A 72,089-nucleotide genomic window follows, 5' to 3' on the forward strand; every position below is an offset into this window, starting at 1 on the left:
GATAATTATCTTTTAGGGATGATATATTTAGTTTCTAAAGTCCACGCACAATCTAGTGTCCCCATTCTTCTTTCTAACTGTTAGAAACCCATGTGGAATATCTGCAGGGTTCAATAATGCCTGCATCCTTCATTTTTATGATCTCTTCCCTCATTTTTGGTAACAAGGTTGGATTAATAGGTCTCTGCTTTTGTCTGAATGGTTTAGCTTCTGGCTTAAGTGGTATTTCATGTTGAAAAAGATCTTCCCTGTAAGCTTTGAGATCTTCATAAGACCATGCAAACACATGTTTATACCTTTTAAGCAACATTATCAGTTGTTGCTTCATGGTAGGAGTTAATCTCTTCCCAATCAAGACATCTCTAGGAGTTTCTTCACTCCCTAGATTGACTTGCTCCACATCACTTTCTTTGACAGCCAATCTTTTAGTTTCAATTACATCCTGAGTACTGAAAGTCCTTTCCAATGCTACTAGACCCCTTGGTAATTTGTTTGACTTTAGTTGTATTATTTCTTGTCCAAATAAAGTCTCTTTACCCTCAGTCTTTTCTACAAAATCATTGAAATTTATAGCCTGAGATTGATAATGATCAACACATTGTAAAAACTTCAGCAAGTCTGCATCATCTTGGAACACTTGCCAGTTGTATAAGTTATCAGGAACAGATGGTCTAACTTTTATTTCTACTTCAGATATCCCAATCAACGTTATATCATTATCCTTCAATGAAATATTGGCCAAAAAGTTTGCCATGATGTTCTTTGATCTATCTATCCAGTTTATTTGGAAAGCATCAAAAAGCTCTATAGTATCCCAGAGAGCATTCCTATACTATTTCAATCTCAAGTGTTTTGAGGCATATTTCTCCTTCACTTGTGAGACTATCAACTCTGAATCACCAAAGACACTGAGCAATTTAATTCCATGCTTAACTACTATGTTAAGACCAGTGAGAAAAGCTTCATACTCTGCAATGTTATTTGTGCACTCAAATAACAACTTGAAAGAATATTTGTAGGTTTCCCCTGTGGGTGAAATAAATAGGATTCCAGCCCCACTCCCTTCCTTGCTACAAGACCCATCAAAGAACATTTTCCACACTTGATCATCTTTTTCAGCTAGACACGATTCAATGGGGATCCACTCTTCAACCTTAGGTTTTGTCAATTGCACTTGGAAATTGTCCATATCAGTTTGCAAAAAGCATATTTGATTTGTTGATTCTTCCATGTCTTCTATGATATATGTGGACTAGGGTTCTCTATCAATTTTTACCTCCTGTCCATTGATTGGAATCGTAGCATATGATAAATCCAACTGCACATATCCACCAATCATGTTCGACCATTGCCTAGATAGCAACATTCCATAGTTTGGAGGAACATCCACCACTGTAATATCTGTTTTGTACGATGCTTCTGGACAAGCTGCTAATTTTAATTCTACATCCTTCATGATACCAACCACTGGGACCAACCTATTTTCCATGGCATAACACTTCCCAAAGGTAGTATCAACTTCCAATCCAAGCTCTTTCATCACTCCAACAGGCATAACATTTATGGCTGCTCCTGAGTCGATCATACAATTCTTTATTTTCTTATTGTTTACCACCAAAGTGAGATAAAATGGGTCTACCTGTGTTGGGTTTTTGGTTATGGTGGACCCTAAATATATAACTAGGGCCATTTGTTCATTATTGTCACCTTTTGGAACCTCTTGTTTCTGTTCATTTACCTTTTCTTCTTGGATACCTGAAATCATCTCTAGAGTCTTTTCTCTGTATTCAGTAAACTTCATTATTTCCATCAATGGAATAGAAACCTTTAATTGTGTTAATGCATTTGAAATATCAAATGAAGTAGAGTGTTGTGCTAAAGGAATTTTTGCTATTTCTTCCTTTTGAACACCAAGACCCCTTTTATTATTCTTTGGTACAACTTCTTTAGTCTTAGGTGCTTTATTTGTTTGCTTGAGTGTCTCATTAGTTTCTTTTATAAAAAGACTATCAGGTTTACCTTGCTCTGGATTCACCATTCTATTTATCAAATCGTAAGTCCTTTTTGCTTGTGCAACGACAGAAGCTGTAATTCTTCTTTTTTCTTCTTCAGTGGGCATTCTGAGCTTAACACCTTCACCTATGTTGGTAATTACAGGCAAGATAGAGCACTGATCAATGTTCATGGAATCTGATCCTCCTTCCTCTGCAAAGGATATCATATTAACAGTTAGGTCACCCATATGCTCCTCATAGTCATTCTCTTCCTCCTACAATCCTCTTGCTACAACACACAAAGAAGAAGCATGTGGCATATTGCAGGCATAACACCACATGTCATCATCTTGAGTGTAGTTTACTGTCCTTTTCAAAGGATCTGGGACTTGTTGGTTATCTTTATGGTTCCTGTCTACTGGTTTTCCATCCTTCCATGTAGTGTTATAGGGCATGTCATGCAACCTGGGCCTTTCAGGACGATAGTATTGCTGCTTCTCTGTTTTGTTTACCCTCACAGATAGATCTTTTAGAGCATTCAAAACTTTGTCAAGCTTATCCTCATCCTTGTTAGCTTTGGGTGCTTTAGGATTGTACAACCTTGCATCTTCTCTTTTTCCCACTTTACCAGTGGCCTTCCTATTATTTTCTATAACAATGGCAGCTTTCATAACATTCTGGAGGTCTCTAGGATTTCTAGTTCTCAACTCATAGTTTGTTTTACTATCATAAGCATTGATGTAATATAGAATTCTTACCTCAAGTACTAGCTTCATTCTATTGGGAATTTTGTTTAGAACCCTGTTAAATATTTTGTTAAAATCTACCATTGATTCATTTTGCTCCTTCTTGATGCTAATGATCTCATGTAAAGCAAATTCAGGGCTGTTATGGTCTCCATACTGTTCACGGAATAAGCTTTTGAACTCTGCAAGACTTCTAATGGATGCATCAGGCAATGCTCTAAACCAATCTCTTGCATCTTCTGTTAATGACTGCATAAATAACCCGATCTTAACATCTTCATGTGGCAAACCAAAATCCTCTATTACTGCATCAAAAGCCTTACAATGAGCTTCCCATGTAACTGCATTACTTCTAGTAAACCTTGGTATTGCAGTCCTAATTTCATTCAGGATAGGATATGGGTATACCATCATTCCTGAGAAATCAAACTGCCTCATTCATTCCATATTCATTAGCCCATGTCCCCCATGGGGATTTCTAAAGTTTTGGTTCATGTTGTCATATAAGGGCATTTGATTTTGATAAGGAAAAGGGTATGGTTCTGGTATTGGTATTGAAATTGATCAGGGGGTGGACATTGATTATAAAATTGACCTTGAGGTGGAAACTAGTTATGAGTAGCAAAGTTATTATGTAAATTTTGCTAGACTGGTGGTGCACTTGTATGCACATGATCATTCCTTTTGTTACTGAACAAGGGGTTCTCATAAGCCTTAAAATCATTACCCTTTGTTTTACTCACTCCCTGATCTGTCTGAGCATATTTTTCTCTGTAATTGTTTACATCTTGATTAAAGTCGTCCTCACCAACATTTATGCCTAATTTAGCACATAACTCCAAACATTCCTGAGTCCTTCCAGAATCTCTCATTTCAACAGCTGCCTCCATCATCTTTTTAGTTAAATCTGCAAATCTATCTGCAGGATCTGCCATACTTGATCCCGATGAAGTCGATGTGTTCTATCTGGATCATGCTTCATGATATTCAAAACCAGGGGGAATTTGATGTTTCCCCTTTTGGGCTCTATATGTTGCAACCAAATCCACATTCACTCGGCTTGAAGTAGTTGCTTTATCCTGTTCTGTTAAAGGTGAATGTTGGTTGTTTGCATACTTATACTGATTGTACCTTTCTCTCATGAATTCATTCATGGATTCTTTTTTGTTTTTATTCTTTAGTTGAGAGAAATCTAACTAGGATAAAGGTTGTCCTTTTGTGACTGATCTCCTTCCATCCATAGATATTCTTCTCCCTTAATTCAGAGCCACCACCTCTCTCCTTGATAGGAAAATCTTTCTTCTGAGTTCTCTCCCACAGCAGAGTCTTAATAATTCTTCCCTAGCAGAGTCGCCAATCTGTTGGGTCTCAAATCAACAGATTGGATAGGTTCTAAGGAAATGCCAACTCCTATGATCAAACCCTCCAATTGACTTGGCCAACTTATAGAGTGAACCTATTTAGTTACTAACTCTCTCACTTTAGGCTCTGCATGACCTAGGCGGGTATACCTATTCACTAGTTGTTTTCAATGAATAGTGCCTTTTATAGCAAATTAAGTGTCTTGATCTGGCTTCCTCCTATCTCAGAATGACATAAGTTCCTAGGATGGAGATATAGTAGATGAGTTCAAGATTCTTGTTGTAGAAGTTATTTGATCTTTGTGCTTAGAATTTTATATGTATACACTATTGCCAACTTACTCTATATTTCCTACTCAACTACTCCTATTATTGTTTGTTCAGTTGTGAATTTTCTAAATTGTAATGAGGGTTGTACTTAATGATCAGTGCCTTTTATGTTTTTTGGGCTATAGAGTCAGTTACTTCTTTAGGGGCTTAATATATGTTGTATGAGACAATGATTAAACCTATCCCTTATAGGTCTATCAATTGTTATTTCCTTATGAGCTCAGTTAATCACTTGTATTATAAAATTGCTTGTATGCATTTAACCCAAACCTTATGAGACCACACAAGAAAGACTTATCAGGAATGATTACAATCCACAGATAAATCTTTTAATTCAATTAGAAATAACACAGAATGAGTACTTTACTGAAAGAATATAAACAATCTTATCTATTATGATAATATCACACACAAATGCCACAAAGAAGAATACTCTGCAAATTTGGAATAGGAACAAAGATTTGATCTCGTATTGATTCTTCAATCTTTGATTACAATTGATTATCCCCAAAGCCGTGTTTCTATCTGGCCGTATTTTTCATTGTCCTTTCATACAAAAATCCTTTTCTTTATATATGTAAACGAAGGGTCATGACAAGAAACATGTCCGTTTGTTTATACATTAATCAGGAAGATGGTTTGTTAACTAATCTAAACAAAAGAAGACTAAACATTCCCATGTGTTTAGTATCTTTGTCATCTTTGTAAAGCCTGACAATGTCAACCAACTTCTTCATTTCAAACTCTTGTATATTGTATCCCGACAGGATGTAATTTGCTAATGCCGTTGGGTCTTCTTTCTTTTGCAGTTCTTAAAATGATTGCTCTTTGATATTTACCAATTCTATTTTCCACTGATCCAAGGTAATCAATATACCTTCTCTATAAAAAGAGGGCACCCTAGGGGTATTCCCTTTATCCAAAGTCCGTATTTCTTTTTCCAGCATACTCCCGAATTCTTCATGGGGTCCTGCAAAATTATCAATCGCTGCCTGCTCCTCTGGTGTGACATCAGTGATCCCTTTGACTCTGGATGCAAGCTGCTTATGCTGATCAAAAGCCTTTATAGTTCCAGTATATGTAAACCAATATTTTTCCACAGCAAGCATCATTGATTTGAACCTGTGATCAATTATGCCATTGACCACCTTATACATCTTTTGCTTCATATCTTCAACCTGCTTGGTAGCCTTTTCTGCTTTGTACTTCCCGTACGAGGAATCTAAAAAATCATCCAAACTTCGACCTGTGGGATATGCAACATATTCACTTATGGGAGTTCATGTCTCATGCTGTAGTATGCTTGTTTATAACCTCTGGTTTTCATCTTTAGTCTTTTCATATAAACCCTTATAAGTAATATTTTCCCTAACCAAAAACTCTATCTGATCCACATTTAGCCTGGCTACATCTAAATTCAATTTTGCTGTGACCCTAGGGTCAGTCTTCCCTACCTGATGGACCATAAGATGTCCAAAGGTTTCTTCTGTATCCATAATAATTGGCCTTTTCCCTTTCGGGTACAATGCCCATTGCAAAAGAGCCTTTTGATCAGGATCATATCCTGAACTTGCAAACAACTTATCTACCTCTTGGGGTAATACCTGTTGGTTTGGGTCTTGCTTCTTCAGGAATTTGTCAAACATAAGTGCTGAATTCATGTCCCAACCTGAAAAGATGATGACACCAGCCTCTTTTAGCATCTTCCTCCCCTTTTCAGGTTTCATATCCTTCATGAGAGTATCAATCTCATCCTGCAGCCTTTTCATCTACTCTTCTTCTGGTTTCCCAGCCATAATTCTTCTCACATGAGCCCCTTTGTATTGGTATAAGAATGAAAGGAATTCCTTTGAGGAAGTGAACCCTTCTTCTGCAACAAAATCTTCATGTTCTATCATTCTGATATCAACCACTTCCCTGATATTGAATTCACCAGTTTCCATATCCACTTCTACCTCAAAGCCACAGGGATAGTCTTCTCTAGGGGAGTCAGCACGGATGCTACTAGCAGCTGATTTTGGTGACATGTGAGCCAATGGCTAATAATCTCTTCCAGTTTTGATAAAATGGAGAAACTGTGGGGGCACTCTATGCATAATTTATGCCTCATGCTGAAGCAATTTTTTAGCTACCTCCAAGGGATCTTGGATATCTCCAAGTAGATTTCCATCCACTTTCCCCCTCACTCTCTTCCACTTGAAAGCTTCCCAATTCATCTCAAATCTTTCTCTCAAGGCCCTATCTTCCTCCCTTTCAAGATTCCTGATTAAATCATCTGGTATTTGAGCCACATGTATTCCAGCCCTTAGTTTCTGAGATGTTTTTGTAGCTTTCACATATCCCTCAGGATCAAAGTTCTCTCTAGGACTACCCAAAGTCATGCCATAATAATATAACTTACTCTAGAGTAAATGATAACTTTTGGAACTTTTAACAATAAAATCAGAAAATACTAGTAGCCCTGGCACAATAGATTGTTTACCAAAATCTATGAGATGTTTGGCACTGACAGCAGACAATTGTCTTACAATCTCCAGACTAGCCACCCTATTTGGCACTGTAATTGGGAGCATGTATGGCTTCCCTTCATACCCACATACTCTGATTTGTTTATGATTAGGGTGACAGTACCAATCACCCTAGTTATGATCAATCTGAGACTCTGGAGAGAAATCTTTCGGTCTGAGGAATCTTTTGATCTCAGGGGACAAAGTATAGTCTCTATGTTGTCCGAGGGCTGCACTGAGTGGTTTTACAAATTATTCCTGGAAGTGCTAGTATTGGTTGTTTGTAAATCTTTGGTCCCATGCAGAGACCCACAATTGGATTGGTTTCTTCAAACCACTTTTATCATAAGCTCTGATGCTAAAATCATCTGACCAGAAATTGGACTCTTGTCCACAATAAAGAATAACATGCAACAACAAAGAATAATTGGAGAAATGAATATTTACAAGGTCTCCTTTTAACTTTTCCAACCCATGATTTAAGGCTTCTGGAACATAAGTGGCATAATCAAATGGCCTAGGGTCTTTTGATTGCAAGTCAGCACATAGAACTATAACCCCAATATCCATGAGAGGATGAGCCTCTAAGCCTAAGACTTGGGCTATGGCATAGTACGTATACTTGAAGTAAGGATGGAATTGGTTGACATCAAAGGGCACCTTGTCAGCTATACTGAAAGGAACTACGGATCCTCCGACCTTTGGCCGGTGAATGGGTAATCTCCATTTCCTATAGATGTCCTCTAAATTGAAAAACTCTTGTGACAATTTCTGCATGTCAATCTTCTCCTCTACATCCCAGTCTAAATCAAACACCATATCAATTGTCTGTTTGTTGATTTCCACCATAGGATTTCCTCAGTAATCATATATGGTCTTGGTTTCTAGATTATAAGAATCTGCTAGGGCTTTCATTAATTCAATATCTACAAATACATTCGGCACCACCAATTTCCCTAAGTTCCTCTTCCACAGGTTACTTATAGGCTCAGGAGCTTCCCTTCTCTTGTAACCAAATAAAAACAACTCATGTCCTCTGATCTCAGTCCATATGTCTCCCAGATGTTCAAATCTATCTTCTAATCCTTCGTCCTCATAATTTATTTTCTTGGACCTTACACTGGAAGTTGGACATTGGTCCAACAAATCCTGAACTAGAGTTCTACCCTCTTTCTTCTGTCATTTGGGTTTTTCTTCAGGGTTTAATTCTTTTCCTTTCCTACTCTTTTTAGAAGAAGATGAAGGTTCCATAACTTCAATCAATAGAGGATATCACACTTACTTGGAGAATTGTTAAACTTCTTCTGTCAGCTTGGACTATTCCTTTCGAGCCTCAGCTAGCTTCCTGCAACTTTCTGAATCTTGGCAATTATCTGGTTCTCATGAAAATTCGATCAATTTAGCTGCAATTTTGTGAGCAACTTGTATCAGACACAATAGTTAATGTCTCTATGCTTGCAACGGTCACTCAAGTGTTTGAACTTAATTGCAGATGTGACACCTTCAATTTAAGCTTTTAATTCCTTTACGGGAACCAATGTTCAGCTGAAGTGACTGTGAATTAGCTTTTCGTCGAAACCTTTGTCTTCGTTGAAGCTCTTTAATCTCTCATCAAAAGTTATTCTTCCTCAACACAACTTATTTTATGTTCTTTCGGGATCTATGAAAGCTTTGTATCAGGAAAACTACTTTTCATCGATATACTATCTGCTTGTTAGGAAATCCTTCCTTTCGGTGAAAAATATATGTCGTTGAGTTATTCCAGGCCCTACTCGATATCAGATTTTCATCGATACAACCATAACTTCGGCTGATGACTCAAGTGCTTCCTCGATGTATCATTTTCATCTAAAAACACTATCAATGAGAATATATTTGGTTTCTTCAATATTATTTCATTGGTAAATGGCTCTTGTCGAAAATCATATTTTAGTTTCCTCGAAACCATCCTTTCTTCGATGAGATCTTTGTCAATGAGTTTGTCATGACTTTCATCGAAATTGTTTTTCGATGAGTCTTATGCTTCGATGAAACTTTATGCTGGCCCACTGAAGTCCCTTTCTCATTGATATATTTTCCCTATCGATGAGATTTCTATTTTGATAAAGTATCTGATAGTCCTGCCGAAGTCCTCTTCTTCTTCGATGCCTTTCCTTTATTGATGAAACCCTATTGCTATCGATGGGGTTTGTCTTTAGATGGATATTTTTATGTTTCATCGGTAGCTTAACTTCTTCGACATCACCTTTTGTTCATTTTCCACTTTTCAATGAAACTAGAGCACCTATGAGTCATTTCTTTCATCTACCGAAAGAGATATTTCTCCGAAGTCATCTTAGTGCTCTACACTTTATGTTTCATTTCGATGAAACTTTCCTTTCGGTGAGACTCTTCTTGAGGTGTTCGATGTAATATGTTGGCCGATGATCTTTTAGTATCGATGAAACATTTTAAGTTTCATAGATATTTTTCATATGACCCTCCTAAGGGGAAAAATATAAACAATCTCCTAATTCTACACCAACTTTTCACACCTTTAGGAAAATTTTAAAATTTTTAATTTATTGTTCAATAGTCTCTACTACTCCGGTGTTATAAAATAGGCACATTCTTTTATCCCATTCTTTTATATATAGGTTATAATGGGAGTTATAAGGGGAAAGGAAAAAGGGCAAGGGGTTAGGGTGGTAGGTTAGGATAGGGATAGGATATGGGTAGGCTAGGATGGGGGTAGGTGATAAGATGGAAAGGGTAGGCTAATAGGTGTGTGGTAGAGGTAAGCTTAGGGAAATAAAGGAAGTAAGACTTATGGGATGTGGATTAGAATAGGTAATTTTAGGGGAATAAAGGGGTAAAGGGGTAGGTATTGTGGAGGGGAGTATGAGATATAAGGTATGAGGGGAAGGGAGATGCTAGGATAGAATAGAGGTACAGGGAAGGTGGAAAGGAAGTTAGTGGAGGGAGGTGAGGGTGTAAGATGGAAGGGTAGGTTTAAGTTAAGATGTGAAGGAGGTTAAGGCATGGGGTATGAAAGGTGGTTAAAAGATAGAGGATATGAAGTGTAGGTGAGTTATAAGGTGTGAAATGGAAATGGGAGTGATTGGGTTTGGGCACCCACTAATAGGATCGACAGAAATGGAATGGATTATGCCTTGGCTGGGAAAATAAAATGTTAAAGCTCACTTCATTCCAAAGACAAAGACTTGGACAGCTCCTGAGCAACTATGAACAAAAGGTGAATAGAAAATACTTGACAACAACCAACTATGCTAAGACAACTAACCTAGAAAGCAAAAAAGTGTGTTTTGGTGAAGAAACATGATGTGAGAAGTTTGATGGAGAGCCAAGGGTAGAACTCAGTATTTCATATTAGGATTGCAACCAAATTGATTAGGCAAGTCAAATAAGGTCTCTCCAATGTTTAGGATACACAAGGGCAACATTAGTCATGTAAGTATGCATGAGCATGGGAATGGATAGTTACTGTCCTTTTATACTAACTTGGGTCTATGACTAACTTGGGTCTATGACTCTCAATGGGCATATCACCTGCTCTAAATCACCACAAAGCCATTAGATATTTTTTGAGATGAAAAAGAAGAGTTAAATGGTTTTGGTTCAATTTGCATAATTTCTATGTTCAAGTAATTTAATTTGGTATATTATACTGAAACGTGATTTCATAACTAACATTTAAACTTCTATATAACTAGTTCTATAGCCTGATTTTTTTGCTTGTAAAGGAAGACCATGTCAGACAATATGAGAAAACAACAAAATAAGGAGACAATTGCTAGATTGTGGTCTAACTTGAAAAGAAAAGGTGATGGAAAATGTTATTGTCCCTGCAAAATTTGTAAGGGGTTAAAGACTAGAAGACTTCTAATTAAAACAACTAAGAAGCATTGTAGGCCTCATGGTCACATTGAAGGTGGACATGATTATCATCCATTGGTAAGTTTTTCATTATATCGTTTTAACAATTTATATACATAAGAAATCACTTGATGATGAGATCATGATCATGGTTTATTTATGTTTATCAATTTTATATAGGTCAAGCACCCCGAAGCACATGATATGGATCAACACAACCCAAAAAATACGGTATTCAAAGTGGAGGAACATGGAGGCATGAATATCGAAGTTGAAGATAATGATCCCATGAAAGATGACGATCATGAGCCACAAAACACAATTAAAGATGATGGTACAAATACATTGATCCATGACACATTTAGTACTGGCACAACTGATCATGATGATGAAGATGACCTTGATGTTGTTCATGATTTCCCTCTACTTGAGAAGGCATCTGAGGCCCTTTAGGAAAGCTCCCAAACAACTCTTCTCTCTGCTATATTGTTTTTGGTGAACTTGAAGGTTATGAACGGTTTATCCAACATAACAATCTCACGTATGTTAAGGTATGTCATTTATGTCATTATAGTTAATAAATGGTGAATCATGTTGTACCATTAATATTCTTTATATTAACAGATTATATTTTTTTGTTGTAGATTAATCGGTGAATTTTTGTTACCACCATCAAATATTCTACCTCGCTCATACCGAGAGCTATCTGCCATTATGAAAGATATTGGAATGGAGTATCAAGCAATAGATTCTTGTCCGAATGATCATATTATATATCACAAAATACATTAATTTCGTACTGAATGGCCTGAATGTCATATCAGTGGATATCAAACAGATCAAATAACAAAAAGGGTTCCTTGCAAGGTTCTTTGCTATATTTCCATTATTTCACATATGCAACGATTATTCAAGTGCACTACCTTGGCACAATTTATGGATTACCATTTACACAATAGAAGTCAAGATGACATTATTCAAATCCCTATTGATGGTTCAACATTTATGGACATAGAGGAAAAGTGGCCACACTTTAATGAAGAACCTCATAATCTCCAGCTTTCATTGGCAATGGATGGTGTCAATCCATTTGGAGAGAGATCTGTTTACTCAGTGTGGCCTATTTTTGTTATCAACAATAAAATTCCTCCATGGATGTCAATAAACAGGGAGCACATAATGTTGGCAATGATTTTTCCAGGTATTTTATCATTCAATAGTCATCTACATTTAATTATAAATATTGCAGTAAAATGGTCATAATAATTATGTAGTTTTTGTTCATTTGATTAGGTAAGTACCAAGTTAAAGATATGAATGTATATATCAAGCCTCTTATCAACAAGTTGCTGGAGTTATGGAATGGTGTCACTATGTATGACGTCTCTAGACCAATAGGACAAACACAATTTAAATTCCATGCGATGCTTGTATGGACAATACACGATGCCCCATGGCTAACGCATTTCTGTGGCATGTTATAGTGTTCAAGTTGCACATGATAATTATAATGGATTCCATCAATAATCATCCCATATCATAGGTTAAATGGTTGTTTATAATATTTCAATTATTTCTTTCACTTCTAATCACCAAAGGTCTTTTGTCTATGGTTTTCCTTGGCTTCGATTTTTCTTTACCTTATTGTTTAATTGATGTCATTCTAATAATAATTAATTTTAGATTTCAGTCTTAAGATATAAATCCAATGTAGTTTTACATAAAGTAGTTTACACAATTGAGGAAGGATATCCATCAACTCCTTTAATGAAAGTATCCATATACCCTTGTCAATATCTTCCCACTAATTATAGTGATCATTGGGGAAATATATATATAATGTAGTGTAGGCCATGGTTCAATAGTCAAGAAAAATTTGTCACTTTTGTCTACCCATTGATAGAAAGCCCTTTCAAGGGTTCCTTAGGGACCAATTCATTTTGCATAGATTGATTATATGTAGAAACCCTAGAATTGGCAAGTGATCATGTTTGCCACATGATCCTTGTACTCATGTTAGCATGCTCACCAGTATATATAAATTGAGATAAACTAATAGAGCTAACAAATAGAAATTGAAGATAGTTGAGAGACATGATAGACAAAGAAAATAACTTTCAAGATGTTATTGTAAGTTTGTAAGTATGATAGAAGTTCTTTATAAATTTAACATTCTTCCACTACTTTGTTAATTATTATTTAATTTTAGTCTACTTGTAGTATTGTTGGCGTGTAGATATGTCACACTCTAATACTTGATCAAGAACAATCATCTTGTGATTATGAGAACTAAGTATAAGATCTTCAATAGGTTCTTTGCATTCACTTTTCCATGGAGAAACAAAATAAACAAATATGCTTAAGAAGATATAGAAGTGAACTTAATTTAAGGAAATGGCCAAAAGGTCATTCACTAGATAAAAATAATCAACAAATGCGTAACATAAGAATTCACAAATTAAAAATTCACAAGTGTTTCAATTCACAATGACAATGGTTTCATATCCCATCCTTTATGGGTACCCTTGGACACACCTATTGGCCACTAGACTTTGATCAGCCTTTCAAGGCTCGATCCAACATTACAAGGAAATATAAACATCATGGTAAACTAGTCTTGGGCTTGTGACATCATAACAAGTGCAAATTAGTGGATCTCAACAATGCCACACATACTATCAGTAATGGTTACTAGTACTTTGCAATTAGGACTGTCAACGTTGATGGTCAAAGGCCAAATCAACACATCTATGCCTTGAAAAAAAACCCCTTGAAACTGACTTGCAGAACCTACACAAGAACTAGGAATAGTCTCTTGTACTTCCAACCTCCCAAACCCTCCAACAAGACTCTGTCTTGCAGCAATGACACTAGTAATTTCAATTGGTCACAGTCTGTCCTTATAGGAAAGTCAATAGTGCTTGTGTTCTTCCTTTACAACATGATCTCCAACCTTGTTGATTGGATGCACAGGGGCCCCACACATCTATCTATCACCAAACACAAGGTGAATTAATCTCTATTCATTGAACATGGTGTATATTCAATCTTGTTGTCCTTAAATATCCAATACATGGAGATATTAGACCCTCAATCCTTCACCACAAATACAATGTGAGAAAGAGAGAGGGAGCTTAGCATAGAAATGCTTGGATGAAGAAATGAAAGAGACACCTCAAATATATAAAGGTGAGAGTGGAGTTGTAAATGTAACTCCCAATTCTAAGCATGCCATCTAACATCCTATGTGTGTGCAAAGTTCCACAATCCTCATACAGAGAAAATATAATATTCCACATATTTGAAATAAATAAAATGAGATGAGACAACTCAAATAAGACAAAGGACTTGTAGGGATTCCTTAGGAATATTCCTACAAGTAACAAGTAAAATAAAATAAACTTTACCAAGTAAAGGTTAATTCCCAACAATAACAAATGATAGAGAAAGTAAAATAGAAGGTTAGAATTAGTTATCAAGAGAGATAAGTAAATAATTAAGAAGCAAAAAATCAAAAGAGCTTATAATAACATGACTACAAAATAAGCTAGAGGAGTGGATACATATATTGGAAGGAAGGAAGAAAAAACCAATAAATGAGAAAAATAGCTCTAACTACCAAAAAATTGTTGGATTTACACTCATAAAATATGCCACCTACCATAATATTCGCCTATGGTCAGTTTGACCCACTCACTTATAAATAATCCAAATAAACTGAATGTGTAGGAAAATAAAATACATCCAACTAAAAATGAATTAGAAACCTAGAATTTAACACCATGCTTATGTGTAGACTAGGTGGGTGAAATGATGGGTCCTAGCAATTGAATCTTTATGAGATATATATGTACAAATAGATTTCCCTCAAGAGAAGAAACCCCTTCAAAAAGAGAGATAAAACCCAAGTAGAGAGAAATGAAGGGCTAAGTATACCTTAAAGAAGTAACCTCTTACATCTCTAGAAAATATAATATATGAAAAAGCTTATTGTAAAGTGTTTTGTGAAGGTATTGACATCTATTTGTAATTTAGGAAGTGTTGGATATGAACAATTGGTTTGTGAATAAGCTCTTGATTCTAGTGAATGTGAACCTCTATGTGACTGGTGCTATGAAATTTTTATGGTACTAGAGTTTTTATAGGATATGATAAATGGTCATTCGAGCTAGATACCAAACTTGGGGAGAATATGTTGAAGGAAAATGGATTTTTCTACTAAGATAGAGTTGTACCATTCCCATTGGGTTGATAACCTAAAATGAAAACTTGATGGGGGGAAATGTTGAAAACATGCAAGGGAGTCAAAGGCTACAAGCTTAAGAAAAACATCCAAAGTACGTTTCAAGTAGATAAAGTCATTGCAAACCAAATGTGACTCATATAGATAACTTATGAAAAGAAAAAAAAAGAAGAAGAACAACTAACCTAGACAAAGTAGATAAAGTCATTTCATCTCCCTGATTGGGTTTCTCTTCTTCCATTGGTGTTGTCCCTTCCTTTTCTAGAAAATTGGCTTTAAAGGCTCTTGTATTTGGGGTTAGCTAATTCCCTATCAGCAACAGAGCTGATCCCTTTGATCCAATTTTTAATAGGTTTACCAGTACTCAGTGGTTCATACAGTCCTCTTAGGAGTTGGACCATCTCAACCATGGTGCACCTCATATTAGCTTAAAACCAGTGCCCCTCATATTAGCTTGAAACCTATGCCCCCTATTGGTAGCTGATGGGGATAGAGTACCATTCGTTGTACATATCAATGAGGTGTTATTTACATCTATATAAGGAGAACCAGTCACAGTACGAAATAATCAATTTTTTTAGTTGTTTTTTAAATAAATAGTCATCAGAATTCCGACAGCAACTAAACTTTGCACCAACAGCCAAACTATCAGACCAACAACATTCTCATTCATGCAAAGTTTCTGGTAGCCATTGGAATTCTAACGCCACCTAAAGAAACATCTGACGAGAATGTTGTATGTCTAACGACACTTCCTTGTTGGATGGTTGTCGATGCATAGTAGTCAGGGAGTGTCGAAATTCCGACATCCATCCGACAACAATTTTGGCCGGAGGAGCGATCATGGTCATTGTCGGAAGAGATCATGATGTCATCAAAATTCTGACATTCAATGGCATCATCAGGAAGTCCAACACGAGTTTTCGATGGCTTCATTTGTCAGTAGTCCGACAAAAAGTAGTCAGAATTTTGATGATAAGCCGTCGTAAATTAGCCCTGAATGTACTAGTGGCACAAGAGCTCAACAAAGAATGGATTGTGGTTGATAGCTTGATTGCAAGAAAGCTTGATTGCATATGAGTGTTTAGACGCATTGATTAGCTAGCTAGATTGATTAGGGTTTATAATGAAGGAGAGTATCCTCTTATATATAGAATATTGTAAGATATGGAGACATAAGATTAAGAGGTGTAAAGATAAATGGTTGGCTAGGATTAAAGGGTAGGTAGAGGAATTAATTAAATGATAAGAGGGTATGTAAGAGAAGAATTAAGAGATGAATGGCATGTATCAAGGATAGAAAAGGATAATTAATTAATTAAATAAATAAAGATCTGTTTAATTAAAAGAAGTGGGATCAATTAAATAAGTACAATATTATTTAATTTAGGAAAATGACAATTTAAATAAGTAAAAGTATTTATTTAAATGAGGAAAGGGTTAGTAGAGGATTAATGAATTAATTAAATAAATAAAGATTTATTTAATTAATAGAAGACTTAGGATAAAATAATTAAATAATTTATTAAATATTTAATTAGACATGACAATTTTGGGTGTCCACAATATCGACTCCAAAGGTTTTGAAGTAGAAATATCCTTGTTCTTGAATCTTGTCTTTGTATTTTTTCCCATCTGACATTCTTTGAATAATGTGTTTACAGGCTTGGTAATCTTCGATAGATCTCTAACAACATGTGTGGAATTAATCTTCACCAAGTTATCAAATTTCATGTATCCCATCCTCTTGTGCCAAAGATAACATTCACTACTTTGAGCAATTAAACAAATACCATCTATAGCTTCCTTCAAGTAATCTATATTTCCATTAGTTCTCACTCCTTCTGCAATCAATCTTCTAGAGTTTCCTTTTCTAATATCACAACCCTTATCATTAAATGTAAATATTCATCATTTACTACACATTTGACTAACACTGAGAAGATTGTACCTTAAACCCTTAACATAAAAAATATCCTTATCCTTGATCTTCTCATCAATGCATATTGTCCCTTTGCCACAAACTTAAACAAATTCTACACCACCAAAATTAAATGATCCACAATTTGTCTCTTCAAAACTCATAAATTTTCTTCTATCACCTGTCATGTGGTTTGAGCAACCACTATCAATAACCCATGTATTTCCAGGCTCCTCTTTTACATGTGGAGCAAACCACATGATTAATGATGTTTCATTGCACTCATCAAATTGTTGGATATTTATTTTCTCATCATCATCAACTCTTATAACCATTAATAAATAGGGTTTCATCACTAGGATCATCACAATCCTCATCTTTAGATCACAATCCTCATCTTCATATCAAAATCATCATCTTTAGATGAATGGCTACTCTCTTTTGGAGTAAAAACTTTTGTTAGGCTTATCCCCTTTGTCTCTGTCATCTACCCTCTTGTTTCTATCATCTCTTGTTCTATTGATTTCTTCTCTATAAGAACATCTAGCTACAAAATGACCCATCCTTCTTCAATTGAAACATTTTAGAGTTAAATTACCTTTGTATTTATTGGTTCTCTTATGCATCCTTCTCACAAATTTTTTTTTTCTTTATGAAGGTTGTTATCTAGGTGTTACCCCTAATTTTAACCTTGGAAAATTTTAAAATTTTGGCATTTGGAAATTTTTATATAACTAATTTATTAATAATTTCGCACTCTGCAACTTGTACGGATCCAGGGAGGATGCCCTGTCACCTTCCTTGGATTTCGAACTAGTCTGCTAGTGTTCGCTTGTGAGGTCATCATGGTGTCTTATCGTGTGATGTGTGTCCTCTTCCCCGTACGGTTTTTATTTTTGAAGGGATTGGTTTTCTTTTTTTTCCTCATGTTTTCCTTTGTCGTGCTCTATTCTCTTCTTTATTTTTCTTGTTCCTTCGGCATGCTTGTTTTCTTTTGTGCCATTTTGCCTCTGGACTTAGGTTTCGTTCATGCCCTTTCATTAAGGATGCTCGTGTGAGATTGATGGGTAGTCTGAGTAATGAATATTCCTCTCAAAGGAATGATGAGAATGGAATCATTAATAATGAGGGGGGTTTGGGAAATGAAGCTGTCATTCCACAGAAGGAAGAGCATGAACAACTCTCTTACAAGGTAGTGGTTTTAGAGTAGTCGGCCACCATTTGTCCACCCTCTACATGTTTTAATGGATCATTTTGCAATCCCAAGCGCATGGACATGGAGATTTCCTTGGGAGGAGCCACAATTGATGGAGATAGACGTGAACTCAGGGATGATAGAGTGGTGGACGACCCTGAAGGAGGAGGATTTGGTAAGTCTCGTCCTCTGAGGTTGAAAACCATCTCCATGTCGCCTAATGAGGATATGGTTAAGGCTATTAGGGCAGATAAATCTCCTTTAAGAAATATTTTAGTTTTCTTTGTATGCATGGATAGAGAATCATTGCCTTCGAGGAAGTTTCTTGATGATCGGATTGCTAATGTGTGGGGTAAAAACTTAGGAATTCATGTTAATTTCTGCAGAATGATTCAGAAGGGCTTGTTTGTAATTTTCTTTAAGTCTCATAATATGCAAGATAGAGTCTTGAAAAAAAAAATTGGAATGTCAGGCACTCTTTGTTTAGGGCTTTTCCTTGGTCCCCCAAAGGGAATGCAGAGCAGGTTATTGCTCCTTCATCTCCCAATTGGGTTGAAATTCAAAATCTGTGGCCCAAATTTTGGCCTTTCATCTCTCAGATTTTGAAGCCCCTGGGCTTCACTCTGCAAGTCGAGGGCTCGAGAACTACTCTCCCCCATTTGAATGCTTGGGAACTCATTGCTATTGACCTCGAGATAGTGTTTCCTGACATCATCTCTTTGGAATTTGAAGGGGAAAACTATGGTTGCGAAATGTCCTTGCTGGGTAATTTGGGGGCATGTTTTTTCTGTAAAAATAATGGACATGTGAGAAAAGACTGCCCTTCTCTGAAGAAATCTCATAATGCTAATTTTAATATTGATGATATTAATAAGTTGAGAAGTGATAATAGAAGAATGTCAAAAGTTGTTTCTTCCTCGAAAGAGGGGGTCTCTATACCCATGGATACTCATTCTGACATGGGCAAAGAGAGTGTTAAATCTGGCCTAGAATGCCCTACTGGTGATAGTAATTGAAATAAAGTTGTTAGTCTTCAAATCCTCTGTTTGAGGATGAATATGAGGTTGTTCAAGCCACCTGCATTAATGATCCCCGCAAGAACCTTGGTGAGTGTCAATCAGTACATTTTAATCCTCCTTTCCATGATCCAGAAAGGGTTGCGAATCTCTCTTTCCAACCCAGGTTAAATGCCCAACAGATTGAACTTGCAAGTATTTAGGAGAAGGTTGATATTTTAAGAAATGCCACCCTAGTTCAATCTGATTTGAGGGTGAGTAATCCCTTACCTGGTATCATGAACTCCATGGTGGACGATTCCTTTCATAGGCAGATTGTACCCTTTGGCTCGGATAGCTTAGTTAATAGTAGTAATGATGAGCAATTTATTGAAATGGTTAGTAAAAAAGTGAGAAAGAAAAGAAAAACATCTAATAGACAATCTCTCTCCAATGATAATAGTAAGAAAGTTAATGAGGTTCCTGAATGCTTCAATTGATTGTATAGGAACCAAAAACCCTCCTCCAAATAAGTTCTTATGATGATGCACATACATAGCTGGAATGTTAGGGGCCTGGAAATATCTGATATAAAATACATTGTTAGAAAATGGTGTAATAGCATCAAGGTAAAAGACATTATATGTCTTCAAGAGATCAAGGTGGTGGGTTTTCAGGCTTATACTATGTTGAGATTTCTGTGGGATCAGGCCATAGGGTTTCATTCCAATCGTGAGAGGGGTAAAGGTGGCACAACCATTATGGTTGGCCCCAAGTGGGCCGATAAGATCATTGCTAATGGTGTCTCTCCCTGTCAAAGAGCCTTGTGGGTTACCTTTAAGGAGAAAGATTGTGTTTTGGATATGTCCAATATTTATGCTGCTAATGATTACAGAGATAGAGATAGACTTTGGGATAAGCTAACAATCGGACTACCGAATGCACACTAGATTTTTGTGGGAGATTTTAACATGATTGAACATGGTGATGACAAAAGTGGTGGTATTAAAGATTGTTGGAAGGGCAATGAACAATTTTTTTGGTCCAAGTTCAAAAGAAGATTTAACCTGCTTGATCCCATGGAGAAGAGGAAAGGCTATTTTTGTGGTATCTGGTTCACATGGTGCAACAACCAAAGTGGTAAACATAGATTGTATTGTAGATTGGATAGATGTTATGCAGATGCTTCTTTCTTCTCCCTCCTCCCTTAGAGGGGCAAGCCCCCATCTGTGTATCTCCTGCTAGCATTTTAGATCACTCTCTAATCTCTTTCACTATTGATTTGGACCTTGATCCCTCGTCTGTGGTTAGACCTAAAAGGGGAATTGTTTTCAAACTGAATGTCTCCCTGCTAACTGATAAGGATAATGCAGATGCTATTTTGATGGTCTCTTACCTGACTAAAGTTTGTTCACCCCATCTCAGACCAAGGGAATAGTGGGAGAAACTTACTACATCTTGGAAAAAAATGTTGCAAATTATTGGAAAGAAGAATGCTATGGACAGGTCTAAGGAGGAATCCTTTCTTCAAACAAGGCTTAATGAGATTGAACAGGATCTTCAGAATAAGGGGAATGACCTTAGGTTGGAAGGAGAGTTGTCCTCGGTGAAGAAACTTTTAAGGAAATTGCATAATTTAAAGATTAAAGGGCAGAAGATTAGAGATAAGATGAATTGGATCAAAGGGGGAGATAAGGGGTCCAACTACTTCTTCAATCTTATCAGAGCCAAAAATAAGAGAGAAATTATTGAAGACATTCAAGTTCACAACGCAACCACTAATGATTTGGTAGCCATCAAAGAGGCATTCTTTAGTTTTTACAGTAGTCTCTTCTCATCTGAACATGGGGATAGTAATCAAAAGGCCCTAGAAAAATGTTTAGTGTTAATCCTTAAGAAAATATCTTGCGAGGATGCTAAGGCGTTCAGCCATAATATATATTTGGAAGAAATCAAAGGTTTGATCAATTCACTAGCCAATGGAAAGTCTCCAAGAATATATGGTCTACCTGTTGAGTTCTACAAGAAACACATAGAGTGGATAAGCTTGGGACTACTGGCACTATACGAAGATGTTTTTGCACAGGGGTCCCTTGGAGAAAATATAAATAAAGGTGTTATTAAGTTGTTACCTAAAGGTGGTGATAAGACTAGTTAAAAATTGGAGACCTATCACCTTACTAAATATCTCATATAAAGTCATTGCAAAAATACTGGCAAGGAGAATTGTTGGAATATTAGATAAGTTCATTTTTGCCCCATAGACTAGATTTATAAAAAGTAGATATATTCTGGAAAATCTGGTCACCAGTTGGGAGGCAATGTATTGGGCCAAAGCTAATAATCAAAATATTGCAATGGTCCTATTGGACTTTGAGAAAGAATATGACATAATAGAATGGTCGTTTGTTAGGGGAATGTTACAAGCATTTGGTTTTCCTTCATACTTTTGTAAATGGATAGATATTATTTTTAAAGACTCTTCCACAGTTGTTGAGATTAATGGTGATATGTCTGAAGCTATCCCATTAAGGAGGTCTATAAGGCAGGGGTACCCCATTGCCCCGACCCTACTTGTCATTGTTGCAGATGCTCTCTATTACATTCTAAGGGCCCCGAAACTTGGACCCTCTATCAAAGGTCTTACTCTTCCTAATGCTGATGATTTGATCAATGCTCAATTCGCTGATGACACTACCTTATTCCTAGCCCTGTTTGAGGATAACTTTGATAATGTCATGGAAAGACTCCAGTTTTTTTGTTTGGCCTCTGGTGCTAGGATAGTCCATCACAAATCTACTGTACTAGGATGGTCTAAGACTCCCCCAAAACTAGATCATAGGTTAAGGGTGGCAATGGGCAGGAGCGAATTCTATTGTAAGATATCTTGGTATCCCCTTTGCTACTAACCTAGCTACTCAAGATATGTGGCAATGGTTATACTCTAAAATTGAAAAGAAACACTTTAAATGGCAGACTCACATGCTTTCCCTGGTTGGCAAAGTGCAGATTGTTCAAAACATTCTCTCCTCACACCATATTTACTGTGCTTATGCATGGGCATTTTCTAATTATCAAATTAATAAGCTTGAAAAGATTATGAGGGATTTCTTATGGTCTGATGGGATGGAGCACAAGAAGACACACCATGTGAATTGGAATTGGTACTGCAAACCTAGATGTATGGGGGGGTTGTGTATCAAGGATATCAAGGCCCATGGCATTTCCCTAGCCTCCAAATGGATTGTAAAAGCCCTATATGGTGATGAACCTTGGAAGGTGCTGATAAGAAACAATATTGAAAGGTCGTTTGTTAAGAAGGGTAAAACATGGAGGAATATCCCCTTATGTGATATTGTACTTGGGGATTATAGCATGAAAGTGTTTGGCTCCAGTGTATTTGCATCACTTTGGAAGGCATGGTCACAGGTAAGGAGGTTACTACCCTCTAAGGATGCAATAGGAAGTTCTCTGGCTTATGTTATTGTGGATAGATCTATTTGGCAGGGGGTGAACCTAAACAACAAACCCCTTGCCTTGACCCAAAGCTGCTCTGCTAAGATCTGGAATGATAAAGGTATATCCCTGATTAGCAATGTACTGATTGACAACTTATTTGGCTCTTAGATGGAGATCAAGTCTAAATATGAGATATCGGCCTCACAAAAGAAAACATACTCCCTCATTGGTAAGGCTACAGGTTGTTTTTTCCCAAGTAAGATCTTGGATGCTGATTATTTTTTGAAACAACTTATGTGGTTGGATGGTTTTTCTTTTTGGGAAATTTCTACTAAACATATTTATCTGATGCTAAAAGAGGATTACTCAATATTCTCTAGAGTTAATGAAGGTTGGGGTTGTGAATGGCCTAAGTCTAGAAGGAAATTTGTTTTTGATATCTTTTGGCACTCTCCCATTGAACCTAAAAAGTCTTGTTTTAGATGGCTCTTTTTGTTAAAAAATCTTGTTGTTGGCTCCTTTTTATCTGTTGAGGGTCTCATGTCTATTAAGTGTGTTGTGTGTGATGTGCAAGAGTCCTTTGAGCATCTATTTTTTGAGTTTGAATATGCCCATGGTGTGTGGTCTATCTTTCTTGGTCCTTCTCTTGCCTAGAACCACAAGCCTAGTATTTCTTGGAGTGAGGTCCTTACTGGTTTTGTAGAATCTTTTGACTTTAAGATGAACCGGTTTTGGTCTATCTTGTCTTGTGAGGTGTTATGGTTTTTGTGGAAGGAAAGAAATGGAGAGGTTTTTCAGAACAAGAAGAGGAGGCTTACTGAGTTTAATAATAAAGTCACACATTTCTTTATCATGTCACATGTTTCTGTTGTCATGGAGATATCTAAAGACATATTTATGACCTTAATTCATGAGGGTGCCTTACAGATCTACAAGGAAGATATTCAGTATTTCTGCTACTTCAGGAAGCATATGGATATGTTGCACCTGAAGGAGATCAAGGCCTTGACTCAGTACATGCAAAAGCTCAATCTTGAAGATTCAGATGTGCTTCCTCCTAGATATGGGGAGAAAGGAATAGGAGAGTAGTGAACAAGGTGGCTTCTTCTGTTACTTGTTGTATGGTCAATGAGGCAATTGTATTAACCCCTCTTATATGATGTTTATATTGTAATACTCACTCAGCTGACACAGGGCTATGACCTATTTTGTTATACATGTAAAAAAGGATATTGTATAAAAGTAGGAAATAGAGGATAAGCAATGCAAAATATATGTAAAAATGGGACATCTGATAGTATGTTGTAAATGTTCTGAACTATTTTAATATATAAAAAAAAATGGCATTTGAAATCTTGTGTGTGATAATTGTTGGTTTAGAAGGTTTCCCATCATCATACAATAGTTAGTTTCCTGTCATTCTAGAATAGAATCATGTTGATCAATAATTGCCAAAAATAAAACCTTTTATTTTGGTAGACATCAAGGTGATTAGTATCCATCTCATTCAGGACAATGTTCCACTAGTCAAGTCCAACTGTGGACAAAGTTACATGTTGATTCGGTCTTTAAACTTTTTTGCCAAAGTGGCTTGAGTCTATAACACAAGTTGTGGAAACTTCATCAAATTCCGGTAGCAAGAGAAGGTTAACTCCAATCGGCTTACTACTGAGTTGAATAAAGAATAAAAGAAGTTGATTCAATCAACTCACAAGCATACATGAAACTATCTATGTGGAAGCCTTTGGAAATAGAAGGATACATTGACAAGTTGGTTAAATTTATAAAAAGGCCGATGTATAGACTTTCCTAAGTGACCGTGGTGAGATGCTTTAGTTTTGAAAGGGATCGATAAAGATATTAAAGGGGATAAGGATTGATTCACTCCACCCATATTAATTGGCAACTTTGCTTGTTCAAGTTTTACATTTAAATTTCGGCAACTTGTGGCACTTTCAAAAATCACCGAACAATTAAAAGTTGGCAATGTTGTTTTGATAAGATACTCAAACATTTAAGAGACTTTCAAAAGAACAAAGAGAAGAAGTGGTTGATAGGATCAAGGAACATCAAACTCGGGTGAAAAAATTGTTTGACAAAAAGGCCAAAGTAAGACCATTCAATATTGGCAATCTTGTATTACTTTGGGACAAGAGAAAGGAGCCAAAGGGTCTTCGTGGTAAATTTGATTCTCTCTGGAGAGGACCATTCTGGATCAAAGGAGCATGCAGAGAGATTTCTTTCTATCTTGCATACATGGATGGAACACAATTGCCCATTCCCTACAATGCACAACATCTAAAGCATTTCAATCAGTGAGACATTTTTATTTTGTCTTTGTATATAGGTAAGTTAGGAGGTTTTGGGTGTGTTTCATTTCCTGTTGTTTTGTTTCTCTCCTTGTCTCATTTTTGGCTTGTTCCGGTATTCTCTCCCTTTCATTGACTCAAATTCCCAATGGATAATGCAGTGATATTTGGTTAAGAGTATGGGTTCCTCCTTCATCCCTTACAGTCCTTGTCCCTAGTCAGAGCCAACTATTACCCCTATTTTTAAACATGACAAATTTTGAAATTTTAGCATTTGAAATATTGTGTGCAATAATTGTTGGTTTGGAAGGTCTCCCATCATCCTAAAATGCTTAGTTTCCTATCATTCTAGAATGGAATCATGCTTGCCAAAAATAAAAGTTTTTATTTTGGTAGACATCAACGTGATGAGTATCCATCTCTTTCATGACAACGTTCCACTAGTCAATTCCAAAGGTGGAAAAAGGTATGTTGATTCGGTCTTTAAACTTTGTTGCCAAAGTGGCTTGAGTCTCTAACACAAGTTGTGGAAACTTCATCAAATGCCGGTAGCAAGAGAAGGTTAACTCCAATCATCCTACTGCTGAGCTGAATAAAGAATAAAAGAAGCTGATTCAATCAACTCACAAGCATACAAAATGTAGAAGCACGAGCAAGGTACGTGAGCTCTACATATCGCCTGAAGTGATATCATTTAATGGGATGCGATAATTGTAGGAGGTATACAAAATGGATTTGTTGAAAAGGTTTTAGAAAGTTTCAAACAAAAATAATTGTAAGTTTCTACAGCTTTTGCCATCGCTCCTTCCCTACCTGCGCCACCATAGAAGCCTTTGATGACACACATGCAAAATGTGAAAGCACGTGCATACCGGTTTATAGAACAGCGCAAAGGGACATTACCTCATCGAATGTAATGATAGTTCAATTTGTTCATTGCATGCAAGGAGGTTTGTTGAAAAAGTTTTAGAAACTTTCAGGTAAATGCAGTCGATTATGTTTAGAGACAAATTGCGGCACATGAACTGTTTGAAAGGCCGCCTTTGAGAGATGTCATCCCACATAATGTAATGATTGCAGGATATGTACAAAATAGATTTGTTGAAAAAGACTTTAGAAACATCCACATACGTGCAACCTGCTGGAGTAAAGACCAAGTTCTACTGTCATTGCCAAACACCCTCCTTGTGTGTGCCATTTTGGGGGCTTTGGATTTGTTATTGCAGCCGAAGAAGACAATTAAAGATGCTTTTGAAAACTCCTATGAAAACATCATCAAAAGTCCTATGAAAATCCCAATGAGAATGGGCTTTAGAACACATTCACAAGACCTCAAGGAGAAAAATCTTGCAAACTCCCCATGAGAACAAACTCCAAAACATAGTCACAAGACTTGAAGAAGAAAAGTTCTACGAAAACCTCATGAGAGTAGGCTCCAATAGGCTCTAGATAAAGGTAGATCTGAAGAGCAGTTGTCACATATCCACCCATTAATAGAAGAGGGTACAACCAAAGTGTCTCTCATCTAGGGGAGACCACAGATACTCAAGATGTACCCAAAGAAGGACAGGGCAACCCTGATCTGGGTTGCCATCATCGCTATCTAATTCCCCGTCTATTGAAACCCTAATGCCCCCAACCGCTCTCACCCATCAATAACTCTATTTTAATTTTGATTTAATTTTTTAATGTATTATCAAGTTAATATTGCTTTGATATCAATCTTAAGAGAAAATGACAAAATGTAGAAGATACAATAAAATATGTGAAAAAGTTTATAGAGGAAAAAGTTAATTCCAATAAACATAAAAGAGACTACAAAGAAAGAAATATGATTGGGAGGATTTCTTTATGCACAATAGAGTACAAAGTAGAGCTCAAATGAGAGAGCCAAGAGTTTTGTGTTACAACAAAAAATGAAGAACATAGGATTTTTTCTTGATTTCCCTTGATCTAGTATTTTTTTTATTGGCCCTTGGGTGTTTAGAGAAAAAATTTCAAATGATGGAGGATAGAGACAAGATAGTAAGAAGGGATCCATGGTTCATGGTGAGATTAAGAATATATCTTAGAGCACAGTATCTGACTCTTAATCTAGAAAAATAACTTATGAAGGGGTAAATTTAGAAAAATAACTTATTAAGGGGTAAATTAACAATAGTGAGTCCCAAACTAGAGCCTGTTATATTCAATCACATGATCTATTATATGTGAGAATTTATGTTAAGATCAATAATCATGAAAACGACAAGTTTTTTTTATTTAATTGAATGATCTATTATATGTTAGAATTTATGTTAAGATCGATAATCATGAAAATGACAAGTTTTTTTATTTAATTGTTTAACATATTATTAGCATTATTTTTCATTTTACAGTTATTTTAGTTATTCATATTTTTATAAATAAGACTGCATCATTATATGTGCATAAAATATTTTATTATAAAAACATTAAATGTGCTCTTTTAATTTATATTTAATTCAATAACTATAATATTGAGACATAAATTAGTATTAATTTGATAGAAATTTTAATAAAAACTGACAAAAAGTAGAAGACACTTTAAAAGATGTTAAAAATTCATAAGAAAAAAAATAAATCCAATCGAATTATATAAATTTAGCAAGATCTTCAACTAAGAGGAAGAATAATATGTATTTCCATGATTTATGTGAGATTTCATAATCAAATTGATAATCATGAAAACGACAAAGTTTTTATTTATTTATTTGTTTAATTTATTATTAAAATTAATATTAATTTTATATCAATCATAAGATAAGATGACAAAATGTAGAAGACATAGTTAAATATGAGAAAAAATATAGGAAAAAAATTTAAATCTAATTAACACAAAAGAGATAAAAAAGAAAGAAATATGATTGGTAAGACTTTTGATGCAAAATATCACAAAATAGAGCTGAAAGGTGATGATTGGGTAGGAACACAATTATATAATGGAATAAGTCATTCATGTGAAATTTTTCACATCTGATGGCTTGAATGAGTGGATATGTAGAATGCTTAGTTTGTTTGTTTTTTGCCATAGTTGTGTTGGGTGTAGAGGTTCAATATGATTTCAGTGTGTATGCTAGTATAAAACCCTAATTTAAAAAAAAATAAAAATTTACTAGTGGGTTGCATGTTATTTATCACAAATCAATTTGCTTAGTTAATTGAAGAATCATATATACAAAAAAAATGAATTGTTTAATTATTTCAAATTTCCAATTTCCCTCCTTGGTGCATGAGTTTTACTACTATTAGTCCAACCTATAATATCCTTGTGAGAATAAGTTCTATAACTAAGACTTCCCAAAGTTTAATTATCGTACACCATTGTTGAACGTTGGAAATTGCATGAAGAAGGTGAGGACTTTACTACTATCAAACAATCTGATCACGATCAATTCAAACCCGCTCTGATACAATGTTAGTTTTAGATCACACTGATAACAATTAACAAAATGAACACAGAGAATACAAGAATACCCTACCCGAAAACCTCCCTCTTGGAGGTGAAAAACCTAGCAATGAATTTAGTTTATATTCGATAGTAATCAGTTTATCCTCATTCTTTCCTTAATACTCATGATGTGGATGAATCACTAACTAGGGTTTCCATTGACCAATTGGCAAATATTGACAATCAATTTGAAAATATTTAACAATGGATGAGTTAACAATACACGGAAAGTGAAGCTCTACCATTGATTCAAGGATAAAAAATAATGGTTCAAAGCGATAAACTTGGTGTTGATGTGTTGTGTGGTATTACTCATAAAATGGATACTAATATTATGCCTATAAAGTGTTGCTCTAAAGTCCTTGGTTATACACAACCTCCTAGTCAAGTTAATCATTCCATTCCTATCACTAATCTTATGGCTAGTGTTCCCACCTTAACATCCAATATCATGGCTACCTCTACACAAAATGTCATACCTACAAATGTTAATCAAGGGGGAAACTCCTCTAATTATAATTCCTTCATGCTTCCTCCTATGATTCTTCCATTTGTTATCCAATCATCTCTCGTACCTACCTATCATAGTGTCCCACCTCCTTATTCTCAATCTCCTCCTTCATTCAACAATGTTACTCCTCAATCAAACATGTCCAATTCCAATTCATCCACCAAAGCTACCATCAATAGTCTAGCCCAGATAGCATCTTCCTTACAACAAGAAATAACTGAACCATGAATCAATCTAAGTATAATGTACCCACATTTGATGTAGTAAGCCCGTTATCCAATAACATTGTTTGTGTCGTCCCTCCTAAAGATGGGGAAGTCCAAAATTTGGAACTTTATAATAGAAAAGGTGATCCCCTAAATCATGTTAAAACATTTCAAACTTTGTGTAGTGACTTTGCTCATGATCAAAGACTTTTGGCTAAATTCTTTACTAGAAAGATTAGGGATAAAGCTTTGTAATGGTATTTTTCTTTGCCTCCTTATTCTATTACTTCTTTTAACCAATTGGCTAATGCTTTAATTCAACAATTTCACAGTAATATTGGTCATAAAATTACTTTGACTGATTTAATGCATTGCAAGTAACGTGTTAAAGAAAAAGTGAGTAATTTCATTGGTAGATATAAGAATCTGTATTCAAATTTATTTTTTCTTGTTCCTAATCATGATATTCAAAGAATTTTCATTTCTCATTTGAAAGATGGAATTAGAGATAAACTTCTCTCTTTTGATTTTACTTCCTTTACACAGTTGTGCACAACACTTCACAATTATCACATTACCATGAGTCAATTGGAACAATCATTTTCAATGGCTCTAAATGATAAAATTAAAAAATCTCAAAAACCTTTTGTGAAGTTCAAACCAAATAAGGGATTCATCAAGTTCAATGACAACAACAATACTCAAGTAGCAGCCGCAACAACAAATGTGCATCCTTTATCCAAGTACTTTAGAAAATAATTTGAACTCCTCTTAATGAATCTTTGCATAGTATTGGGTCACAATTGTTACAGAGGAATGTGTTGAAGCTTTCCCCTATTAAACCAATTGACACAAATAAGCCTTTTTCACCTGCCTTTCATTCAAAATCCTTTTTCCAATATCATCCTCAACCTGGCCATGACACTGACAACTGTTAATCCTTAAGGAGTAAAATTCAAGACATGATTGATAACAATACCATATTTGTGGCTGGTGTGAATGATAAATGAAATAAATTTGTAGCTCCTCCTACTCAAAATCTTCAAATTTTCATTGATCCTTTATCTTCCCATTCTACTAATGTGATTGAGATTGATCATCTTGCCTTGTCTCTTAATGATCTTGGCCTTCAGTCTAATAATGTGGTGAAACTTATTGATAAAATCAAACCTCCTAAGGACATGTATTTAATTCATCCTTGTGAGACTATTAAAGCATCTGATAAGACCACTTTACATCACTATTGAAATCAAGAAGATGCCCTCTTGAGGGGTGCTCATTGATCCAGATTGCATGGTTAATGTTATAACTAAAGAACTCTTTTACACTTTGCAATTGCATCAAGTGACATATGATGAAACTGATGTGATAGTTAAAGTTTTTGATGGCTTCTCTTGTACTACTATTGTTTGTAACACAATCCTATTGAGGTTGACACTGAATGCTTACATGTTGTCTTTGCTATCATTCCTACATCCGATCAATTTCATGTGAAGTTGGGACATCCTTGGTTCTCTTCCATGAAAGTGATTGCTTCTACTATTCATAAGTGTTTGAGATTTCCTCATGATGATAAAATCATAATTGTTAATCATAGAATATAATAACCTATGGTGAGGCATGGAGAAGTTTGCCTTGATTATTTTTGGTCCGAACAATTCCAGCCTCTTCAACCTAGAAGTGATGCTTCTAGATGTCTAAAGTTAATTAAATTAATTTTTTATTAATTTATGCCTCTCCACATAATTCATTAATTTAATTATGTTGGTCCCTTTCTTCTTAAAATTAATTACATCAAATTTAATTAATTTTATCACTATAGTCCAATAATTAATTTACCAACAAATTAATTATTCCCTCATTCTTCTAAAGTTATCACAATCATTATTTCTTCTAAATCTCACTTAGTTGATTAATTTCAATTAACTAAGCTAATCATGTGATTCCTACAAATCACCTCTTCTAATCCTCACTTAGTCTAATTAATTCTTATAGAAGCATGATTATCATTATTCCTCAATTTTATATTCCTCTACTCATTATCTCTTTTCATGTCACATCCTCCTAACTTTCCCATTTGCACTCTAATCACTCATTAACCCACCCAATCACTCCACTTAATCATTTACACATCCCTAATCACCTCGATTAGGGATAAGTCAATTCTTTTCCATAAATGGCTTTCCCATCTCATCCTTGATCCTTCCAAGGAAATTCAAATTCTTTGAATCTCCCTATGCATCCTCTTCCCAAGGAATTTTAAATTTCTTTTCTCATTTAGTCTTCCCACACATCTCTTATTTTGGAGTTTTTAATTCCCCTCCCTTTTCCCAAGGAATTTTATATTCCTTTTTCTCTTCCCAATCTACATGGGAGCTCTTCCCCATGTACCTTGAGAGGTGTGGAGACAAGAAATGCCTTTATGGCATATCGCTTGAATCCCACACCTTGTCCTCTCAATCCTCTCCTCCATTTCAAATAAATCTAAACCCTTCATTTTGAAATCAATATTATCCCTCTGTTTTGGCCTCCTTCAATCTATAAATTGGAGTCCTATATCCTTACAAATCATCCACTTTTCATCTAATCTAATGTTGTCCATTTGAGAACAAAAATTGTCCATCATGTCATCATAATGCCAAAACCTTGCCTCATAATCCAATCCATCACACCCATGCTCATCATTTGAATTCAATCCCACTTTGTTGGGTAGTGGAGAGTATCAAAGAGCCAATCCAATCAAGTGGAGCATTTGGGCGCATTCCACTTCACCGAAGGCTCAATCCGAAGGAGAACGTAAAAATAGCAAGGTATAAATGGTTTGGTTTTATGTTTTGAATGATTTATTTGAATATATCCATTGAATCTCTCTTTTTCTTTTTTTCCCCTCTTCAATTTTGGCATGCCCAATGGGACCCACGTCCCTTTTAGCTAATGATTTTTGTTGTTTTTCAAGCATTTTCCTTGCAAGTTAGTGGATCAACGTCTGCATTTGCATTTTAGCTTCTCCACTCTGCTGTTTTGATGTCTCTTCTTTAGTCCTTCAACATCTTCATTTAATTTTAAAATTTCCAGCTAACCTTTTTTTTGAATTTTTTTAATTAAAAATTATAGATCAGCATTTGTGCTTACGCTGATCTAGAAATCAATGTCTACGCATATGTCAATCCACGTATCAACATCTACGCATGCATTAATCCACAAATCAATGTTTGTGCATACTTCAATGTCTATGTCTAGATACTTTTCCTGTTTATTTTTAAAATTTTGAAATTTTGCAAGCTAAACTTATTTTTTTTGTGCTGCACCTCAATCAACGTCTATGCAGACATATCAACGTCGATGCCTGTACTTCAACGTCTTCTCTTTAAAGTTCTTATTTTCAATTTTTTTCTAACTTTTCTCTATCCTTGTAGATTTTTTGCATATCCAAGACATAAAATCAGACTACTAACACTCTTTTGCAAGGCTTTTTGTTGAAGACCATCATCTTTTCCACTAGATTTAGTTTCTTTTTCTTGCATTCTAGATTAGAAAAAATATTTCATTTGGGCCTAAAAAGAACATGTGTATTTTGTGTTTGGTACACTTACACATTATGTAGGGTGGACCCACCATCACACCTACTATCCTCTCCCCTCGCCTTCATGGGTCTTGGGTGATGACGAAGGTGATTAACAAAACCCACATTTTTTCTTTTGTAGTTGAGGTCTATTCTTGATTGGGGATTTCACTCACAAGGGTAGTTGAAATTGGGACATGTTAGGGATATCGTCTCTCTCGGCGTGATCTCGAATGGGTTTTTCCAAGCTGCTATATAAATAAGTTGGTCAATGGCTGAAGTGTTGAGTGAATTTGTCATATGTGGGGGAATTCCCTACACCGATAAGCTCAATTAGAGTCTTAAGTGGCTCACTTCGATAATTTGTCATTGGATTGGTGATCCCTCAGAAATTACACTAAGAACCTTGTTTAGTAGCCCAAAATCCCACATTCATAGTGCTAGGGATGCGGATCGTACCCCAAAGTTACCTCTCATGTACCCACTCAAGATGAGATAGGAATCCCTTAGTTAAAAGGTCTTTGGATCTCTGGGATAAGAGAATTTGGTATGCCCGATAAGTGAGTGCATTGTAAGGGAGAGCCAATGCTACCAAAATCTCTCTCTATCCGCTTGTTTGAGGAATCATTTGTGTGGGAGGCCTATTGAATGTTTTCCATCTTCCAGTCTAAGTTGTATGTCTGAAGCGTGCCTTCATTTGTGCAAAACAAATGAAATTTTGTTTGGTCTAATCTAGGCCCCCTTCATTTTCATGCTTGTCATAAAGCGTTGTCTTGGCCAATGTGCTTGTCATTGCTTGATTTCTCCTGCCAAGAGTAGATAACATCCAAAACATTCCCAAATTTGAGCAAACCCTTCAATCTTTACTTTATCACTATCAAAATCTTCGTTCAAGTCAAATTCCTAATCAGTTTTGATCCATCCAAACGAGCATCAATCCCCAACTAATATCTCTATCCAATCATTAATCTAGTCCTGAGTAACCTTCCCCTTCCTCTACCTATGATCAATTCATTATCTCATATAATAATTTTCATTCCATTCTCAAGGACTTAGCAAATCAACTTAATCAATCCTAATCAATCCAATCAATCAAATTATCTAATCAATCAATCAATCAACCTCATCCTAAGGTTGACACTTTGTGAAAGTTTAATTTAGACCTTTATCTTTAAGCAATCAATTAATTAGCTTTTGTTCTTGGAAAATAATCTCGCCCAAGTAAGTTTCCTTAATCATTTTGGGTTGATCAAAACCTAAACCTTTTACCCTCTTTTTCTTAGGAACGTAAGGCTATCTTAAGTAAAAGAAGGCTTAATCAATTGTATCTTAATCCAAGGGTCTGAGTTTTACCTAGATTGGTCGTCACCTTGCTTTGTGGTTAACATCATCAATTCTCATCTAAGTCCTAATCCAAGAGCTAAGGTATCATCTTAATCCAAATCAATCTCTTCCTAATTCAAGGACCAATCCAATCCAATCAAATAAAATCAAACCCAATCCAATCCAAGAAAATCAAATTGAATCCAATCAATCTTCATCTTCATCTAGCATCATCTCATCATTTTTCTCAATCAAGTCTATCCATCCAATTCCAAATTGTCTTCCCATCCTCATCATCTTGAGGTTACCCTTGCATTTTTAGAAGAAAAAGTTGGCTATTCAAAACCCACATTCAAACATCATGGTTTGGTTTGACGAAATGGTTATGGAAGTTCAAGGATCACCCTATCAACCATGCCCATCTAGCTTATGCATGCCTCAAACCTATCCAACTTCCACGTATTCATGTCTCCCACCCCAACCTACTTACCAAGTCAATCCCAATTCATCTCATACCCCTTATCCTTCCCCTCCCTTTGACAAGGGAAATATTTCTTATTCCCTATCCATGTCTTCATATTATCCCTCATCCACATACCCCTCTAACCCAATATGTATACCTTCATCTTTCTACCGATCCACATCTCAATCCCCATATTTTTATAACACATCCCTTATATCCACTCCCCATCCAAATCCTTTACACCAAAGTTCTCCTAGAATTAATCCCAATCCCTCAATTCGTAATCCCAATCCTCCATATAATACTAAACCTCCACATAATCCTTATCCTCCAAAATCCACATCATCCCCATCCTCCAAGTCATTTCTCTGTAATTTTATCCAAGAAATACTAGCAAAGGAGACAAAATCCCCACCTCAAAATTAAGTTTCCCAATCTCCCCAAGTTCACCATCCACCTCAATCCCCTCCAAATCAATAAAACCTTCAATCTCCTAAGGTTCATGATACCATCATCCCTCCATCTATCCAAGTCAAAGAATCTACCTCCTCCTCCATCACAACATCCCCCCAACCCCCAACATGTCAAGAGATTGTTCCAAATAATTCTAGCATATATTTCTCTCCATCTCAATATCAAAAAATCCCTCCATCTCAAGATCAAAACATCTCTCCATCTCATGATACCTCTCTATTTCAAGGTCCAGACATCCCTTCCGCTCCACCACATGATCCCAACCCAACTCAAGATCAAAGTGTTCCTCCATCTCCATGTCATGATCCTAACATTCTTCCTAATCCCACACATGATCCCAATCCTCCACATGATCCTAATCCCCCATGAGATCCCACTCCTACACAAGATCCCATCACCCCTATCCAAGTTATCCATGAATCCCATACCTATGAACTTGGCCCTTCCACCTTCATCCACTCTAGTTTCCTCCAAGATCTTACAATTCTTTCAACATCCTATCCCATTCAAAATGGACTCACATCTTATTTCCAAAATAATAAGTATCCTATTGCAAAAATAATTTGTGAAAAAATTAATTATCAAGGAAAAGGGTTAGGCCTCCATGAACAAGGCATATTGGAACCTCTTCAAGTCAAAGAAAATGAAAGTTCATATGGCCTTGGCTACAAATATCATCCTCAAGATGTTGGTATATCTTCAATCCCTTCCAAATCCAAAATTCCTTCATATAAATCAAAATCACACCATCCCCCATCTTCCACACCCATTTTGGGTCCTTATGTTCCAACACTAAACCCTTCAACCCTCCCATCCATCTTGGGTCCTTACATTCCTCCATACACCACTACATCACCTCAAATGATCCCTAATAAAGATCAACAAAGGCACACATCCTTTAATTCCTTCCAACAATCTCCCTCCATCCCACCATCCATAAAATCTCTAAGTCATCCATCCTCATGCATGCACACCATTTCTATTGGAAGCAATTTGGATGCCAAATGTAAAATGCATAAAGCCAAAAATCCACAAAAATACAAGGATAAACGTGTCCCATTAAAAAGATATGCTCAATAAAAGAAAAAAAATGATCCAAAAGAAAGAAAAATCCAAAAGGCCACAATGGCCCAAAAATAAAAAATAAAAAAACTATGTGGATTGCCAAGCTACTCATAGAAGAAATGCATCTCAAAGTAAAATCCAAATTGGAATCCAAACTTTTTAATCCAAAATCTCCCTCCACTCATAAATCCTCCAATTCTCCATCTTCAAAATCTATTTTTGGCTCTTACATCTCAAAATCCAATATCTTAAGTCCATCATCCCCTTCATCTATTTTGGGTACTCATGTCCCAAAATCCATATTTGATCTCGCATCTAGTTTATAATATTTTCCTTCATAACTCCATCACCCTTAAAGGTGTGTGCCAATATTGATCTTGCCAACATTCCCATTAATTTATCCACAATTCTTTCACAACCCCATCCATTATCCAACATCCTTTTTTTATAATCCCATCGCTTTAATCCAATCCTTTTCATAAGTCCTTATCCCCCTCCATATTTCATCTATTCCATCTCCCAATCTATTTCTACCAACATCTATGAGCATACCTCCAGTTATCTTGGTTCAATGAAGCACATCTTTAAGGGATACTATCCATGGAACTAGATGTTTGAGTACTCCCTCCATCTCCCTTTGACAAATCCACTATCTTCCAAATCCATTTATCCTCATCCTTATCCATCCAAATTATTCCAAAAAAAAAGAGAAAAAAAATCCATCGAATGGTGAAAACCACTTCTAGTGGCACGTTGGGTAAGTACCATGATGAAAAATTGGTAAACAAGCACAATGTGTAATCCTCTCATCCTCTTCCACTCTACACTTAGGGGTAATCTTCACCCATGCCATCCTACCATCTATATTTACCCTATTGTTTATCTTCTATCTATATCCTATCTACGTCCATCCTCCTTTCATATCTTTGATCTTGACTATCCTCTCCATATCCTACATATCAGATCCCTCATCCTATCCAAATACATCCTTCATTCATACATTTGATCTTGATCAAGATAGAGTCAAAAATAATGTATATGAATGCTTTGGAACACACAAGCCTAAATTTTTCCTCCATCCATATCCCTTCTCATACATATTCATCCACCATCCTTCCATCCTTAATTGCACTATCTTCTAATGTAGGGCATTGTAATCTTTTAAAATGTAATTCTTGGATCCCCATTCCACCTATCTTTCATGTTTTACTCCTATGTATCCTATAAATATCCATCTACTTAATCACCCCATGTCCTATCCAAGCAATTGCTTCCTCCATCCATCCTATTAACAACCCTAGGTTCTCCCTTGTCATTGGTCCCCATCAATTTAGCCTAACCCACAATCCAATCTTATCATATTCAATCATATTCCCCCTCCCATCCAATCCAATCTAATCATATTCCCCATCCCATCCAATCTCATTCAATCATTAATCTCCTCACCGTATTATCCAGTACATTTATGATCCCCATCACACTGAGCTTTATCCCAATCAAAACAGATATTTTCCCATTTATCTAAGCTAATATTGACTTGAACATAATCCAAACACCCATATATACTATGCTAATCAAATCCATGTGGAAATTATACCATCTGCAGACCTTGTATGACCAGCTTATCTGTTGCCTCCCATCAATCTATCCACACCCTACCCATTGGGATACATCCTTCCATGTTTGGCAGCTTATCTGAATCCAACACTTGCCCATCAAGATGTATCCATCCCATGTCTGGAAGTTTATCCAAATCCACATCCTACTCTTGGAAAGAGATACCAGTTGTCGTATAGCATGTTTGATGGTTTCTCTTGTACGATCCTATATTCTTGCATCTACACCATCATTGGTGTTTGTGAGACTATATGCGTAGGGATACCTCTTTTCTGAGAGTCAGTCCATGCCTCAAATTTTCACAACATCCTGAATCCTATAATCAATGGTGTAGATTGTCTGTTGCAATATCAAAACTAGGTTTTCTCTCCATATGTAAACAACAAAAAATATTATCCACTTATGTCATTTCATTCATTCATCTCATTTCATCCATTTACCTTAGAGACTCCAATTCATCCATTCCCCCTTCATCATCATTATCCTTTTTACATCCTCAATCCTCTAGTCCTCTAATCTATTTCGAGAGAACACCTGTGTTCTTATGACCCACATGTCCTCTCGAGGGGGCATACCACTACCTCATCATCATCCTTGTCTCACCTATGACTCGAGCATCATGCTACTAATCATTAACCCTTTCATCCACTATGTTTTATTCTTCTTTGATATAACATCACTTCATGATGCTATATCAAAGAGGGAAAAAATGTAGATGTCTAAAATTAATTAAATTAATTTAATTGTGTTGGTCCCTTTCTTCTTAAAATCTCTGCGAGAAGTCCAATCTGCCCGAAGGTCCTCACCGAAGGTGCCCCTCGGTCGAGTCTCTCAAGATGCCAACTAACTGATTTGAAGAGAAAAAATGTGTGGGTGGTGACCATGGAGAGAGGTAACAGAGAAAAAACCTAGGTCTATTCTATTCTTGCTCTGGCAGATTAAAAAAACAAACCAACAATTAATTAAATCAAATTTAATTAATTTTATCACTATAGTCCAATAATCAATTTATCAATAAATTAATTATTCCCCCATTCTTCTAAAGTCATCTCAATCATTATTTCTTCTAAATGCAACATAGTTGATTAATTTAAATTAAGTAAGCTAATCATGTGATTCCTACAAATCACCTCTTCTAATCCTCACTTAGTCTTATTAATTCTTGAAGAAGCATGATTACCATTATTCATCAATTTTATATTCCTCCACTGATTATCTCTCTTCATGTCTGTAAAGCGGAAAATCGCGATCGAACCCTAGTTGCTCTCCCCTCTTCCAACTCCAAGGAGAGAGAAGGGAGATTCACTAGGGTTGATGGTTTTCACTTAGGGGACAGACTTTACATTCAAAAGAGGGGTTGAAAACCCACAAGATCCAATCCCACACAATGCAAGATTGGATGCTAAATGAGTTTCAAGGGTTATGACAGCAAGGCTACCCTCTTTTGTAAAGAATGTGCATAGAAGAATTAAGCTAGGAATGCATAGAAAGTGAGAAAGATTTGCTTATAAACTGAGATAGGAATACAGTATGAAGCTGCGGACTTGGAATTAGCAGTAAAATGTCGATACGGCGCTGTCCTGCAAATTTGAGCGAAATTTGCCGGGACGATGGCGCCCGAGCGCCACGGTCCTCCGAAAAATCCGTGAAATGAAGGGGGATCTGTTCGTCTCTGCACAAGGATTCCAGATCTTCAATTTCAGCCACGTACCTGCAACCTACACACAGAAAAGCGAAGATGATTGGGGGGTTAGGGATTAGGGGTTTGCCCTTAGGTCAAACCCCGGTTTTGGAATTAACCAAGAAATGAGAAATGCTGTAAATGTAATGTAAAACAAGTACTAATACCTTGTTGTAAGGATGTTTGTATCCTTATGTGCGAAGGTATAGATGTTGTTGTTTGTTGTATTGTTGTATGTTGCAGTAGTATGTTGTAAGTGATCTCCTCTTCAATGGTTGAATCCTTGTCTTGAATGCAACACTTAGCCTTGAATGGAGACTTGAAATGATCAATTGCTTGAAGGAATGCTTAAATGCTTGAATGCTTGAGTATAGTTTCCACGCTTTTTCCATCATATCGAATGAAAGAGGAAAATGTAGTTTATATACTTGTCAATTAGGGCTGATAGACTGATTTTCCCGACCTTAGGCTGACCAGGAAAGATAATTTTCCAATTTGCAAACATAAAGACCCGAAGTCCAAAAGAGATCGGGCCCAAAATAGGACCTAGGGACCAGGGCGCTGGGCACCATGGTCCTGGGGGACCAGGGCGCTGGGCGCCCTGGTCCTGAAGGACTAGGGCGCTCTGGTCCCACCTCCCGGGACAACAGGGTGCAAAGGAGGTTCAGGCCAGGGTGCAAGAAAATGCAGTTTTCAGTGTCATAATCAGGTTTTGGGGTCTCCATTTAGGTTGCGTGTTGCGTCGCCATCGTGAAGACCCAAATGCAGTCGAAATTGCAAGTGTCGCAATTTTAGGACGCTACATTTAGCCCCCACTTTAGCAGGAGTATAGGCGTACGCTCATACTTCCGGTAAAGTACAAGGAAACAACATTGAAAGACTTTCACCACGTCAAGGAGGCAAGACACACCAAGCCCCCAGTGGACTAAGGATCTTACGACTTCGATTGACAAAGTAAAAGGGAAGATCACGAGAGAGAACCATGACTGTTAGTAGTAAGGTTCCCTCACTATGAGTCATGCAAGAAAGATATCAAAAATTTTCAAGCCAAGGCTAAATTTGTCAAGAAATTTTCAAGTATCTTGAAAAGATATGAACGGGATGTATGCCCCCCTACGTTAAAGCGATCGCACACGCCTCACCGGGGGTGATTGCTTTAAGGTAGTGATACATATAAGAAAATGAAAATGGGAAAGGAGCACGTTATCACAAGGATTTAGCCCCCAAGTGTGAGATAAGCCCAAGGATAATAGACACAAAAAACAAAGCACAAGGTGACTTAACTTTCCTTGGGGTCAGTATGTTGTATGATAATTCATGTATATCATATGTATGTATGCATAATTGTTCTTCATTTCCCAATCAAGGAAGGTCACCTAGAAGAAGGGAACACATGTGTCTTTTGAGTCAACATGAGAGAGATTGAGAGATCTCAATGCTTTGCATCGTCCTCAAGTAGACAACACTAAGGACAACAAATAGAAGAATGAGAATAACATATAGAAGAAGTAACACAAGAGAGGAGGAGAGAATCTGCTATGCTAATGTAACTAGTCTAGCACATCATCTACCCCCCGATCTTGCTGATCAATGTTTCGGGAAGGCAGGGAACACGCTAGAGGAGGAACATTCAACACAGCAGATGGAGCTATCACAAGATCCAAACAAGGGCTATGTTCATGTTCCAAGCCACGTTGTTCTTGTCTAGGAGCTAGGATAAGTGCTTTAGAAAATTCATTAGATAAATGGTTATCAATATCAACAAGTTCATATTCACTATCAGAAGCAAGAGAAGCAACATTTTCATCATGAATAACATTTTCATCTATAGCATCATCAAGATTTATAAAAATAGGGTCTTTAATTAGCACAGGATCAAGACCATCATGCATCTTATGTTTTGGAGATTTTGGAGAAAATGGAATAATGCTTGTTGAAGGTGTTTTTGGAGATTGCAAAGTTTGAGAAGCAGCTGCTTGAGCTCTAAGACAACGCTTTTGTCGGTGTTCACGTGCAGAACGATTTCGTCTAGTCTTAGTAGGAAGTGAAGAAGATTGAGGAGGAGGAATGTTCTCATCCTTATCACTTGGGTGTTTAGGTTGTGGTCTCCTAGGTTGAATAATAGGAGAAGAAGAAGGTCTCTTCTCTCTATAAAAAGAAGGAGGAGGGACTACTCCATACAAAGGAGGAATATTTGGTTTAGGAAGAAGACCAAGTCCATCATGACGAGGAGGTATAGGTCTACTCTTAGAAGGTTTATTAATCATAGACATAGTCACATCCATAGGGATGGGTTGGGAATCTTCTTGAGGAAAGACATTAGTTTTATCTTTCAAAGGAAGAACTTCCTTCTCAAGAACGATAGGAATATCAAGTTTGGGTGTTCTAGGTTCACTTAGAGATAGGATCATATCTGTTTTCCATTTTTGATAAGATTTGAAAAGATGATCACTTTGCAGAGGAAGAGATTGGAATTGTTTAGGCCAAAAGTAATCAATAGGAACGCTAGAAGTTCTTTCAGTTGGTTTAAAGAGACTATGATTGACAGTAACAACTTCACCATTATGGGGAAATTTCAAACACTTGTGAATAGAAGAAGCAATAGCTTTCATGGAAGATAGCCAAGGATAGCCAAGCTTCACACGAAATTGTTCGGAAGATGGAATAATAGCAAAGTTCACATCAAGGGATTTGTTATGGACCTCAATAGGAAATGTAATAGAACCAATTGCAGGAGAAGAAAATGCATCAAATAGTTTCACAATCACATCTCTTTTGTCATAAATCACTTGATTCAATTGCAAAGTAAAAAGAAATTCTTCAGTAATAACATTAATCATGCACGAAGGATCAATAAGCACTCCACGGCAAGGTGTATTCTTGACTTTTGCAACTATATATAAAGGACCATCAGGTGCCCTAATGGTTTCACTGGAATCAAATGTGATGGAAGGTTCTTTAGGGTTTTCTTGCTGCTCTACAAAGTTAATCACATTTGGAGTCATAGACACAAGACCATCAGATGAAAAAGAGGAATCGTTAGTCTCAATCGCATTAGAGGTATGAGAAGGTAATGGATCAGTGAAAATCTGAAGATTTTGATTAGGAGGAGCTACAAATGTATTGCCTTTATCATTCACTCCAGAAACAGAAATAGTATTATTCTCAATCAAATCTTGAATTTTACCCTTTAAAGAAAAACATTTTTCAGTATCATGCCCAGGCTGACGATGAAATTGACAAAAAGCTTTGTTATCAAAATAAGGTGAAGTAATCTTTGTAGGATCAATTTGCCTTATAGGAGGAAGAGTAAGCACATTTTGTTCCAATAACTTATTCATAATACTATGCAATGATTCATTCAAAGGAGTATACTTTCTTTCTTTCTTGAAAAATTTAGAAATAGGAGGCACACCTGATGCTGCATTCACATTGTTGTTGATGATGTTTTCATTGAATTTGATGGAATCTCTGTTTGGTTTAAACTTCCCAAATGGTTGTTGACTGCTATCACCCTTATCACTCGGAGCCATAGGATGTGATTGTTCCATTTGACTCACAGTCAGTTGATAATTGTGAAGAGTTGCACACAACTGTTGGAAAGAAGTAAACTTAGAAAACAGAAGTTTGTCTCGAATATCTTTTTGTAAATTAGAAATAAAGATTCTTTGAATATCATTGTCAGGCACTGGAAAAGAAATTTGAGCATACAAATGCTTATATCTACCAATGAAATAAGTCACTTTTTCTTTAGCACCTTGTTTACAATGCATTAAATCAATCAAAGTAACTTTAGGACTTATATTGTTTTGAAATTGTTGAATGAAAGCATTTGCAAGTTGTTCGAAAGAAGTAATAGAATAAGAAGGCAATGAGCAATACCATTGTAGGGCTTTGTCTCTTAATGTTCTAGTAAACAATTTTGCAAGCAACCTTTGGTCATAAGCAAAATTAGTACAGATTGTTTGAAAAGTCTTAACATGTGTTAGAGGATCACCTTTAGCATTATAAAGCTCCAAATGCGGGATTTCAACATGTTTAGGAGGAATAGCTCGAACAATGTCAAGAGAAAGTGGGCACACTAAACTTAGATTGATTCATAGAGGCAATTTGTTGCTGTAAAGAAGAGACAGTTTGTGCAAGATTGTTAATGGTCGCTTCAGTCAAAGAGTTCATATTAGACGTGTTAGATTGAGATGGAGGTGTTATGTTATTGAAAGAAGGTAAAGAGTAAGGTGGTGGGACTCTATGATAATTAGTCATAGGAGATGATTGGAAAGGAGGAACACTACAAGGAGGAATGAAATGATTGAATGAATTGCCCCCTTGCGTCATGTTCATTTGTGGAGATATAATAGGGACACTCATTGAAGGAATGAATGAAGAAGTCGTATTAAATGAAGGAAGAGGGTTAATTGAAGAAAAAGGATTGCCCCCATGACTGGTGATCACAGGAGGAATGTCTTGTGTAGAAGTAGCCATTATGTTTGATGTAAAGGTAGGTATGCTAGCAATAGAAGTCGTCAAAGGAATAGAATGATTGACTTGAGTAGGAGGTTGTGTATAACCCAAATTTTCAGCACAACTCTTCATAGGCATCACATTCGAATCCACAATGTGTGCAATACCACACAAAATATCAATTCCATTCTTATCACTTTGAAGCATACGTTTTAGACCCTCAATTAAATGAAGAGCTTGACTATCGGGGTATTCTTGAGACATCCATTGTCAAAAATCGTCAAATTGGTTATCCAATTTCGAAAGTTGTTCTTTAGAAACCTCATGGAGAGCTTCTTCATCATTAGGAGGATTAGAGGAATTACCCATGTCCTCGTTAAAAAGGCTATTCAAATTAGGTTCCATCTCCTCGGTAATTAAACTTCGGAAAGACTTAATTCTACGGCTTCGTCTAACGGGAATAGTGTAAGTAGGGCTTATTGTTGTAAAACTCATGCACTAGAGAGAGAGAGAAAGTTTTGAATTTTAGAGGTAGCAATTTTCAGTAAAATCAGCCAATCTTCTGGATTTAAGCTGTTAAATACAATCAGGACAATCTCCCAAAATTTCAAAAAAAATGTCAGGGACCGTGGCACTTCGGAGTGCACACGGTCCCGACAACTTTTTTCGAAATTTGCAGGGATGAAAGTTATGATGATTTTGGAGCTAATCTGAAAAAATTGAGTGGTTTTACGATCTGTAGATAGGCCAAATTAAAGTTGCAATCTCAAAATTGAACCCTACCAATATTGTCGAAAAATGCAAAATTTGAATTTTGAAAAAGAGAGGGAAACTGAAATTTTGAATTTTATGATTTTAGAGGGAATGTCAAGAGCAATGCAAATTTTGAAATTTTAAAAATTGACTCAATTTCACGCAAAATTCAATTTTGAAAGCGGAAATTAAAGTTGTTGTAATTAAGCACTTAATTTCAAAAGTCACAAATTGTAAGAATTTGAATAAAGCACTGAAATTTTTAATGAATGCAAACACACTTTTCAGATTTAGGACAGTAAGAACACAATTTTGACACAAAATTTCAATTTCAATGATTTTTGAATGACTAGAAGCGTTAATCCAAGCAATCCCTAGACCAACTTTGACTGTAATTTTGAAAGTGTTATAATTGATAAAATCAGCCAAAATTCTGGATTTTAGCAGGAAAATACAGTAAGATCTAGCTCCCGAAATTTTGGAAAAAATGTCGGGGACGATGGCGCTCGGAGTGCACACGGTCCTCGCAACTTTTTTCCAAATTTTCAGGGATGAAAGATATTGTGATTTTATTGCGGAATCCAAAGTTACAGCTGATTTGGAGATGTTTTGATCAATGAAATTGTCGAACAAAGGTTGAATCAAGAGGGTTTTAAAAATTAGGGTTTTAACACTTAACCACTTAATTTTCAAAATTAAGGCACAAATATGAATTGATAATTTGTAATAGAAGGGTAGATCTGAAACAAGCATTATCAATTAAACATTTCACAAGTTTAATTACTTAAAAAGAAAATTTAGGGTTTTTATGCAATTAACCTCTAAAATTTTGTAAAAGATCAAACATGGAAATGTAATCAAGGAATCCAATTTTCAGATCTAATTATGAATAATCAGAAAGGATGTTCACGTCGGGTTCACCAAAATGTAAAGCGGAAAATCGCGATCGAACCCTAGTTGCTCTCCCCTCTTCCAACTCCAAGGAGAGAGAAGGGAGATTCACTAGGGTTGATGGTTTTCACTTAGGGGAGAGACTTTACATTCAAAAGAGGGGTTGAAAACCCACAAGATCCAATCTCACACAATGCAAGATTGGATGCTAAATGAGTTTCAAGGGTTATGACAGCAAGGCTACCCTCTTTTGTAAAGAATGTGCATAGAAGAATTAAGCTAGGAATGCATAGAAAGTGAGAAAGATTCGCTTATAAACTGAGATAGGAATATAGTATGAAGCTGCGGACCTGGAATTAGCAGTAAAATGTCGATACGGCGCTGTCCTGCAAATTTGAGCGAAAGTTGCCGGGACGATGGCGCCCGAGCGCCACGATCCTCCAAAAAATCCATCATGCCATCATAATGCCAAAATATTGCCTCATAATCCAATCCATCAAACCCATGCTCATCATTTGAGTCCAATCCCACCTTGTTGGGTAGTGGAGAGCATTACACAATCCTATCAAATAGCCAATCCAATCAAGTGGAGCATTTTGGTGCACTCCACTTCATTGAAGGCTCAATCCAAAGGAGAAGGTAAAAATAGAAAAGAATAAATGGTTTTGTTTTATGTTTTGAATTATTTATTTGAATATAACCATTGAATCTTGCTTTGTTATTTTTCCCCTCTTCAATTCTTTCTTTAAATCCTATTTAAAAAAATAATGAGATGAATTTATGCTTGTGGTTTCGGGAAAGCGAGATCGGGTGACTAAGACCTAATCCCACTTTTGCCAACAAATTGGGAATATGAAAGAGCCTAGGGAGGTAGATCACTTTGGCTACTTCTTGTGAGAAAGAGAGAGCCCAGGATTATCTCTTAGGGTTTCTATTCTTCTTGCTACAAATGATGAGAAAAACTAGAGTTGTAATGATCACCTAGACTAGGAGATACATAATGAAGCATAAATGAACTGGGAATTGAAAAAACTTGCAGATCTGAAACCGAGATACTAAAAGCATGAAAGGGAGAGTATTTTGAAGGTGTACTTGATTCTGCAAATTGAACAAAACTAACCAGGACCAGGGTGCCACGCCGCTATCCCTAATGATCTCATAGAGAGTTGTAACTAAGAAACTGCAAATATGAGATCCTGAAGCTGCAACCTATCAAATTTGAAAGCAAAGTGGAGGGAGTAGGGCGTAGGCCCAAGGCGCCCAAAGAGGACCAGGGTGCCCTAAAAGGACCAAGGTGCCTAGAGAGGACCAAGGCACTCGAAGAGAACCACGATGCCCAAAGAGGACCAAGTCACAAGACCAATGCGCCCAGAGAGGACCAGGGCACTCAAGGAGGACCCGGTCATGGGACTAGGGCACCACATCCCTATCCCAGTTATTTTTTCTCAAATTTGATCTTCGGGACTATGTCTGTGTTCTTTGGCGAACCTGAAAATTATAGGGACGATCGAATCCTATACCTATACCTACAACTGAAAAGGGAAGGTTTGGGTGCCTATATAGGGTTTTTCCTTAGTCAAACCCCTATTTTGGTGATTTCCACCTCCACAAATAGCCAAAAATGTACTCAAAATGTGTGTGCTAGAACCTTGTGTGTATGCAAGATCCTAAAATGAAAGAAACTAGAGCTACCCTATGCATGAGAGTAAACCCTCAATTTAAATGTGAATTTAAATAAAAATGCTCCAAACCAAATATGCTAAATTATCTAAAGCATGAAGGTAAAAATGCAAATTGATGTAAAGAAGCTCATACAAAGACATGAAAATAAGATGAAATCATAACAATCCCCAAGGGAGAGATATTGCCACTAGATCTTCCATTATTCTTCAATGTCTTCAAGGCTCCTAATTAGTGATGAATGATTGAAAAATGTTTCATGAATTTTGTTGAAGACTCCACATAGGCCTCTCTTTCACTACATAGAAGGCTTATTGTGCTCCAAAAGCCTTCTCTTAGATTATTAGATCCCCTCCCTTCAAATGAAGAAAGAGAGCTCTTATGTATGAAACCCTAGCTCTTAATTTTGACTTAATTCCACCTTTCAGCCAACCTAGCAATTCAATTTCCCACCAATATTTTGGGGTTAAACATTATAATATCATAATATAGTGCTTCAAAAATTTTGGGGAAAAAGCCGAGGACTGTGGTCGGAACGCACATGGTCTGACCAACTTTTCACCAAATTTTCAGGGTCATTAGATATGATGATATTACAGCAAATCCCAAAGTTATAGCTGATTTAGAGATGATTTAATATGCAAAATCGGGCCTTAAATGTCGAAATAAGACGTAATTAGGGTTTATGATTAAATGATTTATTGGAGGAATAAAATAAAAAAGGGCACACTTAGGGTAAAGGGCCCAATTTTATAATGTGTGTAGTGATGAAATAGGAATTTAGGTTTAATTTAATTAATTAATTAAATGCTTAAAGGGAAATGATAAGTGCAAGATGGAAGACACACTAAGGCGGGTGCTAACCTAAGTATGAAATTATACCACCCTAGCAAGGGTGTACAATTTACAACACTACATTTAGCCCCCACTTTAGTGGTCATATGACACTACATGCATATTCAAGCTAAAGTAAATAAAAGTAAACATTCATGAAAAAGGATATATCCACAAGTTGTCAAATGAAGCCCCCAATGGTATCTGTAGTACATAGTGAAGATCTGAACCCTACAAAAACACATGTTAGATAAAATCACAAAATCACCTAAATGCTTACTAAAGAAGGTGATGAAAATTTGAGGGTAATTGTATGCCCCCCCTGTTTCATCTTGCTAATTTTAGTTAGTTGAAACAGGGTATCAAGTTTACCATATCTAATTGTGAAAGAAGATTGATGACAAATGCTCACAAGAAGATTTGATACAAGATAAAAAATTAATGGAGAATCATTTGGTAAGAAAGAAAACTAAACCTCAATTCCAACAAAACAAAGAGTGTGAGGTTTTGAGAGCTCTGTAACACAAGATGAAAGATTTAAATGGAAAAAAATGCAAAGAGAAGGAATAAGAGATAGAAAGCATGAATACACACTTTGGTGATCCACAAGAAGACAAAAGGAACCATAGACATCTCACCCCTAAAACTAGGTGATCCACATAGAGAAGGACATCGAAAACTAGCCCCCGGAATCTCTCTAGGTGATCCATGTAACGGAGGAGAGTGAGAACACCATTAGTTCCACTCACCCTCATGCATGTGTGTGCAAGTGGAACAAGGATTCCTACCTTTTCCACCAAGAAGATATCCATCATGCAAAAATGTCATAAATCCACACAAGAGAGGGATTACTCTTGAAGCAAGGATAAGATAGTTGAAAAGAGAGATCTTTCTATATAAGTGTAAGGGAGATCCTTGGAGGAGAAGATATCTTTGTTCAAAAGACATCTACCTTGAAGAGGAGTTTTCTTAGACAAATATAACATCTTCTATAATGAATGAATGCAAGAGATTTGAAAAGAGTAGAGGATTGAGATGAAATCAAAGAGATGTTATTTATAACAACACTCTTCTAAAAGAAGGCAAGATATCCTCATCAGGGATATCCACGTACACAAAATAGAAGGGTTTATTATAAAAGATACTACTCAATGAAGAAAAGAAATTAATGAACGACAAAAGACCTCCAATACCTAGGAGGAGGTCCTAATTAAGGATATGCACTTAAGATCCCCATTAGGGTTGTTTGTTCCAATATAAGAGAAGGAATTCAAATATGAATACACCTCTACAATCAATAAGAAATCCTTATAGAAGACACTACTTCACAAAGGGGAAATTGTAATCTTAAGGAGAGATGTTTGAAATCACTCTTGCCCCATATATATATAGAGATAAGAGATGAGATAGAAATAGGATATTATGTTGCTTCCAAAAGTATTATTGCACGTAAAATTTTACCCTCATGAATGAAAATGAGCCCCCAATAAGTGAGCTACCAATATCACATAATGATGAGCAACATAATACCCATTAATGTTATTTAAAGACATGATAGATTGAATGAGGTATTTGAATATAAAATGTTAAATTCTCTACTATAAGTGAGATTAAAAACATGTATAAAATGTTGAATGTTAAAAAGTTTTTAGAAAGAGAGAATTTTATAGGAGAAGAGTAAGCCACTAATTCATACTTCTCTTGCACACAAGAAATCTTAGGAGAGGGATAAGTATAATTCATTAGAGCCTTATTCCTATAAGAATGGATTTTAGAATGAGTAGAAGATAAAGTCTCATAAGGGGGATTAGAAATCTCTTGAGGAGATTCTTAAAGAGATTTGTTCATCACCAAGATTTCCTTATGAGGGGGATGAGTGTTGAAATAATTAGGAGATGATTTAATTGAGGTGAGGTTATCATCACTACTAAATATAGCATGCACATTGAGAGATGGTCTTTTAGATTCTTTACTGGGCTTCGAAGGATTATCTCTAAGTCCAAATGAAGCTTCATGTGTATTATGTTCTAAAGGAACTTTAATTCCTTGTTAATTTGTACCACAACCATTGCCATCATAGCCACTCTTAGCCAAAATGTGAAAATTGGGACCATAAAGGGATGCCAAATTAGAGGGATATGGTGATGCCTCATAGGTCTCAGTGCTATATGAATTAGAGGAAGGATTTGAAGAATTATTTGAATTATAAGCAGCCACAAAGTGGTTACTTAGTTGTTTAGACAAAGTAGGTTTCTCTTTAGGTTCCTCCTTAGATTTCTCCTTCTTATCCTTAGATCCTTTCCAAGATACTCTATACTCTCCTCCAAATGTAGGGTTAAAGTCTAGAGATCCCCAATCTCATCTGCAAGCACTTCTTCGGGAGAAATGATAGCTTTGGTAGGAGATTCCAATTGAGTAGAAGAATTAGGAGTACTAGAAGGAATAACATCATCGAAGGGAATGGATTTATTTGAAGAAGTAGGGGAATTAGGAGAAGAATGGGAAGTAGTTGAACAAGAAGATCTAGATTTTAATTGTTCTTGAAATTTTGTATCAGCTAATAAGGTGTATGTCATATTATTATAAATGAATTTGACTTGCCTATGCAAAGTTGAGGGGACAAATTGCATGCTACGAATCAAAGCGGACATGTTATTAGGTGTTACTGTAGGTGGGACATCTAAGTTTTTCAAATCATCTTTTAACATCCCATGATAAGAAGGTGAAGTTTGAACCAAATCCCAAATAGAAAATCTTAGCAGGAGTGGCCTTAAGTTGTTCAATGAAATCATACTCCTTGCTAAGATATGATATACGAGGTGCTTGTGGAAGGGTAGGTTAAGAGAGAGAAAGTGAAGTTGGCATAACTAGAGGAGGACTAGGTTGCCTATTGTTTCTTGTGTTGTAGATATGAGCAACCACGTGATAACTCTCTCCAGTGATTTTCTTAGCGTACTCATAAGGGCTCTTAGTAGGATAACCTCCTGGCATAGTAATAATAGGTTTATTAGAAGTACAAAACACTAGTACATTCGGAGCTGATTTCCGACAGTCGTTTGTCAGATTTTCGATGAATTTTCGTCAGAGTGTCAACAAAATCCACCATCGAAAACTCGACGTCAGATTCGTTGATGATGCCATGCCTGTCGGAAATTCGACAATCCAATGGACTTTACCGACAGTCAAAGAAGTCATCGGTTGAAAGCTTGGTATTTGTTGTAATTCCGACAATGACCATTTTTATAAAAAAAAGTAATAATTATCATCGATATAAAAAAAAATAATACCTGAGAAAAGCCCTTTTGGTTTCTAATTTGGCGTTACTATACTATTCACTTAAGCGATGGGTCCATTTATCATAAAAGTGTTCTCCCCTTGTCATTTACCTAGGCGGTCCCTTTAAATATTTTATTCTTGATCGCTTTTATCTGCCTTTTCTAATGTTCGTCGGGCCTTATAAGTATCATGTGATTTTCTGTTGATTTGACGGCCCGCGTTGATTCGCGACCAAAAAGTGCTCAAAACTTAGTTTCAACGAAGTAGCGAAAGGCGAAGGTGGACCCAGCATATAGGTTTGGACCAAAGCTAAACACTGATCAAGTTTCATCTGATCGAACGAACAATGTGGTCTCATGAGATCAAGCTAAACGTGTTTTAACCTTCACGAAGTGGCGAAAGGGTTTGGCGGGTCCCAGAGATAAGCGGTCTTCTTTGGTTAAATAATGATCGAGTTGGAAAAAGATCAATGGCTTCTCATTGTTTCGTGGTCGGGAGATGCACGAGCTATACCTTCAGGGAAATAGCGAAAAGGTGGAGGGTCCCGCTAAGAGTAAAAGTAAATGTGGTAACCCCAGTTGGCGATGACATGGCGGTGACAAGGCACTAAGTTGGTGGTATGCAGTGGGTCCGGAAAAGGTTGTCATAAAAAGAGTAAACAACGAGCAAGTTCTTGAGATCTAATGGCTCGCGTGAATTCACGAAGATAAGATGCTAGGAAGTTAGTCATTGCGAAGTAGCGAAAAGGCCAATGGGCCCAAGGGACAGGCATGGCATGAAGTTAAAAGAAGATCAGGTCTATTTTGATCTAATGGTTCTCATGGTTTCGTGGCTGCAAGACAAATGAAGAATAATGTTCACAAAGTCGCGAAAGATAGGTGGAAATCACATGGAGGAGTGACATGGCATAACAGCTGTCGCTTTTTGTAGAGCTTGGAAAAAGATCAATGGCTTCTCATTGTTTCATGGCCGGGAGATGCATGAGCTATACCTTCAGCGAAATAGCGAAAAGGTGGAGGGTCCCACTAAGAGTGGTAGTAAATGTGGTAACCCTAGTTGGCGATGACATGGCGGTGACAAGGCACTGAGTTGGCGGTATGCAATGGGTCCAGGCAAGGTTGTCATAAAAAGAGTAAACAATGAGCAAGTTCTTGAGATCTAACGGCTTGCATGAATTTGTGAAGATAAGATGCTAGCAAGTTAGTCATTGCAAAGTAGCGAAAAGGCCGATGGGCCCAAGGGATAGGCATGGTATGAAGTTAAAAGAAGATCAGGTTTGTTTTGATCTAATGGTTCTCGTGGTTTCATGGCTGCAAGCCAAACAAAGAATAAATTTCACGAAGTCGTGAAAGATAGGTGGAAATCACATGGAGGAGTGACGTGACACGTGGTTTAAAAAAGTGGTTGAGGGCCCGCCTAGGTGTAACCGGTAGTTATGTGGGAATAGTAAAAGGGAACACGTGGCGGATTAAGGATGGAACCAAAAGGAGTTTCCAAGGCTAATGGCCGACTGCCATGTGGCGTTTATTAACTGGATAACAAGTAGGGTAGGTAATTCCCAGATAAAGGGCCCACCTAAAAGGCATTCATCTCAAGATTGATCCAACACTTCTCATTGTTTCATGACCTGAAGATGCCCATAGCTTAACCTCAGTGAAATGGTGAAAACCGTTAGCCGTCAAGATGAGGCGTGGTTAGTTAAAAGGATTGACGGTCCCAGTTGGAGCTAAAGGCTGGGTGATTTGAGTTTCATCTAACGCTTGGCGTGGCCTCGTGAAGGAAAAGTACACGACTGTTAAACTCCATGAAGTGGAAAAAAGTAGGTAGGGCCCGACACTAAAGCAAAGAGATTAAATGGAGATAAAGGCGATGTAAGTTCTCGAGATCCAATGACCAGCGTTGTTTCGCGAAAGAAAAGAGCACGGGTTTTATGTTCTATGAAGTAGCGAAAGAGCGAAATAGAGGAAAGACTTAGACAAATTATGACCCGTTGGAGCCAGTTTTGAATTCGATTTGGCGAATTTAATTTTGAAAAGAAAGTCGAAGCATGTGGAGTTAATTTCTAAAAACTTAAATGCCAACTTGCCCTTTTCAGTTTGCATCAACTTGATTGTTAAGTATTGTTTCATCGAAGTTTGTTGCAGAGCGAATTGTTGCAAAGTGATTTTCTTCAGGCGAATAATCAGGTTTCTTATGCTTTTCTTGATAACTCTTGGTTTGTTCTCAAATACTGCTATGTGAATTACTTCATTAGAGGTCTGTGCTAGCTTCTAGTGGTATAATTGTTTGACCAGAATGGCACCTAGAAGAGAATTTACAGGGAAAGTGAATTACCAGGACTGAAATATCTATGATGATTTTTTAGAGCAATTAACCATGTCCACCAATGCTGGGGCTAAGGCCAAAGAGCTAGTACCTAAGAACCCTCGTCTAAAAATTGGAGATGGCCTTTATGATAAGGGTAATTGGTTGAGGGACCCTGAAATAGGATTGTCAGGCTTAGGACTCTTCAAAGTCAGTTTTGGGCAGAGGAATTCCCCAGCTCCTTTGAATGGCATATGGGAGTAGGATGTAAGAAAGCTTGTGGTCCAAGGTGTATTTATGGATGTAGATCTGTTAGCCCTGATTGCGTAGAATTATGACTCTGTGGCAAGATGCATCAGGAACATAAAGGGATCAGTCTTGATTGAGATAAATGAAGATGAATTCAGGAAAGTGTTTAAACTCATTGAGTCCTCCAATTTGTTAGAACTTATTGACTTTGAGTCGTTAGCCCAGGTTTACAACACATAAAGGGATCATCTTAGAAGTGGCCCATTGAAAGAATTCTTTGTAAAGATAGAGGGGTTAACAGTTGTAGGCCCCAGCACAATGGAACCATTCTCTCTCAACCTATTCACTCTGAGAGCTAAGGGTATGTATTGGGAATTATGCTAGATTTTTGGAGAGGATGCTGAAAAGAATATGCCAACCCATTATATGTTAATGATTGCACAAATTCTAAACCCCTCCCTAGCAATAACATTTTATTATGCATCATACCTTGCTGATGTAATTCATAAAGGGCTAGTAGGAATTAAAAATGGTAAGGTGGATAGGCCATTTGGATGGTACTCCATGTTAATGCATATGTTTCTGTTCAAAGGGGCTGATTATTTTGGAAAGGAGATGGACCTGATTAAGGTCAAGCATAAAGAGGAGATGCCAGTGCAATTGTGGAGTACTGTTCTATCTTGGGATAGAGAAGATGCAAGTTATTTAAAGTTTGATAGATGCTTTGGAATTTATTAATATTTTGAGACAATATGGGAGTTTACATGAGATACTTACAATTCATGCAGCAAGTTTCATGTAACCACCAGAGCCGAGTTTGTGTTGCTCTTGCTTTTCTTGACTTGCCTTGGTTGCCTTTGACGTGTCACTCAGTCTATAAAAAGTTTGAAATATGTTAGATTATATAAATATAAAGAGTAATTAATTAGTACATAATTACATTCTTAATAGTATCTCGTACCTTCTTCTGACGTCTACTAGTGTATTTCCTTTTTTCCTTTCAATTCTCTCCTTGGCATCCAAAATCAGGTCCTTCCACTCCCTCTCTAGAATCATGGGCGGACACTCATACTTTAGGTTCCTCTCAAAATGGGTCATGTATTGGTCCCTCACATACTTTAGATATGTGCCAGCTTTTTCAAGGAGCTTGGTTCTATCAAAGGTGTCATTTCCAAACCACTCAACCATTTGGTTTGTCAATTCATCTTTTAACATTTTTTCTTGGTCATTCCACCTTTTAAAGCAAAAACAAACCTGTTAGATTCAGAAATGAACTGAAGCTACATTTATTACACTTCAAGAAATGGATCAAAGGAAAAGTATTCTAGAAATGATATGAAATCAAAAGTGGATAAGGGTTAGTTCACATATGATGTACCACCTTTTACATATGGTGGGCCCAAATATCTGCAATGCAATGTCACTAAGATGTTTATAGAAAATATCATTGCCTACAAAAATTTCCTGGGATCAATATTAGTCCAAAATGAGTGATCATAAAGTAAATTACAATTAGAGTATATATAATAATAATTTTAAAGTACCTGGAACCTTTTGTATCTTTAAGGGAAGCATTTCTTCGTCACTCACCATGAATGTGGCCTGCAATGTTCTCATACTAGCAATACGAGAAGATCCAGGAAACGATGCTATGTTATCAGTAGTAGTCGCCTATGGCACATCCTCATGTGCATCTCCTCCTGCAAAAAATGAATCCACTATGAAATGGCATTAGAATTCAAGAAAGAATGCTTGAAGGGAAATAAACACATGACAAAAGATAGAGAAAAAGAGGGATCTACCAATAGTGGGCGGGCCAATATGATGTGCACTAGAGGATGTCTGCATGCTACGTGTTGCCGACATTGCAGTCGGCAATATAGGTGAGGGTGACCTCTAATGAGACGGCGTCAACATTTGCACAGTAACATTGACAACACCTAAAGAATAATACATTAAATATATCAAACATTAAATATATGAAAAGTGCAAGAATTGTAAACAAGTATGAACCTTTATTTTAAAAATTGATAGTATCAAGTATGATGTGTTTTGGGTACTCAGAGTGATAAGCCAAGCAAGTGATAATACAAGAAAATTGTCATCACCTGATCGTGCAACACCCTGATCGTAGGAACGACTTTCATGAGGTCGGATAAATTGTTGTAAAAACAATACGTACATATTTTAGTTAATGACATAAAAAAAGAATAAAATATAAACCATTATTGAACTTTTGTTATAATTAAAGCTTTCATTACTGCTTACTTGCAAGTTTTCTGCTATCTTATACAATAATTCCACCCTCTGTCGTATCTCATCAATGGTAGGATGCATGGCTGCCAAAGCAACAATCTCTTTTCTAATTTTTATAAGAGGCATTTTAAAGAATTTCACAAGGTCTGTGGGATCTCCAGGTTCATCATTGCTTAACCCTAATGATTCCACATCCATAGAAAAGTGCTCAGGTACTGCAACTCCCTTTCCCTTTCCCCAAACATCCATCTGTGTCAAGAATATCATTAACAATTACAAAATTAGTATAAATCACTAAAAAAAAGAACATAATAATGTAATAGTTTTCTTCTACCTAATTTGTACAATTACAATGAGGTTTACCTACTCGGTAGAAGTGTTGCAAGGTACATCTTTGTCTGCAATATGTGATGGACCCATGTTGTCCTGTGACAAAGAAAAAATATAAAAAACATTAGCGAAATTACATCATACACAACATGAACAACATGAACTTTGTAGACAAAAAGAGTATTAAATAATAAAAAGATGTTGTCATCAAAATCATTGTAAATTTTGTAATTCCTTACCTTTACTTTATGTAGACTATGCAGGATCCTCAACTAAATGGTCACATAAATAGTCACATAGCTAATAAACAATCCAATTTCCATAAATAAACACAGTTTAAAAATTTTCATAAATAGTCACACCCCCTATCTCCATCTCCATATTAAAAGGTGCATCCTAAATTAATTATGTAATGGCATTAGAATTCAAATCATAATGAGTTAATTATGTAAAAAAAATTCTATCAAGAAGTCAATATTCAATAGATAATATACTAATCGCATTCCTCATACATTTCATTCCTCATCATCATGAACATCAAGGTCATCATCATCATCATCATCATCATCATCATCATCATCATCATCATCATCATCATCATCATCATCATCGTCGTCGTCGTCGTTGTCGTCGTCGTCGTCATCATCATTGTCGTCATCATCATCATCATCATCAACGTCTTCGCCATCATCATCATCATCACCATCATATTCTTCTTCTTCTTGTTCTTCTTCATTGTCATTGTGAAACTGTCGATCATGATCATCATCCACTTCATCTTCTACTTCTTCGGTATCTTCTTCTTTCATCACATTATACTTTATCGGCATTCCTCTTGGATCATGTCTAACAACAAATTACCAACCCGGTTTATGTGGAACCTTAGAGTAAAATACTTGCTCACATTGGCTTGGAAGAACATAGGGCTCATCCCCAACTGGTTCCAATGACCTTGTATTTAGCATTATAAAACCATTATCATGTTCAATAATAGTTCTATCAGGATCATTTTTATTCAATCGTAGCCTGTACCATTTGACGACAAACAAAACTAATTTGAAGGAATTAAAGTCACACTCAAGTATATCATCCAAAATTCCATAGTATCTATTTTGAGACTGTTGAGGATGAATGTCATTTCTCGATGAAATATTTGTCACCTCAAAGACTGCAGTGATGCCACAATCACAAGTTTTCTTTGTGTCATCCAACTTTTTTATGCGAAATTTATGACCATTGCAGCACATAGCGTTGTGGTGTTTGACCTGTGATATGTCAAACATGTAAAATTTATTGCATTGTGAGTTGATAAACATATGGGTGATTAATAAATTTATACTTACCTGTTTATCTCTTAAACCATATGCTAAATCAATTTCCCTTTGCGTAACATTGGAATCTCCATTACGATGTGCTTCTTTAACCAATGAAGCCACACCTTCCCATGTTAATGTGCGTCCAGAATGTTGACAACGTTCAATCCATACCGTCATCCAATCAAGATTGTTTGCAATATACAAATGTAGTGCATCCCACTCTCGACCAACTGTACAAAAAATAAATAGACTTCTTACAATCGATTTATTTTGAAGATTAAGAATTAATTAACTACAATAACATCTTATAATTACATCTCACTTTCCTCAATCTACCTTTCCCCATCAAGTACTCCCCTTCAAATTTGTTAATGGTGTTGGGATCCCAAATGCGATCCACGTGGATCTTTGCTACAAACTTAGGAAGATATTCAGAAATGTACACCATAGTCCGGTATACCATATATCCCTCCACCATAGAACCCTCAAGATGTGCTCTTTGTCGAACTAAAGCCTTCAAAAATTTTCAAGTGCCTCTCAACCATCCACATTGACCTAGTGTGTACAGGTCCACACAATTCAATCTCCTCAACTTGGTGTATGAGGTAGTGTTCTTGTGCATTGAAAAAAGTTGGAGGTAGAAAATTTTGCATTTCACACATTAAATGAGGAATTTTTCTCTTCCAATATTTTATATTGTCTTTATGGATTTCTTTACATGACAACCACCTACAAGGTATTCAAGATGCAAAAAAATATATTACATAAGAAGTAAAACAAATTGCAAATATAATATCTATACAATGAACTAAACAAATATCACTACTTACCTTATGTATTTTCCAAGATCATATATGAATTGCTTGACATTATTCTTGAATTCATCTGGGAGAGATAGAGGTAGAACATACTGCAACAATTATTAAATTATCTTTTCATTTTTTTGTAACATAATGAAAAGTACACGTACGCTCAGTACTTAAATACATACTAAAAAAAAAAGAACATGAATTACCTTAATGAAGGTATGCCAATCATGTGTTTTCATCCTTGGCCCAAATTCACTTTTCTTTGATATGAGATTGTTTATGTTCGCAGCAAATCCTGTGGGAAATCGAATTTTTCGTATGACTTCTTTTATAGCATTGCTTTGCTAGTCCGTTAATAACCAAGGAAGCTCACTTATATTAATCTGGTCTCCATGGCTATTTGATTGAATGACATTTATTATTGCATGATTGGAATCCTGAATGTCACTACATAGTTTGATAATTTTTTCTTTGTCATGCCTTCCATCCAATATTTTCCATAATGTCTCTGTTATATTCTTTCCAATATGCATACTATCAAACAAATGAACAATTTGTAACTGCTCGTAGTAGGGCAACCTACTAAATTGTCAGGGATAACTTTTTATTCCCTTAGGAAGGTGGTCATTTATGCCTTCACGACCTTCATGATCATCAATCACATCATCAGTAAACAAAACAAAATAGAAAAGATGTTTTATGACAAACCAATAGATGGAATGGCATTACCTTGATGATTAATTCTATTATATTCCAACTTCCACAGGTGAGGTGTCATTCTTCGTGGCTTTGATGTATTCTCTTCTTTCCCATTGAAAAGATGTTTTTCAATATTTCAATACTTATGATTTTTGTGGAGAAAGTTCCTATACTCATCAAACACCTACTTTCCTAAACTTTTTGAATGACAAGATTTCATTTTTGGACCACAAGCAGGACATGCAAATTTTCCCTTTGTTTGAAGACCTATAAGATAATGTATAATTGGATTAAATATGATAATTTTTTGAATTATAATGTTCATGCACAACTTAAACACTATAACATACCACAAAAATGTGTTAGCCTCGGGGCATCATGTATTGTCCATAGAAGCATCGCATGGAATTGAAATTGTCTTTGTCCTATTGGTCTAGAGACGTCATACATAGTGACACCATTCCATAACTCCAAAAACTCATCAATAAGAGGCTCAATATATACATTCATATCTTTAACTTGGTACTTACCTAATCGAATGAACAAAAACATTACATAATTATTATGACCATTTTACTGTAATATTTATAATTAAATTTAGACGACTATATTTAAATGATAAAATACCTGGAACAATCATTGCCAACATTATGTGCTCCCTCTTTATTGACATCCATGGAGGAATGATATTGTTGATAACAAAAACATGCCACACTGAGTAAACAGATCTCATCTCTCCAAATGGATTGACACCGTCCGCTGCCAATGAAATCCTAAGATTACGAGGTTCTTCTTTAAAGTGTGGTCACTTTTCCTCTATGTCCATAAATGCTGAACCATCCACAGGAATTTGAATAATGTCATCTCGACTTCTATTGCGTGCATGGTAATCCATAAATTGTGCCAAGCTAGTGCACTTGAATAATCATTGCATACGTGGAATAATATGATCATTAGGACAAGCATCTATTGCTTGATACTCCATTCCAATATCTTTCATAACGGCAGATAATTCTCGGTATGAGCGAGGTAGAATATTTGATGGTGGTAACAAAAACTCACCTATCAATCTACAACAACAAAATATAATTTGTTATAATAAAGAATATTAATGGTACAACATGATTCATAGTTTATTATGACATATATGACATGCCTTAACATACATGACATTGTTATGTTGGATAAACCATTCATAACCTTCAAGTTCACCAACAACAATACAGCGGATAGAAGAGTTGCCTGCGAGCCTTCATAAAGGGCCTCAGATGCCTTCTCAAGTAGAGAGACATCATGAACAACATCAAGGTCATCTTCATAATCATGATCAGCTGTGCGAGTACTAAATGAGTCATGGATCAATGCATTTTTCTAGCTCATGATCATCATCTTCCATGGGATCATTATCTTCAGCTTCGATATTCACACCTCCAAGTCCGTCCACTTCGAAAACCATATTCTCAGGGTTGTGTTGATCCATACCATGTGCTCCGGAGTGCTCGACCTATATAAAATTGATATACATAAATAAACCGTGATCATGATCTCATCATCACGTGATTTATTATGTATATAAATTATCAAAACAATATAATGAAAAATTTACCAATGGATGATAATCATGTCCACCTTCAATGTGACCTTGCAGCCTACAATGTTTCTTCATTTTTTTGATTAGAAGTCTTCTAGTCTTTAACCCCTTACAAATTTTGCACGACCAATAACATTTTCCATCACCTTTTCTTTTCAAGTTAGACCACAATCTAGAAATTGTCTCCTTATTTTGTTGTTCATTGATATTGTCTAAAATGGTCTTTCTTCACAAGCAAGAAAATAGAAATTATTGTCTGACATGGTGTTTCCCTCAGGAGCTAGCAGATCCTGCTTCCATACTTTAATTCTATTTTCTCAAAGGACAATCCTAAAAATCCATGCATTGCAAACAACTTTTTACACCTTTGTTGGTTGTGGTGGCATCACAGAGAGTTTACATCAATAAATGAAGAACATGCCAATGCTTTTAATGCAACAGTAGAAGTCTATCTCTTTTTCAATATCTCTAGTGAAACCCCCATGATCTTTTGTTGGAGTAGAATTTGTTATATTCTGGAAAGGGTCTCGTCCTTTGTTGATGGGATATTCATCTACCTCAAGAAATAACTATTCTTATCTCCAACAAGAAGTGGAACTAAATGAAGATCTAGCACCATGAAATTAATCCTCAAAAGGATTACTATAGTTAGTTTTGGTAGATAATGATCTAGGTAAAATACTAATGTGGCTTTATGAAACATTATGTACTAGCTTAGCATACTCTAACAACTTTGGTGTGACATGCTACATCCAATTAAGTCTCCATCGGTATCTCTATTTTGTTTATGGATTGGGATTCAATGTACTCTTTCTTTACATAGATTTTACTTTCAACTGAGGAGGTTTGTACTTACTTGTCTCTCGATTGTATCCCTATTTCAAGAATTTCTTCTATCAACAAATCATTTGTTGTAAGTTGTACAAGTGGAAGCTTGAACATGCCTTCCATGCTAGCCTTGTTGATACGTTCAACACCATCTTGTGCAACAAATCTTTAGAACTCCATTTTTTTGAATTGAAGAGTGAGTAGTAGGGACAATCTAGGACACTTACAGAGGTTTTGCAAGAGAGATAAATAGACCTAAATATTATGGCTTAATAACAAATTCAATAGGTAAACAGATAAGAAACTCTCAATATCAAAATGACTTTCTCAATTGTCTTTACTAGAAATGGATAGATCTGCTAATAATGGTTTTATGACTGTATGTCAACTTTAGACTCAATCCAAGAAGAGCTATAACTAATATGCGATATCTAGATTTATGATCTCTATAATATAACAATCCAATAATTATGTTTCCACACATCTATACCACAACACAAACATCATGCTAGTGTTCAGCCATAGCAATTGATATCCTAATTATAGAATGTGAAATATGCACATAACTATGAATAAAGATTAAGAAAAACAAAGAAAGATGCTTATTGCAAACATAAATGACTAATGGATAAGAATTGAATTCATTGTAGATAGTTTTGAATATCAAATTCACTTATTTGTGTGCATTTAGTAACTCATGTACTTGTGGCAAACCATTTATCTCTTTCATAAATTAAACACTTATTAATAACACTAAATGGCTAAGTAATTATGTTTTAGTTGAAATTGAAAATAAAATATTTTATTTCAGGACAGCTCACACTATTCCCTATCATATTTTAGACTCTTAGTTTTGTTAGTAGTGGTTTGATGTCTTTGGAGCTGATCATTGCATTTCTTTAGTTACATTTGCCAGCCTACTCCCAGCCTGTGCCAAAATGGGAGCTTTGGAATAGGGTATGGACATCCATCAAAGCATAAAAGATAGAGGAATTTTGTCAAATGTTGTAGTTGTAACTACCTTGGTAGACATGTATGCAAAATGTGGAAGCATAGACAAGGCACGTGAACTATTTGATAGAATGCCTGAAAGAAATGTTGTCTCATGGACTGCAATGATTGTTGGATATGCACAAAATGGATTTGTCGAAAAGTCTTTAGACACTTTAAAGAAAATGAAATTGGAAGGCATAAAGCCAAATTCCACAACCTTTGCCAGCATCCTCCCTGCCTGTGCCAAAATGGGAGCTTTGGAATATGGTATGGACATCCATCAAAGCATAATGGATAGAGGAATTTTGTTAGGTGTTGTACTTGCAAATGCCCTACTTGACATGAATGCAAAATGTGGAAACATAGACAAGGCTCGTGAATTGTTTTATATGATGTTGCAAAAAGATGTGATCTCATGTGAACAATAAACACGCGCGTATACAGGAGGAAGGGATTGCTGATACAAAATTGAACTCTCACTCCTCAATCACAGTACTATGGTTTTATGAGATTAAATTAGGACAATTAACCACCACATGTATATTTTTTGCAACATGAAATTAAAAACTAGGGCAATTTGAATCTACCTCCTGCATGGGACTGCCTTCGTCGCGGGTTTGATGTTCTTGGGGCTTGACATCACCATGGATGCCTACATGGGATTGCACTTCACAAATGAATTCCCTGCCTCTTTTTTAATTTTGTAATGGCTGTTGTTGTCGGAATTACGATGGACTCAAGCACTTTTTTGAAAAAAAGAAAATTCTCATTGCTAATGCCTTCTTCGTTGAAACCAAATGGGTAATTTATGTCGGAATTATGATGAATGCAGGCATTTTTTCAAAAAAAAATCAAATGTGGCCACAATATACCTTCTCCGTCGGAAACCTTAGTCAAAAATCTAGTCCAAATGTATTAGTGAAAAGAATCATTAGCATGACCACCTTGAACCACTAAGATAGGCTTACATAGGGAATTTTGAGAAGGACAAGCACCTTGAACTATGAAAAGGGGTTTATTAGGTGTTTCATTAACATGTATTGAATTGATTGAGGATGGTTTAGGAATATCAAAGGTGTCCTTAGAAGAAGGATGAACAAAAATTTAGGTAGAATTTTTTATAGTCTCTTCTTGTACTAAAATGTTATCATGGATAAGACCAATTTTAGGAGAGAGACTAGGAGTAGGCATTGATATTTTAGGAGGAAAAGTAGGAATGGTAATGTCATCCTCTATCATCAAAGGATCTACATGGGGAATAGACTCTCTAGGAGAAGGATCAACATTACTCTTTAAAGTCTCACCTTTGAGAGGGAGATCTTTGAAAGAGATGTCAATAATCTTTCCATGAACTAGCCTAGTATCCTTATGAGTAGAATCAAGTTGAGGAGAGGGAGATGCTTTACCTTTAGAGAAAAAATGATAGAGATTCAAGGAAGGTGAGATGCTATCAAGGGAGTTATCAATCATGATCTCATCCCCTTTGGCTAGGGTTCTCTCATGGGGGAGAGAATAATCAACACCTTCTTCTAATGGTTCATCCCAAATAGTGAGGTCATTAGGGTAAGTGCAAGGTAATGGGTCACAAATTAGCAAAAGTGCACGTGTTGGAAAACACGCTCTTAGAAATGGGGGCCGTTTTCAAAAAACTAGGGGCTATTTTTGCTTCGGGCCCCTGAGGTAAAAAGTGACGAGGACCCGAGACAAAACTAAACGGGTCCCCGTTTTATTCTCAAACGGGGGCCCGCTTGAAAAATGAAACGGGGTCCCATTTTTTAAAAACAAGCCCCCATTTTTAAACTTGATGTTACCCATTTTTTTCGGGTGCATTTTGTCATTTTGTCATGTGATTCCTACAAATCACTTCTTCTAATCCTCACTTAGTCTTATTAATTCTTCTAGAAGCATGATTACCATTATTCGTCAATTTTATATTCCTCCACTCATTATCTCTGTTCATGTCACATCCTCCTAACTTTCCCACTTGCACTCTAAAAACTCATTAACACACCTAATCACTCCACTTAATCATTTGCACATCCTTAATCACATTGATTAGGGATAAGTCAACTCTTTTCCATAAATGGGTTTTCCATGTCATCCTTGATCCTTTCAAGGAAATTGAAATTCTTTGAATCTCCCTATGCATCCTCTTGCCAAGGAATTTTTAATTCCTTTTCTCATTTAGTCTTCCCACACATCTCTTAATTTGGAATTTTTAATTCCTCCTCCCTTCTCCCAAGAAATTTCATATTCCTTTTTCTCTTCCCAATGTACTTGAGAACTCTTCCCTATGTACCTTGAGAGGTGTGGAGACAAGAAATGCCTTTATACCATATCTCTTGAACCCCACACCTTGTCCTGTCAATCCTCTCCTCCATTTAAAATCAATCTCAACCCTTAATTTTTAAATCAATCTTAGGCCTCCATTTTTGCCTCCTCCAATCTAAAAATTGGAGTCTCATCTCCTCACAAATCATCCACTTTTCATCTAATCTTATGTCATCCATTTGAGATCTAAAATCATCCATCATGCCATCATCATGCCAAAATATTGCCTCATAATGCAATCCATCACACCCATGCTCATCATTTTAATCCAATCCCACCTTGTTGGGTAGTGGAGAGAATTCCACAATCCTATCAAAGAGCCAATCCAATCAAGTGGAGAATTTTGGTGCATTCCACTTCATCGAAGGCTCAATCCGAAGGAGAAGGTAAAAATAGAAAAGTATAAATGGTTTTGTTTTATGTTTTAAATTATTTATTTGAATATAACAATTGAATCTTGCTTTGTTGTTTTTCCCCTCTTCAATTCTTTCTTTAAATCCTATTAAAAATAGAACAATGAGATGCATTTATCCTTATGGTTTCGAGAAAGTGAGATCGGGTGTGTTGGGACTCATTAAATTTGAGTCAAGTTTAGAGGCCCATGTCAAAATTTTGTCTACATTTTCAAATGATCATAAAATGAGTCAGTTTGAATGGCCTAGTTAAAGAGAGGGTAGAATGGAGCCAGTTGATTTTAAAAGGGTAAGGCTTGGGAAATGTGTCCTATGCCTTTAATTTGGCCTATGCAGTGATGTGCAACTTTCATAATTCAGTTTGGATCAGTTTACCAGGTACCCATTTCGAGGAGTGAGTTGAAAGTGCACTTTAGGCACAAAAGCAGATTTTACCAAGTAGCCTACTTTGAGTGTTTATACATTTTGCCCTGTTGATCGTCATGGAAAAATTCAAATGGATTCAATTATATGCATAAATGTGAGTCAGCATGTAAAATTTCAAGTCTATAGCAATCCATTTGCTCAGTTTTCAAAGCTCGATCTGTTTGCAGTTTGTATGTTTTGACAAGTCCCTGTTTCAGGACCTAGTCGAATCCCTGTTTTGCATAAGTGTAAAAGTTGCCTCAGTGAGTGTTATGTCAGAATATTTTTTCCAGGCTATTGTTGATATAAATGACAAGCTATGTTTCAAACTTCAAGCTCCTACCAATCCATTTGATTGGTTTTCAAGAGGGTTCCTCGAGCCATCTGTTTCAGGGATCCGTTCTTTCATTGTCGTATCAGTTAAAGTTGCTATTTTCATGAACGCGCCATTCACATATAGTCAGTCTTTTGATAAAACTAAGAATTCTAAGTTTTGATATGTACTTTAGGGTACCTATGTCTCAGATTTGAGGGTCTATGGAGATCGTTTGATATTTTTAAGAAAGGCATCATGTGTTGCTCGAACATTGACTTCATCAGGTCCGCAGTGTCGACAAAGCCAGTTGGTCATTTTTGATAATTAATATCTCTTCGCTTGGGATTCATCTTTAAAAAATGTTTGGTACAATTCATGCTTGTATATCAAAGTACATGCCTGTCAGATGGTGAGGTCCAGAAAGGTGTTTTGACCAGTTTCAAAATTACATCTTCGCGATTAAATACGAAAATGTGGTGTAAGTTGCTGAAAGTTGTAAAACTTAGTTTGATGATCCGAAAATGGTGCCGATCGTTTCCAAATTTAATTTTAAGGTTCTTGAGGTACTTCAGAGGTTAGTTTCATGAAAATGATTTTTTTTTTAGTCGGACCCACTTTGGGGCCCAACCTGACTTGTGGCTTCACGATGTTTTGTGAATCAAGGTTTAACAATATAGCTCAAATGAAGGAGATCATTGTCATATAGATTTTTCGCGGTCTATAAAGACATGAATGATGTGCATTGGGTGCTCTCTATTGTCATGATTTCATTCCTATCTGGGGTTTTGAATCCTAGGTCTGCATTGTTTGTATTCCATTGATCATGTGTTATATCTCTACGAGCCAATTCAGAGTCCCTAAGAACCATCAAACAGAAGCTATGATATACAAAGATAGTGAAATTCTAATGATTGTTGAGAATGTGGCATGGCATGGTAAAGGACAGGTTGAAACTCCAAGCTAATGCAATTGGTAGGCTTCTAGCCAAACCTCACCTCTCACGTGGTTGCTCAGACACTTCACCAAATAAAATCCAATAACCCCCCCTGAATGGATGGTGGAGGAGAGGCATTTTATGAGCTATTAACCAAATGACATTGGCAGGCTTGAAGCCAACTCTCCCTCCATGTGAAATCTCCAAGCAATGAAATAGCATGGCACGTGGTTTTTGAAAGGAGGGGTTTTCAGCTTCTTAGCAAACGTAATCTATAGGTGTTATCCAAAACTTCCCTCTCTGTCGTGGAATGGATAAGACCTTGCAGAAGACTCAGCCATTGCGAGTTTCACTAGCAGTGTGGCGGGGGCAAAGGCTTATTTAAACATTAAGAAAATGAAGAGCAGGAGTGACCCCTCTATCCTGGGTGGAAGTGGCTAGGTAAAGAGGCCATTAATCTCTCAAACAAATGAAATGGTCAGCAGTCCTCTCCCTCCTCTGTGTGGCATGTAAATGTGCATTGAAATTTTGAAGAAATTCAATCAGCAAATGAATGCCAATCCTCACATCTGCGTGGAGAGTTGAAGAAGTATAGAAAACCCCAAGCCAATGCAATGGAAATTGGTAGCTTCCGTGGGGTTTTCAGACATTTGCAAATGGAAGTTGGCAGAGTGTGAGGGGTTAAAGCTTTCAAACAAATGCAAACAAAAATAGAGTCTTCTTCCCTCCTCCCTCACGTGGTTGTTGAAGCCTCCAAGCTAAAAACATTAATAGCTGCAGACCCAAATGCTTCCCTGTGTGCATGGTGGAGTTCCCTTGCCAGTATCCTCCATGGCACGTTGCATAATAAAATGGTGAAGAAGGCATTTATGTTTGAAGTTAAAAAACTCCAAAGCAAAGGCATTGCCAATTTGGGCATGAAAATATTCAAAAACTTGCAGTTCCAGGCATGAGGCTTTATCCCACATTCGCTGGGAAATGAACATTTGTGATATTTAAAACTAAGGCCACACTCAAGTAATAATGTCAAAGCCTCAAGAGGCTTTTGACACAAGGTGTTGATGGGCACCCAAGTGGACCCCATGTGCACAGGTGTGCTTCCTACGGTGACCAAAGAGGCTGACAAGTGGCGACTAGGTGGACCCCACACAAGCACGGATCCCGAGGTAGGTGAATTTTGTAGAGAAGGAGCAGATTAACCAGCGAGCAAGTTGCAGGAGATCCAATGGTTGTCGTGACTTCGTGAAGGGGAGATGCTCATGTGTTAAGCTCTATGAAATGGCAAATAACTCAGGTAGATCACAAAGAGTTAACAAGTGAGCAGGTTCAAGGTGATCCAACAACTCGCATGACTTCGTGACCCGGAGATGCTCACGCATTAAGCTCTGTGAAATGGCGAAAAACTCAGGGGATCGCGAAGAGTTAACGAGTGAGCAGGTTCAAGGTGATCCAATGGCTCGTGCATTAACCTCTACGAAATGGCAAAAGATAGGTGGCGAGTCGAGGTGGAAAGACAGCTTGCGGGTCCCACTAACATGGCAGTGACGTGGTGTTGAGGTGGGGACGATGTGGCCGACAAGCAAGCAGACAAGTGACATTGACATGGCGTACATGTGGTGGTGATGAGGTGTCATTCGAGGTGGCGCCCGGTGGACCCCATCAGCCAATCAGAGGTTGCCACGTGGCAGGGCATCACGAGCCAAAAATTGGTAAAAATTAAAGTTAAATATATAGTTGAAAACTATATAAAAAATTTGAAAAATTTAAATGATTGTGCACACATGAAGAATTAATTCACCCAGAGGTCCATTTTTGTCCAAAATGGCAAGTATTATATATCGCTGGAAATCTCTCAGGATGAGGAATGCAATTATGGAGTTAGTTTTGACAAATATGGGATATTTTGAGAGTAGTTTCCATGAGAAGGAGGAAGGGATTGAAATTCAGTTGGAAAAGAGACACTTGGCAATTTCAGTTGTAGACCTAATCTTTTTCCCTCTCCTTTTTATTGTGATTTTCTTCCCATTGTAAGGGTTCCAAAATTCTATGAGAAAGGCTCCAGATTTCTTGGTTTCCAATTCTAGGTTTATTTTCAAGGTTGCAGAGTAATGTCTTATTTTAAGTAATGGAGTTTTATTTTCTTGCTATAGGTGCTATTTGTTGCAGGTTCTTGTGTATGTAAGGCATGCATAAATTCACACAGAATTTGCCTCTGAAATGTACTGTCATTTTTTTCAAATCTTATTCTTAAGGAGGATCATGTTTGTCATGAGCAGTTGTGTCTGTGAGTGTAATGCTTATTTGTAGGTAATATTCAAGCAAGATTTTAAACTCTGTGAGCAAACATTAATGAAATGGGGTTCATGTTTCTGGATCTGATGTTTTATGTGGATAAGCTTAGTAATGCATTTATGCAAGGCATTAATGCAAGAATATTTCATGATGAAGATGGATTTGCAATGAGTGTTTTCATTTGTAGTATGATGTATGACTTTGTTTCCCTTGGATAAGGCACTGGTCTTGCACATTTTGGGGTTTTCTGAGAGATTTAAAATCAAATCAGAATTTAATGTCTTTTCTTTCTTTTTTGTGGTAATGACCCACCTATCTCAAGCTCCAATGTAGTTGAGAGTCAATGTAAATGTAGCTAGTTTGCAGTACTTTCCTTATTGTTGAGCTATGTTTGAGATTTATGCTTGAATGGTGATGTTGTGTGTCAGTTTAGACTATATTTGAAGTACATCATAGGTAAACCTGCCTAGGCCTTGCAGAGCCTGAACAGAAGAAGGATTAAATATCCTTGTTAAGTTGGTCCAGTTAGTCCTTTGAAATCATAGTTGAGGTTGGCTACCTTTCAAAATTTGGTTGTAGATTATACTGGTTATTGATTTTGTTGTTCAACATAAAAAAGTGCCAACAAAATGGTAACTCTGCTGGGGAGGTGTTGTAATAACTCATGTTGAATCGAATCCCAAAGTTGTGCCTATCCAATTTGAGGAAAGAGTCATAAAAGTGTTAAAAATCTGAAACCATTTTCAGATCTGTAGTTATTTGCCTGGTAGTGTTGTGTGCGAAGTGTTGAGAATTTGTTTTCATTTTATCTTTGTGTAAGTCCAAATCTGTTCATGTTCTGAAATGATTTTATAAATTCTCACAGCAGTGAGTGGCTACTCTAAAAGATATCTCCACCAATGTACATTATTGTAAAAAATTTAAAAGATTTGGTGAACTTGCATCAAAGATTTAGCAGCTTCTTGGGGTTTTATGATTATAGATCCCAAAGAATTTATTGAAGATATTTTCCTCTGTGAAGGAGGTGGTGACTCTGTATGAAGATTAGTGTATAATGTTAGAAGATCTTAGAAAGATCTTACCAAATATCAGAGTAGCAACATCAGCAAATTTACTCCAGGTATTCCTCATTGTTGAGGTAGTTATTTGTTCCTTATTAGGTGAAAAAGTCACCATAAAAAGGAAAATAAATTCATACTTCACATATTTCCTATTTTGAAAAGTTTCAATTAAAGCATGGGTGAAGTATTTTGAATAATAAAGAAGATAAACTCTAGCTGCAAATAAATTTTATTGGTTGAAAATAGTGAATGTATTCAGGCAAGATTGCAGCTAGTAATGGATTGTTGTAGAAATTTCTCTATTAAAGGTTATGTGCCATTTTGTTTTGATGGCATACCTGGTTACCCGAATCAGATTCCGAGTGACATTAGGAAGTATTTACCATTGTTTAATGGCAAAACTTTATTGATTTAATGAATGACTATGAAATCTATCATGAGGATGTGTGCATGAAGTTGTTTGTGCAAAGCTTGAAAGGGGATGCCAGAAGTTGGTTCTCTTTTTTGTAGAAAGCTACTATTCCCTCATGGGAAGAATTAGTTGCATCTTTTCTTGAGAAATTTGCTAAGAGAATAAACTTTAATGATGCACTGAGGAAATTGATGGAGATTAGAATTGAGGAAGGTGAGTTAGTGTCGGCCTTCAATGTCAGATTTTCCAAAGCATTGGCTGAGATCGCACAAGGGTATAAATTAAATGACGAGGTGTCTTTAGTGATTTATTTGGATGCCTTTGGAAGTAAGATGAGTTACAAATTGAGGGATAAAGAGCCAAAGACATTACATCAGGCATTTGTGATAGCCATGGACACAGAGAAAAATTCAAAATATGTCATTCCTAAAAGATCTGTATCTACTAGTGTCTGTTGTCATAGTGTTTGTAATGTTGCAACTAAGTGTGAAGTGAGGAATAATGTTCAGAGTTTTGGTGTTCATACTTGTCTTGGAAACCATGATAATTTAATTCCCTTTGAAAATCAAAGTTGTTTGGTGCAAACAATGGTTGATCCTCACTTAGATATTAATAATGCCACTTGTGTTGAGGATGAAGTAAAAGTATTTTCAGATTTTCACTTCAGATTTCACTTCTTATAATCATGTTGAAGATATTTCTAATATGAAAGTTATGCACAAAGTTAATTCAGAAAATCTCAATGGTACATATGATTGCAATGAAAATATAGCAAACATTGATGAACAATTTTTTATGGAATCTCACATGGAACAACAAAGTGCAATGCAATTCCAGAAGATTGCATAACTTAGGAAAGCTCTTGAAGTTGTGGACAAGAAGGTTCAAATGTTGGAGATCCTTAGAGTTATTGATAAAGACCTTCTGCAATATGGTGAAGAGGATTCTCCAGAAAAGGACTATGAACTGAATGCTTATACATTTGATGAACAACATGTTGATCTAACAGATGGTTTTATGATAGAAAATTTAAGTGAACATGCTAAAAATTCATCAAATGAAGTAAATGGTAGTGGTATTCATATTTGTTCTTTGACTGGTGATGAGGGTTCTATTGGTAAAAGGGATCAATTGTGGCAAGATAAGTATGACTATCTTGATTCTCAAAATGATGGTCATAGGATGAAATTTTGTGGTTGTGAAACATGGAATAATGAGGATAGTTCCAGCCAAGTTTCATTTTCTTCTTTGTCTGATGAAGATGATTATGATGATCGAATGGATGGTATCTTTAGCAATTTTTCTAATGTTTTATTCAATGTTGATATAGATATGGACCAACCACTTC

Source organism: Cryptomeria japonica, chromosome 4 (genome assembly GCF_030272615.1).
Source record: "Cryptomeria japonica chromosome 4, Sugi_1.0, whole genome shotgun sequence".
Classification (NCBI taxonomy): domain Eukaryota; kingdom Viridiplantae; phylum Streptophyta; class Pinopsida; order Cupressales; family Cupressaceae; genus Cryptomeria; species Cryptomeria japonica.